At 44.1% G+C, this 60315-nt stretch overlaps 3 protein-coding genes and 1 non-coding gene across 5 annotated transcripts; 1 reads left to right on the forward strand and 3 right to left on the reverse strand.

Moving 5' to 3' along the window:
- Nucleotides 1–3855: 3855 nt before the first annotated feature.
- Nucleotides 3856–8038, reverse strand: LOC128421485 (C-X-C motif chemokine 10-like). Its single transcript, XM_053404371.1, has 4 exons — nucleotides 7750–8038; nucleotides 6386–6509; nucleotides 4781–4863; nucleotides 3856–3981 (listed from the first exon to the last, which is right to left on the reverse strand). Exons 1-4 carry the CDS (start codon nucleotides 7811–7813, stop codon nucleotides 3944–3946), a joined length of 309 nt encoding a protein of 102 aa, XP_053260346.1. The 5' UTR covers nucleotides 7814–8038; the 3' UTR covers nucleotides 3856–3943.
- A 20511-nt stretch (nucleotides 8039–28549) lies between these two features.
- PIGM (phosphatidylinositol glycan anchor biosynthesis class M) lies at nucleotides 28550–35554 on the reverse strand. Its single transcript, XM_053404351.1, has 2 exons — nucleotides 35452–35554; nucleotides 28550–30067 (listed from the first exon to the last, which is right to left on the reverse strand). Exon 2 carries the CDS (start codon nucleotides 29912–29914, stop codon nucleotides 28631–28633), a length of 1284 nt encoding a protein of 427 aa, XP_053260326.1. The 5' UTR covers nucleotides 29915–30067; nucleotides 35452–35554; the 3' UTR covers nucleotides 28550–28630.
- Nucleotides 35555–35958: 404 nt separating this feature from the next.
- TRNAG-GCC (transfer RNA glycine (anticodon GCC)) lies at nucleotides 35959–36029 on the forward strand. Its single transcript has one exon. It is a non-coding gene; the product is annotated as a tRNA-Gly (tRNA).
- Nucleotides 36030–39743: 3714 nt separating this feature from the next.
- Nucleotides 39744–49737, reverse strand: CCNG2 (cyclin G2). Of its 2 annotated transcripts, XM_053404364.1 has the most exons (9): nucleotides 49629–49721; nucleotides 47328–47522; nucleotides 46324–46452; nucleotides 45252–45389; nucleotides 44438–44688; nucleotides 43970–44048; nucleotides 43433–43531; nucleotides 42475–42680; nucleotides 39744–41239 (listed from the first exon to the last, which is right to left on the reverse strand). In XM_053404364.1, exons 3-9 carry the CDS (start codon nucleotides 46450–46452, stop codon nucleotides 41110–41112), a joined length of 1032 nt encoding a protein of 343 aa, XP_053260339.1. In that variant the 5' UTR covers nucleotides 47328–47522; nucleotides 49629–49721; the 3' UTR covers nucleotides 39744–41109. The 2 variants fall into 2 exon arrangements, with proteins under 2 accessions (XP_053260339.1, XP_053260338.1); XM_053404363.1 differs by lacking the exon at nucleotides 47328–47522 and having other exon boundaries at nucleotides 49629–49737.
- Nucleotides 49738–60315: the final 10578 nt, after the last annotated feature.

Raw genomic sequence — 60315 nt, forward strand, 5'->3', positions numbered from 1 at the left:
CTGATGGGAGGTCATTCCACAGGGTGGGTGCCACTACCAAGAAGGCCCTCTGCCTGGTTCCCTGTAACCTCACGTCTCTCAGGGAGGGAACCGCCAGAAGACCCTTGGCGCTGGACCTCAATGTCTGGGCTGAATGATGGGGGTGGAGACGCTCCTTCTGGTATACTGGGCCAAGGCCATTTAGGGATTTAAAGGTCAGCACCGACACATTGAATTGTGCTCGGAAACGTACTGGGAGCCAATGTAGGATCTTGACATGCAGCACCTCCCTATGCTATTGGATTTCCAACGTCCATCAGCCCCAGATAGCATGGAGGGCTGGAGGCTACTCACCTGGATAACATCTGCAAGGCTGCAGGTTGCTCATCCCTGCCTGAGGACGGACATGCACTCTGCATATGCCCAGGAACACGTCACAGCTCCCATACATTTGGAATGATCCCTGCAATAATTTGTCCATATCAGCACAACTTCTTCAAACAAAACTGAACTGATAGGCTTTGGAGAAGGTGTTTCGTTGCTCCCAGAGGGTCTTGCTTAGGAAATTGCTGCTTCCCCCATGCATGGTCCTGGATTTCAGCCATTTTATTATTGTCATTTTATTATTATATTATATTATATTATATTATATTATATTATATTATATTATATTGCTTGCAAGCATCACTATTCCATGTCAGGATGAAGCAAAATGTGCAAGAAAACCCTGGGCATGGGCTAGCCCTTGAGTCACAGAATTCAAAGTCCTGGTATGTCCCACAGAGGACCTTTACAGTCTTCAAATAACAACCCTTTGGAGATCCTGGGCCACAGGGAGGTTAGGCTGGCCTCAACCAGAGTCAGGGCTTTTTCGGCCGTGGCTCCGATCTGGTGGAACGCTCTGTCACAAGAGACTAGGGCCCTGTGGGACATCTTTCTGCAGGGCCTGCAAGACGGAGCTGTTCCACCAGGCCTTTGGCCAAGGCACAGCCTCACCCCCGCCTTTGGTAATTCTTCACAGAACTCTAGCCCAATGGTTGCGACTAATTTGATTTGAACTGATTTTATAATGAATTGATTTTAGAATGCTGTATTATTTTACTGTTGTTAGCCGCTCTGAGTCCGGCTTTGGCTGGGAAGGGTGGGATATAAATAAATTATTATTATTATTATTATTATTATTTTATTTTATTTTATTTTAAGAGATCAAGGGAGGTGTTCATGGTGAGTTCCAGCACCTCTTTTTCTAGAGAAATAGCACTGCTCAACACCTTGCTAAAGTACAACCCCAAGGAATCCTCATTTGTTGTCTGAGAGAGGGAGGAGTATGTGTTTTTGTGACTAATGCAACAGGCTCAACCAACCAAATTTTATTTTCCTAAGTGCATCTGATTTTGTTCCTAACATAAAATTTATTGTCATTTCAGCAGTAAAGGTAAAGGGACCCCTGACCATTAGGTCCAGTCGTGGACGACTCGGGGTTGCAGAGCTCATCTCGCTCTATAGGCCGAGGGAGCTGGCATTTGTCGGTAGACAGCTTCCGGGTCATGGGGCCAGCATGACTAAGCCGCTTCTGGCGAACCAGAGCAGCGCACGGAAACACCGTTTACCTTCTCTCCCCGTCAAGGGGATTCGAACCGCTGACCTTCTGATCGGCAAGCCCTAGGCTCTGTGGTTTAACCCACAGTGCCACCCGCATCCCTAATTTCAGCAGACAAGAAGGCAAATGTATCAATAAAACAAAGGATAATTAACCTCTTGGAGAGCTCTTTAACACAACTTTAGGGGGTGGGAACAGATAAATTCTTAGTCATATTGCATGCCATGTTTTTGGTTGTTTTACACACAAGTAAAATGTCTGTTTGAAAAACTATTGCCAGGTAATGAAACTTAATGCAAAATCATCTTTAGAATGATACAGACTTATATATGAAAATAAAAAGAGTCTGTAGGTTGACATTTTCGTAGAATTGCCCTGCTAGCAAAATATAAGACTTTCACTTCTGAGTGCTTCTGTAGCTGCACCAAATGCTTTTGTGTGAAGGCCCCAAACCCAGTACTCTCTAAAATCCGATTAAAAGGAGACACATCACTTAGCGAGATAAATTTTATTGTTTGACTTTTATGTACTTAAACATACAGTAACAAAAAAAAAAACCCCAATCACTTTAAATATAATCACATTCTAGCGGGATTGTAAATTAAAAAAACAACAACAGATTACAGGAAACAGCAACAGTCTGCTAGAAGATATAATAGCACGTTTTTGTTTTTTTAAATGGCCTTCAATTATGCTAACAAGTGAATTGCCACATTATTCTTCCGTGGTTCTAATCATATCGCAGTACCTGCTCCAGCAGTATTTTAAATATATTTCGATTCTGCTAGAAAGCAAGTGGTCAGGCTTCTGAAAACAGGCTAAACCAAGAAAGGCCAAACCTGAGAATTTTGGGAACTGCATTTATGGGAAGGGAGAGACCTGCATTTCAAAACACAGAATGACAGAGAAAAATGGAAGCAGGTGGAGGAGAGATATAGGGCTACAATGGCACATATGGAAAAGGCAAGCAGAACTGGGACATCTCTACTTTCCTGCTTGACCCCCAACCCAATCAGATTTTCTTCCAACCACATGGTGGGACAACAGCTGCCACTTCTCAACTTCAGGCGAACCTCCCCACAACCGCCCATATAGTTTATCGCAATTTTGCATTTCTGAAAATCTCACACAGTTCATACTAACGCCGTGTTAAGATATCCCGAGGATCTGCAGAAGTCTCCCTAAGTCTCACCTAAAGCTACAATTTTGCGGAGAGGTGGAGTTAGAATCACAGAACTGGAGAGAGGCAGATTTTCAGAAATACAAGCCCAGTCTAATTTATGGCTTGGACAAGATTGGGGGTCTCCCTAGCAGTGGAGCAAGCTGATTGGGCAGTGCGCATGCCATGCGTCCAGGGGCGGGGCCAGCCGGGGCAGGACACTCCACGGGGCCTCTGAAGCGTCTGTCTGCCTACCTCCTCCCACTCAACCGCCCTACAGCTGAGGGGGAGGAGGTGGGCAGACCGTTTGGGGTGTGATAGCCTGGGATTCGGACTCGGAGGCTGAACCTGAGGAATCCCAGCCTGCACAGGAGTCCCTGCCTCCAGAACCAGCTGTGCCAGGGCTGGGGCCTGAGCCTGAAGGTTCCTCACCTGTGCTGGATCCTCAGGTACAGGCACCAGCTGAGTCTGTTCTGGCCCCAGAGGTGATGGAGGACCCATTGCCTGCAGGTGCTCCACTCTCAGCCCCATCAGAGGAAGCTGAGGTTGCCTCTGGGTCTGGTAACCCTCCAGCCTCTCCTGAGAGGCAGAGGCTCAGGGCAGAGAGGCGGAGGGAACTAGGTTCCCACAGGAGGAGTGCTTGCCTCCAGGCTGGGAGAGGCGAGTCACCTGTGGACCGGGGCTGCCCTATTCCTCGGGGCAGATAAAAGCCAGCCAGCCCGAGTCCCAGGTTGTGGGAGCAACGTTGTTGCTAGCCTGTTCCTGCCTGCACCCTGTCCTGCTCTTCTGCCAGAATTCCTGACCCCACCCGACTCCCCGCCTTGGACCCAGCTACAGCTTTGACGGACAGCCTCCATACCACACCCTTGACCTCGGACTGGACTCGGACCTCGCCTCTCGGTTAGCCCCCAGGACCAGCACATGGGGCAGCGCGGAACCTGTGGGAGCCCAAGCCACCGTGTCGCTCCCAGGAGAGACGCGTGGCTCGGGCGCACTGCAGGCCCCGCGTTGAGTGCCGCCCAGCATTTTGTCACCCCGCTCAGTGGGGTGGTCCGCCCCCACTGCACCTCCCTTCCTCCGCCCCTGGGTCCCCCCCCCCACCATTTCCTTGGGCAGACAGAATTGGAAAAGCAGAGAGGAAAGGTATCAAGCTTCACATTTGGGACTGGCTGGGGCACCATCCATCCTTTTGCCTTCCGAGGCCATCACAGACTTCGGTTTGCAGCAGCAGACTTTTGAGTTCCTGCGATTGAAGTGTAAATAAAAAAAGAAATGGAATATGGTTAAAATCACAAAAGTGCGTTTTCTGTGTTGACACAGCCCTGCGGAACTTGTGACCCCCAGCCAAGGTGAACAGAGAGGCTGAGGATCAGTAAACTTCCTCTTTTCTTTTCGCGGCAGGCCTGTGGGCAAGAATCCAGTAATACTGCGGTCAGCTTGGCGGCCTGCACATTCTGCAGGCTGCTTGTTTAAAAGATGGGGAAATTCCACTCTAGGGCCAAAGTGCATGCTATCCAAAATGCATCCTTTATCAGCACTGAAAGGGGGCAGGGGCATCTCCAAGTAGAAGAGCAGAGAATGATCGCTGCCTGGGACCTTGAGGTCCAGCGCTGAGGGCCTTCTAGTGGTTCCCTTGCTGCGAGAAGCGAAGTTACAGGGAACCAGGCAGAGGGCCTTCTTGGTAGTGGTGCCCGCCCTGTGGAACGCCCTCCCACCAGATGTCAAAGAGAACAACAACTACCAGAATTTTAGAAGACATCTGAAGGCAGCCCTGTTTAGGGAAGCTTTTAATGTTTAATAGGTTATTGTATTTTAGTGTTCTGTGTTCTGTTGGAAGCCGCCCAGAGTGGCTGGGGAAACTCAGCCAGATGGGCGGGGTATAAATAAATCATTATTATTATTATTATTATTATTATTATTATTATTATTATTATTATTGAATGTTGCTTCCAGGCTGTTAGAGGATGCTGGGCCGGCTAGACAGACCAGTTCACAGGCTCAAAGGCAGCCAGGGAGGGGAATGTCTATTGGAATTTACGTACCTTTAACTATCTTCACTAAATTCTGCACCCATTTTACTTCGGGATTGACGCATACTTTGGTTCTTTTCTCCTTGATTGTGATTCTGTAAAACAAGCAAAGCGGGAAGAATTTGGAATTAGCAGTTTTGTGCAAAGCAGACAAGCTGAACTGGAAGCCTCATCAAGAAACCTTTGAGAGGAGACTGCTTGATGGCCACAGAGACCAATCTCCAGCCCCCTGCTAAGCTATGAGCTGAACGCTGGCTAAGTCACCCACCTATTTGTCTAATCAGTTTTGTCTATGATAATAAGGAAGGACAACTTGCAGCCTGCACAGAGGAACAACAATGCAAGTACAGCAGCACCTGCAATTGCTACTCTACATTTTTTCAGGCATCTAGTTGCTATTTTGACTTTGAAAACCAGCATCTGTGCAGTCATAGAACCATAGAATGTTGGAAGAGACCCCGGGGGTCATCCAGTCCAACCCCCTGAGATGCAGGAATGTTATTCACACAAAGCACCTTTACATGTGTGATGCATAATGCGTGAACATCTCTTGTAACCAGAATGACCTCATGGGCCAAATGGGGAGGTCAGTTAGGACCACATAGGCCAGAGGTTTCCCACCATAGCCATGATACAGCACATGCCAGCGTGATATTTAATGGCAAGTAATGCGGATAGCGGGATGTGCGTGGCGCTGTGGGTTAAACCACAGAGCCTAGGACTTGCCAATCAGAAGGTTGGCGGTTTGAATCTCCACGACTGGGTGAGCTCCCGTTGCTCGGTCCCTGCTCCTGCCCACCTAGCAGTTCGAAAGCACGTCAAAGTGCAAGTAGATAAATAGGTACTGCTCCAGCGGGAAGGTAAACGGCTGCTCTGGTTCACCAGAAGCGGCTTAGTCATGCTGGCCACATGTATGCCAGCTCAAACGACCACGAGGGTCGTTTAGTCCAACCCCTGCAATTCAGGAATCTTTTGCCCAACATGGGGCTCAAACCCACAGCCTTGAGATTGAGAGTCTCATGCTCTACCGACTGAGCCGTCGCAGCGCAGGAATTGCCTGTCTGCAAAGAGGAAATAGAGGAAATCTGCTAATGAGGGAATAAGACCCACTGAAGAGAGTGAACATGTGAAGAATTGCGCTTTTAAGTGTCAGTGAACTTAACTCATTGGGCTTAACCACAAAAAACTTTAGCATGTTCTTTTTATATACAGAACCTTTACACAGGTCTTGTTTCCACACCAGAAGACAGAAATCGGTTGAAAGATGGAGGGGGGGGGAGTAATTAGTTATGTTACGATTGCCATAACAGTGAAAATCAGGGCAGAAAAATTGTTGAACTTTTTCTGGCAAAGTTCTTGAGCTGCTTTGCCCAAAATCATTGAGCTATTTTTTTGTTGTTTGATGTATTTTTTTAAGAAAACATAGGTTGCCATGCCTCCAGATTTCCTCAGACATTTTTTAGTGATTTCTGCCGGGACACTGCTTCCAACTGCAGCATTCCGGAGAGGTTGAGGGGTGTGGAATTCCGGACTTATGGCAACCCTAAGTGATGTAGGAAATGCGGAAGTTATTTTGGATCTCTGCTATGATGGTCATGCATGACTGAGGTCACTTACATTACTTCCATCTTGTTGCAGGCGCTTCCGGGCGGAAAAATACTGACACTTTCGTATTGAGAAGGAGGGATGAATCTGGACCTTACTTTTGCACATTTGCAGCCTATTGTCGGATCAAAGATAGCTGCAGGCAGAAGATACAGCGATTGAGAATTTGAGAGATTTCTAGGCAGACATAAAGGCATTTCAAAACACCTGGGACTTGGCAGAACTGCCTACTGAGAACAGCATCTCTACATTATTTAGCACTAATCCTATACAGTGATACCTCGGGTTAAGAACTTAATTTGTTCTGGAGGTCTGTTCTTAACCTGAAACTGTTTTTAACCTGAAGCACCACTTTAGCTAATGGGGCTCCTGCTGCCGCTACACGATTTCTGTTCTCATCCTGAAGCAAAGTTCTGAACGCAAGGTAATATTTCTGGGTTAGCGGAGTCTGTAACCTGAAGCGTATGTAACCCGAGGTACCACTGTAGTTTCTCAATGATTTCTTGGGAAGGGAGGCAAAGGCTGCCAATATAATTATTATTATTATTATTATTATTATTATTATTATTATTATTATTTATACCCCACCCATCTGGCTGGACCTCCCCAGCCACCTTGGGCGGCCTCCAACAAAATATTAAAATACAATAGTCTATTAAACATTAAAAACTTCCCTAAAAAGGGCTGCCTTCAGATGTCTTCTAAAAGTCTGATAGTTGTTTTTCTCTTTGACATCTGGTGGGAGGGCGTTCCACAGGGCGGGTGCCACTACCGAGAAGGCCCTCTGCCTGGTTCCCTGTAACTTGGCTTCTCGCAGCGAGGGAACCGCCAGAAGGCCATCGGCGCTGGACCTCAGTGTCCAGGCAGAACGATGGGGGTGGAGAAAACCAGGAGAAGGGCAAATGCTCTAGAGGAGGCACAATAGTACAGTCAATGTTTGCTGCTTCCTTACAACTCACTCGATAGTTCTGGCCTTTAGTTTCTGAGCGAGCAAGCCCTGTCCCACCTCAAACTCTCTGGAGCAAAGGCAGTATAGAAATGTAAAAGTAAATAACATTTTTGGCAGGTTCAGAATTCTGCCCACCTCGAAGAGAAAGGGTGGCTACTGTCTCTCAGGCCCAGCCCTCCCTCACAGGATGAGGCAAAGAATCGAGCTCCGTGGACAAAAGGGTGGCAGGGAAACAAAAGACAAAAGCAGTTTGCTTTATAAATTTGGTGGTTTTTAACCTCCATTCTGTAAAGTGGCCAGAGGACCTTGGTTACTGGGCAGTATAGAAATACATTAAACGAATCGAAGGGGTAAACTTAAGATTGCAACCATGAATGACCGATCAGATGGGGGAAGCAGGAGAAGAAACCCCCACGATGGTACTTACCTGCGTAGCTGATGTGGCAGAGAAGAAGCAGGGCAAGCATCACAGCCAGGAAGCGAGATCCCATTCTGGATTCGGTTGTCAGCTGCACACTCAGCAAAGGGAGAACTCAGCCTTCAGCGCTTGCCAGGGTGCAGTTTTGGTGGCCAAGACGAGCTCTATTTATTCCATAGAGCCGGCCTTTACATCATCAGCCAAGGGGCTATTTTTAGAAATCATATACGCAAAGTTGCATCATAGTCCACATCCCACCCTTTGCCTCAGAATTTGCATTGCTGAATTGGCAATTTGAAACACAGAAAACTTCCAAAAAAAACCAATGTCCTTTCTCACTTCTCCTTTCTGAGCTACCTTTCCATTACAGGTCTTGTCACTTTCTCCTTCAAGCTTCTGTCTTCTCTCTGCTTCAGTAATTTATTTTATTTTGCTGCTGCTGTTCTTCTGTCGTCTTTTTTTCTAGGCACCCCATGGTACGAAGGCAACCTCTGCACATTTGAAACACTACTCTGCCCCTTTAAACAGCCATAGTTTCCCTGCCACTAATCCTGGGAACTGTAGTTTGTTCAGGGTGCTGAGAGGTGTTAAGACATCCCTAGGACCCTTGTACCTACGGAACCGCCTCTTCTGATATGCCCCGTGGAGGACCTTAAGGTCCACAAATGACAACATTTTGGAGGTCCCAGGTCGCAAGGTGGTTAGATTGGTCTCAACTAGGGCCAGGGCCTTTTCAGTACTGGCCCCGACTTGGTGGAACGCTGTGTCACAAGGGATTTGACATCTTTCCGCAGGGCCTGCAAGACAGAGCTGTTCCGCCTGGCCTTTGGTTTGGACTTAGTCTGACCCTTATGTTTCCCTCCTCTTATGGTCTTGATTTATCGGCTACTTTAAAATGAGGCTGCATTTTAAATTGCATTTTAACCTGTATTTTAATTTTTTGTTTTGTTTTGTTTTCTTCTCTCTTTTCCCCCTATTATGTTTTTACTTTGATTTTATTGGTGTTAGCCGCCCTGAGCCCGGCTCTGGCCAGGGAGGGTGGGGTATAAATAAATTTATTATTATTATTATTATTATTATTATTATTATTATTAGTCCTCTCCCAGAGCTACAGCACTCGGATTAGTTTCCCAAATCAATCCCTCTTCACAGGAACCTCCGTAAGAGCTGTAGCTCTTTGAGGGGAACAGTGTTTTCCAAACAGCAGTCAGCACCTTTAGCAAACCGCAGTTCCCATAATGCTTTGGGGGGAGAACCGTGACTGTTTAAACCGGCATGAGGCTGCTTTTATAAATGTCTCATGTAGACGGAGCCCAAGAGATTCCAACTGAACGTTAGGAAGAACTTCCTGAGCTGTTTGACAGTGGAATGGGCTCCCTCAGAAAATGGTGGACTCTCCTTCCTTGGAGGTTTCTAAAGAGAGGTTGGATGGCTGTCTTGTCCAGGATTTTTTGGCTGTGATTTCTGCACTGAAGGGGGTTAGACTAGATGAGCTTTGGGGGTCCCTTCTGACTCTACATTCCTATAATTCTATGATTAGTGAGTAGTATCCAAACCTGAGGTTGGAAGAAAAGAAACACATATAAGTATCAGGAGTTCAGCCTACACTTGAGTAGGACTCTGGCAGAGACACATGCCCGACTGGCATGTTCAGCAGCTTCATAAGCTTTCTTCAGCCCAAATATCACAGCAACCGATGCCAACAGACACTGGCACACTTAGGGATCCACAGAGTTTGCGTATTTCGCATGACAGACCTCAGCAACTCAGCATTTTGGCTAATCTACTTTATAAATCTACATATAAACACACACGGAGCACTGCAACATGGCTCCTCTCTCTCTAGCATCAGACAGCAAAGAGAAAAAGAACAAAGGACAATAGTCCCACTTCACAGAACACAGTAACACAAACATCCTGTCTCCGTCACTTCCCACACTGTGGAGTCAGAACATATACTATCATGTGATAGACAACAATCCCATGACTGCAATCATGGAGCAGAAATTCTAACAACAAGTAGCAAGGGGGAAATGACAGCCTATTTAAGCAGCTCCTGTGATTCTTCTTCTAAGTTCCCTCTGTGTGCTCTCTGTCTCTCGCTCATGGCTGCAAAACAGTCTGAAACCTCCCTTCTGCTAGTATCATCTTCTTCTTCTTCTTTGGCGATCACTCGTAGCCGAGTAAGATTGTCTTCCATAAACACGGTTTGAACAGTGAGTCCATAAGTGTCTATGGAGGCCAATTCTGGATCCACACGTCCTTCCACAGTGGGGACATTGGTTTCTGGGCGGGAGTTGATCATGGTGTGGATTTGCCAAGCGAGCCTTCCTCTTAGCACATTTCTCCCTTGCGTCCTGAGTTCGAGTGTCTTCAAAGCCCATGACACCTTTGGTAAAGGCTGTTCTCCAATTGGAGAGCTAGCAAGAAAGTGTTTCCCAATTTTTGGTGTTTATAGTACATTTTTTTAGATTTGCCTTGAGACAGTCTTTAAACCTCTTTTGTTGACCACCAGCATTACGCTTTCCATTTTTAAGTTCGGAATAGAGTAGTTTCTTTGGAAGACGGTCATCAGGCATCCGCACAACATGACCAGTCCAACGAAGTTGATGTTGAAGAATCATTGCTCCTCACAGAGCGACAATTCCCAGAGTTCCCCGTTAAACTACTTTGGGAACTGTGGCTCTGCAGGAGGAATAGGGATCACAGAGCCTGTAGACCAGGAATGGCTGGCCTGTGGTCCTTCAACACCCATCAGCCCAAGCAAACATGGCCAATAGTCAGGGGCGATGAGCAGTTGCAGTCCATAAACATCTGAAGGGTTGCAGTTCTCTGCTGCTATTGACATGATCCTCAGGAGCACTGGGAACAGCCCTCTACCTCGCCCGAAGACGTGGTTTGGTTTCCCGAGGGCAACAATTATAGCCCGATCCTGTCAAGAAAGGAGGAAAGGAGACCAGAAGCGCTGCTGTTGCATCTTAAGCCACCAGATCGCAGCACAGAGCAAGACAGTGGCAGCCCTTAGTTAAATACGTTAAGTTACATTAATTGGAAATAGCTTGCAAGTACTAGATTGGCTAGGGACGCGGGTGGCACTGTGGGTTAAATCACAGAGCCTAGGACTTGCCGATCAGAAGGTCGGCGGTTTGAATCCCTGTGACAGGGTAAGCTCCTGTTGCTCAGTCCCAGCTCCTTCCAACCTAGCAGTTCGAAAGCACGTCAAAGTGCAAGTGGATAAATAGGAACTGCTCTGGTGGGAAGGTAAACAGCGTTTCCGTGCGTTGCTCTGGTTCGCCAGAAGCGGCTTAGTCATGCTGGCCACATGACCCGGAAGCTGTACACTGGCTCCCTCGGCCAGTAAAGCGAGATGAGCGCCACAACCCCAGAGTCGGTCACAACTGGACCTAATGGTCAGGGGTCCCTTTACCTTTACCTTTACTAGATTGGCTTAGGATTTAAATAAGTTAAGTGTTGAATCAATATGTTTAATGTTGAATTGGTAAGATAGAATGATGTCAAGTGTTTAAGTTAAGTTTATAAGAACTTTGTTTGCAAAACCGTTAAAAGGATATGCATTGAAATTCAACCAGCGGGATGCGAGGAAGTCACTTAACAATGTTAATAAGATTAATTTTAATAAGGTTATGATTTATGTTTGTTTGTGTTTGCAATTTTGTGAAAACCAATAAAAAAATTTGGGGATAAAAACACAGTGGCAGCCCCAACAACCAAGCCCTTGCTAGGTATCTACCACACCATTCTTAAAGGCACAAGGACTACTGTCCTGCATCCAATTACCTGGAGGTAAGCCCCATTACAAGCAAAAGGACTTACTTCCGAGTAAACACATATACCGTTGCATGTATACCTGGGACTTTTTTCAAAGAGGGCCAGATTTGATGAAGTGAAGGATCTCTTCAAAGAATTCAGTTTGCATCGCCATTTGGGGAGAGTGTGGGGTTCTTTGACATCCACACAAACTCATTGTGTAGTGGGTTCTTTTGTTTAACTTCTAGAGAGTACCTGATCTCAGAGAAAACCACCACAAGAAAGATCCAGTTGCTAGAAGAAAAGGAAGGGCGAACTGCAGTGATCCCAAGGACTAGGAAATGATACAGAAGTGTACTAAAGGGGAGGGGGAAACAACATTCTTTAGGAACCCCAATGATTCCTCTTGTCTGATGACTAAACAACTCACTTGTCAGTCAATGCTCTGACTTGACTCAGTGGCTACAAACAAGCAGCCAGGCATATTTGAAGGAAGTGTTACTACTCACATTTTTCATTCTGGTGTTTTGTTTTGTTTTTTAAATGTTTGGAACATTATCTATCTATCTCTATCTATCAATCTGTCTATCATCTATCTATCTATCATCTATCTATCTATCTATCATCTATCTATCTATCGGTATAAAAAATGGTTCCCAAAAAGTGGGGTGCAACAGCAGAACAAACCTTCAGACAAAAGACAATAGTTTAAAAGGAAGTTATGCTCTTGATGTCCCACAATCATTCAGACAAGGGAACTTGCTTTCTTGCTGGTCTGGTTTGAATGCATGCATTCTGAAATTGGAGGGGAAAAAGCCCCTAAGATAGTTATTGGCAGAGTTAGGGGTCTAATCTGTAAACTGAACCAGCACTTTTTTTTCCCTTTCCCTTTCTCCTACCCTAATTATTCTCGCAAACAGGGCATTTTGGCATCTTCAGTAGAAAAGAGCTTGTCCCCTTCCTCTTTGGTCGTGATAACGGCTTTCTTGGGAATGCCCCTCTCTTCAAAAGTTTGCTGCCTCTGAAGAATATTTGTGAGAGGGGATTTACAACCACCATCGAAAGAAATCAGCAGAAAAATGTCTTATCGACAGTTCAAGTGGGGAACAGAAGCTGCAGAAAAGTCAGAATTTGTGCTGGAAGCTGGATATATTGTCTCTGGTGAATTCAGAAAAATCCTGTGCTAAATAGCTTTTTAGGGTAGACCTGATGATGGCTGCCAGGCAGCCTAAATACCAATGACCCTGATACTGACTGCTTACATACTGTACCTGTAGAGCACACCCTCCCTGTCGCGCAGCGGTAAATTAATCAAGGCAGAGTCTTCGTCACAAACAGAATAAAACTTTTTCTTGAGAAAATAAAGTTGTTCAGAAACAGAATAGTTAAAGAGCATACACAGAGTGCTCATAGCAGATGTCTGATTCTTCACAGGTGCACAGGAACTAAGACTGATTTACTAGAGTCCTGGAGCCACTCTGTTTGCCTTAGCACTATTCCACAGACCACTCCATACACAATCCATACAGCTTCTGACTAAGGCCCATAGATCGGCTGGCTACTTTTTATAGGGAGAATGCGTCACCACCCAAGATGGGTCGCGAGTCACATTGACTTAGCAGTTTGCTGTTAACAGCAGTTAGCAGGCTTGAATAATTGTGTAGGTCTTGTAGACCTTCCTGCTTCTGCTCTCAATAACCTTTCTCCCAAGAATCCTGGGAACTGTAGTTCACCCCTCACAGAACTACAGTTCCCAGCAGCCTTAACAACCTACCAGATCCGGGATACTTCAGGAGAAATAACGTGCTTTGAAATGTATGGAGTGTGCACATCCATTCATCTTCAGAAGCAGTGCCAGATTTATATATAAGCTAAACAAGCTATAGTTTAGGGCCCCACTCTCTTGGGGGCCCCCATAAAATTTAAAGGAAAAAAAACCACTGGGTGTACATTTCCAAAATATAAGATAAGTTCAACAATTACTTTGATAAAATACATATTTTCTTATGAGCAAATGGCTTTAGATCTTGAAGCTGAGGCTCCAATACATTGGCCACCTCATGAGAAGAGAAGACTCCCTGGAAAAGACCCTGATGTTGGGAAAGATGGAGGGCACAAGGAGAAGGGGATGACAGAGGACAAGATGGTTGGACAGTGTTCTCGAAGCTACCAGCATGAGTTTGACCAAACTGCGGGAGGCAGTGGAAGACAGGAGTGCCTGGCGTGCTCTGGTCCAGGGGGTCACAAAGAGTCGGACATGACTAAACAACAACAACAAGGTCCATAAATTACCATATAGCATATATTCAAACCTAAATCTGACCCTGTTCAGAAGCAGAGTCTGTTTTACTGTCAAACTGCTCTGACCATCAGAAATTCCTGATGCTGAGTCCGAATCTCCTTCCTTGTAACTTGAATCCATTGGTTCAGGTCCTACCCTCCAGAACAGGAGAAAACATCTTTCATGTGACAGCCCTTGAGATATTTGAAGATGGCTTTCATATCTCCTTTCAACATCCTCTTTTCCAGGCGAAACATACCCAGCTCCTTCAACCGTTCCTCATCAGGCTTGGTTTCTGGACAGAAACACCTGGACAGCCACAGGGCCCCCTCCCCTAAGTTATAGGATGGTTGTGAAAACTCATGACAGCCTGCCATTTTTATGGCACCATGGGAGGTGTGTCATCTGTCAACAATAGCAGAAGATGGGCTCCTCACTTTTCGCATATGTGTTTGCTCTGCAACTGTCCCCTCTCAATTAGGTTACGAGAAATACCTTATAGCAATTAGCCATGTTCATTAGCTGCAAATACCCTTGAACAGGATCCTAGGAGCTAGCAAAACACAGGCCCGTGTTTTGCTAGCCCAAAAATGGAAAACGAGTGAGGTCCCAACCGAAGAAGAATGGCAATTTAAACTGATGGAATATGCGCCACTTGCAGATTTAACACACAGAATAAGAGAACAAGAAGAACATATGTTTAAAGAAGACTGGAAAATGTTTCCTGAATATATGGGGGGGGGATTGTGTTCATTTAAAAACGCTGGTAGCGTTAAGATAAATTCAACAGTGTAAATGAGTTTTGATGGATGAACAGTGGAATACTGAATGGTTTAGCTCATGTAAAATATGCAGGGATGTATGGTATGCAAAATGAACCGCGGAAAGAGAAGAAGGGAAGTCATTGATTTAAGGTTGTTTAAATTAAGGTTACCAGATTTTTTTCAATGAATCCGGGGACACTCTTCAACTTCAATGGATTTTGTATGGGGGCTGATTTGTAAATTTGGGGACTGTCCCTGGGATACGGGGACATCTGGTAACTTTAGTTTAAATGAATATTTTGAAATGTAAATTAGAAAAAAATAATAAACATTAGAGGGGTGTGTGTGTGTGTGTGTGTGAATAGGAGCATAAAGAAAACATAGCAACATTCCACCCCAGACACTTAGATCGCTGAATACCTCTTGGGTAAAGCATGCTGCAATCCAAAGCTTTTTGTATTGTGACCCCAGATCTCTGGATTTTCTTGCCTTAGACATGAAGCAAGCCTGATACTTGTGCTTTTGACATTCGTTAAAAACTGTTCTTCTACTCCCCCCCCCCCGCAAGTCTTCCCAAATCAAGTGTGTTTTGTTTCTGTAGCTTTAAATCCTTGTTGGCTTCATGTTTTTAACATTATCTTACGGTTTGTATTGTGTTCTATATTCTGTTCCATTTAAATGCAGAGCAGTTTACATATTCGGAAAGAAATGAAACAAATAAAAATTGTAAATGAATTTTTGCCAACATAGGTGCACAAGGATCTTCTCTCAAGACGGTCTACTATTACTATTATAACGGAAAGACTTGAAAATTCTGTACAGGAGTTGCGCAAAAGTTTAGTATCTAACATGCCCTAGAACCAAATCCCGTAATTTCCTCTTTCTTTCAAGCTGGTCCAATGACCTTGGTTAAGTTTTTTTTTTTTAATGTTGGCATATTTGCTTTTGCTGTGCATTTTTGTGTGAATGCACAAAACTTCCGTCTTCTTGTTATAACTTAACATTCTCTGGTTATCGTAAGTAGTAATGTAAATCAGAATTTTTCAGTTGATGGTTTGGTCAAAGGAGTTTCGCTTTGACAGGGTGTCTATAGGGTGATGCAGATGTTCCAAAACATGTTAGGTAAGCACAGACAGGAAGTCTGTGGGGATAAATGTGCAAGGTCTGTGCCCCCAGTGCTGTTTGATGACCTTCCCACAGAGGCTGAATACACACAGCACATTAAAATTCATTTGGTTCACCCAGTGGAAGTGTCTCTTCCACATTGTCTACGCAGCATCATCCATCTCTCATCCAGACCCTGTCATTTTTGACAATTTCATGTGTTTCTTCTCATTCTTGTTTTAATGCAAAAACAGAAGAAGTGTTTTAACTGCAAATTTATTTTTAAAAAGCAGGGAGAAAGTGTGAGGGGCCTCACCTCACACGAACAATACAATAACTGTCAATACGTCCATCTTAGTTTACACTTCTTTATAGTTCAATTCAGTGCCGGATTTACGTATAAGCTAAACAAGCGATAGCTTAGGGCCCCACTTTCTTGGGGGGCCCCAAAAAATTAAAGGAGAAAAAAACTGGATGTACATTTCCAAAATATAAGGTAAAAAACAAATAGAATAAAACCTACATACAGCAACAGTGTTTTGTGTTGTGTAGGCTCCTATGTCATAAGTAATGAGCCCCGCCTGCTAGCCTGCTCCCTAAAACATCACTGATTTGCTATTATTATTTCATGTTATAGCAAGTTTCTAGAGACTAGATTATGAGTCTTTGTAAATTGTGTTTCTAAAGGAACTTTTGTTATTGCCAATTGCCAATGTGTTTGCATTATTAAGTTTGTTATGAATAAAAAATCATTTTAAGTTAGGGCTTAATAATTATTTCGCTATTAATAGACTTCTTAATTGTATTTTAGTTCAACAATTACTTGGATAAAAGACACATTTTCTTATGTGCAAATGGCTTTAGATACCTATGAGGTCCATAAATTACCATATAGCATATATTCCACACAAAAAACAGTGACAATTTGTTGTTGACAAAGGACAGCTGGACATATAAAGGGTCCCATTACCTTCAGAAGCTTAGGGCCTTAATCCAGCCCTGGTTCAATTAGCAGGGAGAGTACCCAGGGATATTTAATGGGGGGAGGATTTCTAAAAGGATAGTATAATTTGTGAGTTTGGGCCTGACACGCCAAAGTTGTACTTTGGTCCACCATCTTGCCATGCTCTGCTTCTGAATGCCAGTTGCTAGAAAAACACAGGAGGGAAGAGTCGCTATTGTGCTCGGATCCTGCTTCCAGGTTTTGCCACAGGCATCTTGTTGGCCACGGTGAGAACAGGATGCTGGACTAGACAGGCCACTGGCCTCATCCAGCCGGCTCTAATTACTGTGGGCCCCACAGTTTAAGAAGGATGTTGACAAGCTGGAACGTGTGCAGAGGAGGGTGACCCAGATGATCAAGGGACTGGAAACCAAGCCTTATGAGGAATGGTCAAGGGAACTGGGTATGTTTAGCCTGGTAAAGAGGAGACTGAGAGGAGATATGGATCAGGGGAACGCTGTGGATGTAGTGTATCTTGATTTCAGTAAGGCATTGGAGAAAGTCCCCTATGATATTCTTGTGGAGAAGCTAGAAAAATATGGACTGGATGAGATACCTTTTGGGCAAATTTGTAGATGGTTGACTGACTGAACCCAAAGAAGGCGACCAAGATGATCAAGGGTCTGGAAACCAAGCCTTATGAGGAACGGTTGAAGGAGCTGGGCATGTTTCGCCTGGGAAAGAGGAGACTGAGAGGAGATAGGATAGCTATCTTCAAATATCTCCAGGGCTGTCACATGGAAGAGGGAACAGGTCTGCTTCCTCCTGCTCTGGACGGTAGGGCTTGACCCAATGGCTTCAAGATACAAGAAAGGAGATTCTTCAACATCAGGAAGAACTTTCTGACAGAAATAGTGGGAGGTGGTGAACCCTCCTTCCTTGGAGGTTTTTAAACAGAGGTTGGATGGCCATCTGTCATGTCATGGATGCTTCAGCTGAGATTCCTGCATTCAGGCATGTCCAACTCCCAAGAGACTGTGATCTACTCCCAGTATAAAAAAACTGGCGGTGATCTACCCATTGTCATTGGAGGGAGGAGGAGGGTGGGTGGGTGGGTGGATTGCCCAGAATTGTTGAACTTCTATTAGGAGGGGAAGTGCCCAGAGTTGCTGAGCTTTTTTGGGGAGGATTGCACAGAGTTTTTTGGCTTTCCCCCCATAACATTTGTACACCATAAGAATCCCGTGATCTACCAGGATCAGCTGGGGATCTACCGGTAGACCACAATCTACTGGTTGGACATCCCGCCCCGGCCAACTCTACAATTCTATGCTTCTATGTTCTTATGAGAGTACTCAATACACCTGTCTATTAAGACCCTTGTTGTTGTTGTTGTTTAGTCCTTTAGTCGTGTCCGACTCTTCATGACCCCATGGACCAGAGCACGCCAGGCACTCCTGTCTTTTACTGCTTCCCGCAGTTTAGTCAAACTCATGCTGGTAGCTTCGAGAACACCGTCCAAGCATCTCGTCCTCTGTCGTCCCCTTCTCCTTGTGCCCTCAATCTTTCCCAACATCAGGGTCTTTTCCAGGGAGTCTTCTCTTCTCATGAGGTGGTCAAAGTATTGGAGCCTCAGTTTCACAATCTGTCCTTCCAGTGAGCACTCAGGACTGATTTCCTTCAGAATGGATAGGTTTGATCTTCTTGTAGTCCATGGGACTCTCAAGAGTCTCCTCCAACACCATAATTCAAAAGCATCAATTCTCCGACGATCAGCCTTCTTTATGGTCCAGCTCTCACTTCCATACATCACTTTCTCCCAAATCCAGCTGGCTTGCCTGCCTCAGTTTTGTCCTGAAGATGTATTTGGTGGTGATGATTCAATGGAAGAATACTCTTCCCTCCCATAAGTATCTTCCCCTGCTGCTGAGGTGGAGGGTTATTCTTGTCGGGATTCAAGCAAGCAGAGCCTCCAGCTCTTAGGAATTTGGCCACCCTCCAGGTGCCCGGCTTGAATCCTTAAGACCTCCTGCCAGCGTCTGCCGGCAAGATCAAAGGAGGTCTCTTCGGCGATCCTTTTCAAACGTGAAAAGAACACACCACTCCTCCCCCAGGGAGGGGGAAAGAGACAGACAGAAATATATCTACATGTCTTTATTCCTGTCTTTCAGCAGTACAGAGAAAACATGTCTGCACACTCTGCTTCCCTGCTGCAGAGAGAGAATAAACTCCACCCATGTACTTCCAGTACAGGGTCATGTGCTGCTCTGAGGTAACATCCGGCTCTCAGAGCACTTTACAGACAGTCCCAGTTTCCCACGGGACAATCCAATAACATTCATATCCTGTTTACCATTCCAGCCACCTGGTGCTTGCTTCTGCATTGCTCCTTTTTCGTAACAATTCTGACCAAAAAGCGCCAATAGGCTCGCAGTCTTGGTCACTGTGCTGTTGATTCACTCGACTGCTGCTCTGCTGAGCTGTCAGATCCTTTGGAAGGTCATGAAGCGGATCTGGGTCCTGTGAGGACACTGCTGCATCCATATGTTTGGCCGAGAGTGCAGGCCAGTTCCCAGCTGTAGAGGCACATGCACAGCACGTTTGCAGAGGACACCAATGAGGGGTTTCACGCCTCCTGCTGCAACTGAGCGCCGGTCGGAAGTCTTGGCTAATCGCGTTGTGCAAGGTCTCGTGTGGAAGGAGCATGGAGGAGGCTGCGGCGCGAGAAGGAACAAGGAAAGTTGCAAAGTGGGGGAAGAGACTTCAGGAGTGGAGAAGTGAAAATGGCCGGGAGGCAAAGCAACCGCTGACATTGGAGGGAATGGAAAAGAAGGAGGGAAAGATGGAGGTCAGGCAGAAGATTGAGAATCTGAAGGGGATTCATGCATAAAAGAAAAGCAAAGGCCTGAGGAAGACTTGGAGACAGGAGAGAGACTTGATTCAGTTCATATTTAAAGCTGCACAGACTTATTTTGTGCTTTCTGGGAGAAAGGTGCAAATTGGGATACAGACATCCTTGAAATTCCACACTCCTCCGAATTTTTGCAATGCAAAATTCTCCAATGTGTACAGTGTTACATATTAATGCAGACATCCGTTTTAAAAATGCTGTTGGGTGGCCCAGAAATGCTGGTGAACTTTTGTGAAGGCTTCTAAAGAAAAAAATTGGCAGACCGATGTGGAAATATGAAGAACAACAGAAGATTTGGAAACACATTTCTGAGCAGGGTGTGTGTTCCTCTGGAGAACTGAGAAGCGGCAGAGACTGTCGTAGCTTGAATAAATATGGTTTTTTCACCTATTTACACCTTCAGTCTGCATGGAATGAGTCCAGATCTTACAGCACGGTCATTTCAAGAGGGGCTTGTCCTCCACAGAATTGCAGCCCTCAGTCCAAGGCCTCTCTCCCAGCCAGCCTTCGGCCAGCCTGCCCAAGATGGATCCCAGTCTTTCTTCTTCCCAGAACACCCTGCTAAAAACTCTCTTTTCCTGTCACCTCACACCCAGTTACCCTGGCAGCCCTCCAAACCCCAGTCTCTTTTCACACCTCAGGGCAAGGGGCGAGGACAGTTCTCTTGCAAGGCGAATGGCCCTCAATGGTTTCTTAATGGCCCTAGCTTTGCCAGGTCATTTTGCATAGGCTGGCTCAGGAATTTCTCCCTTCACAAATAAGTCCTACCATTTATTAATTTCTAAGGTTTAGAGGGCAGCACCCCAAAAAAAACAACCTATAACGATACATGCAAAATGCATTACATTGGGGGAGCTTGCTTTGCAAACATGTGTATATTAAGGCAAAATATCAGGCACGAATTTGTGCATTTGGAGAAGTGTGCCCAGAAATGCTGATGAGCTTTCGTGAAGCCTTCTAAAGAAAAAACTGCAGACTGATGTGGAAATATGGAGAACAGAAGATTTGGAAACACTGAGAAACTGAGACTGACAAATTCACCCATCCCTAGGTGAAGTTAATAGTATTAAAATACAGTGGTCTGTTGAACATTAAAAGCTTCCCTAAACAGGGCTGCCTTCAGATGTCTTCTTCTTTTTTAAAATGCTTTTTATTAAGTTTTCATTTTAAATACACCAACACCAACAAACAAAAACATCAAGCCTCTTTACATGTATCCTACTTTATGCTCCATAGAGCCATTGACTTCCCTTCTTCCCTTCCGCAGGTTTTCTTATTCCAGTCTTTAATTCACAGTTTCATTAGTAAAGGACTAAACCATGACATAAGATTTATTTCAGTCCTGCTAACGTCCAAATTTCTACAGTTCTCACTTATATAAACCATAAATTTACTCCATTCTTTTTGGTACTTTGTCTCCTCCTGACTGCGAATCCTATGTGTCAGTTTTGCTAGTTCTGCATACTCAACCAACTTTGTCTGACACTCCTTTACAGTCGGAATCTCCTGTGTTTTCCACTTTTGGGCTATCAGAACTCTAGCTGCTGTCGTAGCATACAAATATAATCTTTGGTCCGTCTTCTTAATATCCTCTCCTATCAAACCTAGCAAAAGTTCTCCAGGCTTTTTTGGGTATATTTAAACATCTTTTAAAATTCATTATAGATGTCTTCAGATGTTTTCTAAAAGTCTGGTAGTTGTTCTTCTCTTTGACATCTGGTGGGAGGGCGCTCCACAGGGCGGGTGCCACTACCGAGAAGGCCCTCTGCCTGCTTCCCTGTAACTTGGCTTCTCGCAGTGAGGGAACCGCCAGAAGGCCCTCGGCTTGGACCTCAGTGTCGGGGTAGAAAGATAGGGGTGGAGACGCTCCTTCAGATATACTGGATAGAGGCTGTTTAGGGCTTAAGGACTTTGCATCGAGGAAGGAAAAGGAAGGAAAGGGACAGGTGATTCTGGCATCATCATCTTGGTTGCCCTCCTCTGCACACACTCCAACTTTCCACAACTGCTTTTACTTCCCATTTTGCTTATGAATAAAGAATCTTAATATGAATGAGCATGTGATGAACATTCTACTTTCCTGAATGTTGCCTGAAGATGCCGAATAAATGTAAGCAAAACCGTTCCACTGAATTGGATGTTTTGCAATAGCAGTTCCGCTAGCACCATCCCATTGCACAAGTGGCTTTCGCTACAGCACCTTGGTTTAGGATCCCCTTGCTGTGCCAACTTGAGAAACAGCCCTCTGCTATTGCCAGAGCCCTTGTCCCAGCAGAGAGAGAATATTGCATATGCACAACCCAAAGTATTTATTTTGATAGGTTTGCCCAAGTACAGTCGTCTGCTGGGAAATTATTTTTTTAAGCAATTTTTTTAAATTGCTTTCCCACATTTATAACAAATTTAACATATAAAAAACATAAAACAAAACATCTTACAATACCAAAAGAAATGAGAAAAAAGAAAAAAGAGCAAAAACAGTCATTACTTTCCGAAATCAAAGTTAACTTTCATTGTAGTCTGACTTCCTCGATTCCCCGCTAACTGAATTTCATTGTATCTCCTTTGTAGCAGTTCTCAAAAATCCTCCTTCTAATACAATTAACTCCTTCAACTAACTATCTTCATCTCTTTTCTTTTTTGACTTAAATCCATATTACTATACAACATTCTTATTCCAGTCCTAGGCCTATCAGATACTTTCAAGTATCTTCTAATTATATTACTATATTTAGCTAGATAATCTTTAAATTTCTTCCAGTCTTCTTGGTATCCCTCTTCCTTCTTATCGCGGATTCTTCCAGTCAGGTTGGCTAGCTCCAAAAACTCCAACCGTCCGCTGGGAATTCTTAGGGTGTCCCGTGATTCCTCTATTTTTATCTTATTCGCTTAGGCAACGTTTCTGAAACGCGTGGGGAAGCTTCCTCGCTACTGAAGGCTCTCTGCCACCTTTCATGCATCTGCAGGCTTCCTCAACCTTGGCCCTCCAGATGTTTTGAGACTACAATGCCCATCATCCCTGACCACTGGTCCTGCTAGCTAGGGATCATGGGAGTTGTAGGCCAAAAACATCTGGAGGGCCAAGTTTGAGGAAGCCTGCATTAGTGAATTTGAGGTTTTGGTGGCGTGCAGGGCAGTTCAGATTTGGAATTATGTACCGTATTTTTCTGTCTATTTTGGGGGACTCAGATTTAAGAAAATGGGGGGAAATGGCCCCGTGTATAAGACTCCCCCTAATTTTTGACATTTTTTGAAAGGAAAAAAAACCTAGTCTTATACACGGAAAAATACGGTAAATATTCTCAGCACTTTTTCTTCTTATGGATGCGGCAGCTGTTTTAAAGTAGTAACCTCCCCGTTATATGGTGATGTGGTTTTCTATATTGGGCTAAGAGGCATGGTTTAGTTTGGCATACGTATATGTAAGAACTTGAGACTGACTTTGAAACACCACTGATAACAACCATTTGGTGATTAATAATAATAATAATAATAATAATAATAATAATAATTTATTTATACCCCGCCCATCTAGCTGGGTTTCCCCAGCCACTCCTACGCAAGCGTTCTACCTACCAAGGCGTTCTTTATGCCTTAAGGTATTTGTTTTTACATTTTTGTGCTTATAATTGGATATTATTTAGTTGCACAGTGTTGGAGGGGGCTTCCCTCCCCCCCCCCATATATTTTATTTCCCAGCTTGCTAGGAGTGGAAATGAACACACTCGGAATCAGAGCCTCATGCGCCTGGCCCAACCTTCAGATCCCCTACGCATCCATCTCTATTTATAATTGTTTAATTCGCACTGAAATAGAAAGTAAAGCTGGGCAATGTTTCATTCCAAAATGAGTTAGTTTTTATGCCTCAAGCTGTGCAGTATCTGCAATACTCTCTTGGTCTGAAAAAGCACCATTTCTACTGTTTCATTCATATGCTTCATTAATGGCAGAGCTCTGCACGGTCACCAGTTCAAAGAGCTTCTTTAAAAACCTTGAAGCAACATCTGGAGATTTCGTTTACTGCTACGAAATGTGCTGACTAAGTAGGGAAGATACATTGAAGAAGTGCTTCTACGCATGAAGGGAGGAGCTTAAACTTCCTGGAGACCAAAGGGAAGGCTGTACCTAATCTGAGTGTTCCCCAGTGGCTCAATGACCATACTTTCCTTGTTGGGGCGTGGGTGGTGCTGTGGTCTAAACCACTGAGCCTCTTGGGCTTGCCGATCAGAAGGTCAGCAGTTCGAATCCCCGTGATGGAGTGAGCTCCCGTTGCTCTGTCCCAGCTCCTGCCAACCTAGCAGTTCAAAAGCATGCCAGTGCGAGTAGATAAATAGGTACCACTGTGGCGGGAAGGTAAATGGCGTTTCCGTGCACTCTGGTTTCCATCACGGTGTCCTGTTGCGCCAGAAGCGGTTTAGTCCTGCTGGCCACATGACCTAGAAAGATATCTGTGGACACAACGCCGGCTCCCTTGGCCTGAAAGCGAGATGAGTGCCGCAACACCACGGTCACCTTTGACTGGACTTAACTGTCCAGGGGTCCTTTAAAGGTAAAGGTAAAGGGACCCCTGACTCATTAGGTCCACTCGTGGCTGACTCTGGGGTTGCGGCGCTCATCTCGCTTTATTGGCCGAGGGAGCCAGCATACAGCTTCCGGGTCATGTGGCCAGCATGACTAAGCCACTTCTGGCGAACCAGAGCAGTGCACGGAAACGCCGTTTACCTTCCCGCCGGAGCCGTAGCTATTTATCTACTTGCACTTTGACGTACTTTCAAACTGCTAGGTTGGCAGGAGCAGGGACCGAACAACGGGAGCTCACCCCGACACAGAGATTCGAACCGCCGACCTTCTGATTGGCAAGTCCTAGGCTCTGTGGTTTAACCCACAGCGCCACCCGCGTCCCTTTACCTTTGCCTTATTTTCCTTGTTGATACAACTGGTCATCTTTCAGATCTCAATGTGAAGCTGCAAAGGGGGGCAAGAACCATCTGCACTGTGACTGCTGCAATAGATACTGTATGAATTCTTATGGGGTGGTTAAAGCTTTTCCAGACACACTTACACTTGCTGAGCAGGGGTGCGGGGAGAGACCAAACCCTCTGCAATATACCATTAAGGGTCCAAACATACCGGTTTAGTGCATGTTTTAAAGACCTTACAAATGCAAATTAGACCCTTTTGAGAAGCTTTGAGAAGCTTTTCAGAGTGGAAGATGTACCACCTGATACTCAATCTGAGCTGTTAAAATCATAGAGTAATACAGTGGTACCCTGATTCTTAAACGCCTGGTTCCCAAACGCCAAAAGCTCAGAAGTGTTCCGGTTTTCGAATGTTTTTCGGAAGCTGAACGTCCAATGTCGGCTATTGTTTCCGGGGCGCCTAGACCAATCGGAAGCTGCGCCTTGGTTTTCGAACATTTCGAACATTTCGGAAGTCAAACAGACATCCGGAACAGATAAAGTTTGGAGCTTTTGTTTTTGCTATTTATTTTGCATTTTTGTTTTTGAGGCTTTTTCGGTTGATTTGTTTTTGTGGCTGTGTGGAACCCAGTTCAGCTACTGATTGATTGATTGATTGATTGATTGTGTGACTGCGGAAATGGATAAAAGCCCCCCAGCCAAACGATGACTATCATCAGTGCAAGTAAGGGGAAAAATATTTTTATTTTTATCATCTACAATACTGTCTTATTTACTTTATAGTACAGCACACTGATTGTTGCTTTCATTTTATGAATCAATGGTCTTGTTAGATGGTAAAATCCATGTTAAATTGCTGTTTTAGGGGTTGTTTTTAAAAGCCAGGAACGGATTAATCCGTTTTGCATTACTTTCTATGGGAAAGCCCGCCTTGGTTTTGGAATGCTTTGGTTTTGGAACGGACTTTTGGAATGGATTAAGTTTGAGAACCAAGTTACCACTGTACTGGCCAAAAAGAAGGTGGTGTTTTAATATGGCTTGGGTCTTTTAAGTATGGAACCAAATTCATTCTACCATCATGTAATTCGTGCAAATGGTGTCCCTGAAATTGCTTGACATTTAAGGGCTTAATAAACAAGATAGCCCTAGGAAATTTGGCCAAAACAGGCAGCGCTTCTCCCACAGAGTAAGGAAGCTCCTAGCCAAAGACAGTAGCCCCACACTGACACCCAGTGGTGAAAGAAAGGAACTGTGCCTCAAAACTTCTGTTAGATTTCTGTTTTGGTCAAGGGGAAGTCTAATCAGAGCAGCCAAAACACTTTTTATAAAATTGGTAAGAGCAGGGAGTTCAGCATTCCCAGATATTAGAACTAAACACAATACTAAATACTGGGAGCCGGCGTACAGCTTCCAGGTCAAGTGGCCAGCATGACTAAGCTGCTTCTGGCGAACCAGAGCAGCGGAAATGCCATTTACCTTCCTGCCAGAGCGGTACCTACTTATCTACTTGCACTTGATGTGCTTTCGAACTGCTAGGTTGGCAGAAGCAGGGACCGAGCAACAGGAGCTCACCCCGTCACGGGGATTCGAACCGCCAACCTTCTGATCGGCAAGTCCTAGGCTCTGTGGTTTAACCCACAGCGCCACCCGCGTCCTTAATGATAAATTGGTTTATCCACTGAAAATTTCAATAATGCAACCAGGCAACAGTACGTGGCTTGTGGAGGGTTTGTTTATGAGCTTAATGTTGTTGTTGTTGTTGTTGTTGTTTAGTCGTTTAGTCATGTCCGACTCTTCGTGACCCCATGGACCAGAGCACGCCAGGCACTCCTGTCTTCCACTGCCTCCCGCAGTTTGGTCAGACTCATGTTTGTGGCTTATGAGCTTAATAGCGCTTAGTTTATCTTCTGTTTCGTTAATGCTGCTAATGTTGTTTTATAGATTATAAATGCTGTATCGAATTGTTAATCGGATAATGTGACATCTGCTTTAGCTTCTTCTTGTTGCTTCGTTAACAGTGTTTTATAGATTGGAATTGTTTCAACGACAATTTGTTAATCATTCTATATGATTTAGGCTGTGTTTGTGATGTTCCATTATGTGCTTCTGTGCTATTGTTGTTTCTTGTTTGCAAGCCGCTTTGGGGTTCATTTGAATGAAAAACGGCATAGAAATATAATAAATCAAAATTAAATCAAATGGAAAATGTCCGGCAGTGTTTTCCTGTACAGTAAGGGACAGGAGAGGCAGTTCCCTAACCTGACACAAAGGGAAGGTCCCAGGGTGGGTTACAGCTTTAAAACAGAATATTAGAAAATAAGCAAAGCAATTTACAATCATAAAAACAAGATTGGTCCTAAATACATATGTGTTCATTCATAATTTTCTTGGCATGCTGCTTTTCAACACGCAAAAAAAAAAATGCTAAAAGGAGCTTACAAAAAAAGAAACAAACGAAGGAATACATTACAAGAAACAAAAACAAACAAAAAAAGGAATCAATTTCAAAATCAACCATCACAAGAATAGCTTCAGCTCAGGGGCTCATAAAGATTTGCTTTCCAGAGCAATTGTGTTATTGCAGCAACGGCTGCTATTGTGGGATGCAGGAAACTCAACAACTTCTACAGAAGAGAGAGGATGAAGAAACTTAGAACAATCGCTTGGAAACTCCCTGAAATTACTTTAGTTTAATTTTCCAGAGAATTTACTCCATTGACCCAGAAGGCTCTTTGACCTACGGGGTTTTCTCGGGCGTGCTTAGCAATGCAACCAGGCAGAGGTTAAACACTTGCAACAGCAACATCAAAACCTTTGTACTTGCCATGGCTGGCCAATTTACAGAGCAGGAGGTCAAGAATGTGGTGGAAATGTGAATAAATGTCTATTATTATTATTATTATTATTAATCTCATTTATTGTGGCTTTTTACAGTCTCAAAGGAACTTGACCAAAAAAAGAAAGAAACGCAGTATATGAAAAAAAATTAAGAGGAGAGAAAAATTAAAGCACCAACAATACAATATACACAAATGCACAGTAAAATAAGGATCTAGTCCTAACCACCCATCTAAAAGATGAGCACCACCAGAAGAGGCAACATTATTAATTAACAAAAGACCTGGATAAACAGGGAAAAGCTTAGCCTGGTACCTAAAAGCTGCCAGAGATGGCGGAAAGAACATTCCATAGGCAAGGGGGCCAACACTGAAAAGACCCTTCTTGCCTGACCAAGACCCCTGCGTTTCCCACAAGTGGGAAACACAGAGAAGGGCTGGTTCATATGCGGAGAGTCCAGTCGGCACTTTGGGGCAAATATAATATTATACCTGGACTTGCACATATTACACCTGTGCCGGACACAGAGGAATGGTGGGAGGCACCAGCTGGGGAACCCCCAAGGGAAGAAGGCTCTGAGCCAGGGGACTGGTGGTGAGACAGCAATGAGTGGACAGAGAGAGAAGAGGGGGCAGACTGGGAGGAGATGGTGTTGGAAGCTGAAGACGCAACAGGCTTTAGTGAGCAGGAAGAGGCTGTGGCAGAGAGCAGTCCAGAATCAGAGGCTGGAGAGGAGGGGGACGAGGAGACGAAGATGAGGTGGGCTGCTGAAGAAACCAGGGAGTCTTCCTTTCCTGCTGCGACCAGCTCCTCTCCTCCCTGGTCTCCCATAGAGGAATGAAGAGGGCAGAGCAAAGAGAGACTAGACAGAGCCTCAGCTTGCTGTTGCTGTGGAAGAACCAGGGAGAGGAGGAGTCTTAGAGAGTGGTGGGAAGGCAAGGACCTTCAGTCCTCAGAACTGCTTCATTGGGGAAGACCTACAGAGAAGAGTTGCTGTGATACTAGGCCTGAGCTGTTTTGATTTCTTTGAATAAAGAGTGAACTTCACTCACACCTGTGTTTTTTTTATTGCTGACCTACTCCAGACTCCAGCTCCTGACTTCAAGTGCCGTTAAAATATCTGAAAAGTGCAATGAAGTAGAAATGGGAACCAAATGAATAGACATCAATAGCCATGTTTCAGAAGAAGCAGACCTCAAAAAAAAAAGCCTTCGCCTTTCCCAAAACGAAGGGCGAGAGTTTCCAAAACGATACCGAAAAAGAAATCCACCAAACTTTAAAAAATGTCTGTTGTTACCCAGTCTTGCTCAATGAATAACTCGTCTCAGAGAACCACCGGCAGGATTCCTCCTTTGTGAGGAGTCACCGCTGCTTCACTTTCCTGGTCACCTGCGCCGTACAATAGTGAGAAATAATCTGAACGAGGATCGTGCAGTTGATCAGGAGGAAGAGCAAGCCAGCTAGCCAGATGAGCAAGAAAGTGTTTTGCCCTTTGAACTCCAGAAAATAGGCTGGCGCCAACCACAGACCTTGCCCAAGAAGCCACAGCAGGAGAAGCGTGGCAGCCCGTACCCAAGACATCCTCAGACGAGGCAGCACAGGTGGAAGGAGGCAAAGGTACCAGAGGAAATATTGGGATGTGCACACTTTGTTGAAGCTCACAAACACCGCAGTGTGTAGGAAGCAGCAGAAGACAAGGTCCTGGTAATAAGCCAAGGATATGACCAACAGGAGGAGGAGCTGCGGGAGGAAGGCCGCAAGTCCGAGGGGAAAACTCCACTCGCTTTCCGCCGTCAGGTACAGCATGTAAAAGTAAGGCGAGAAGTTGTGGCGGATGTCTCGGCGCGTCAGGTGGTAGAGGTAGGTGTGCTCCAGAAACTCCCAGCCGTAACGGAGGTAAAACGCGAGGCCCAGGGCTGCAAACGTGGAACCGGCCACCGTCCCGAAAACCAGGACGTCGCGGCTGGACAACAGCCTTAAGAGAGGCCGCAGGAAGTCGCCGGCGAGAGAGAGCGTCCGCTTCGAAACGTCTGCTTCTCTTCGCTCGGGGTTCCCGCAGCTTTGCAGATGGAGGGCTAACGGCAACGCATAGGTCGCCGGGTAAATCTTCATATGCACAGAGAGGCCGTAAAGAACGGCCGCTATCACCAAGCACCTCTTCTCCACGTAGTACATGGTGCCAAGGACCAGGCTTGCGATGAGAGATTCTGCGTTGCCCCGGCTGGACACGGTCATCGGCAGGGGATTGAGGAGCCAGAAGGCACAGCAGCCACAAGCCTCCCTGTCCCCAAGGCCTCTGAGAAGCAGGATCTCGTAGATGAGGTAAGCGGCAACCATATCCCCAGCAACGAAAAGGATCTTTCCGTACAGATCAGTCAAGTGAACATTTGGGGTCAAGATCCAGGCCAGCAGTGGAGTGTAACGGTAAGTGGCTCTCAGGTAGGGAGATTTCCCTTCCGTGACGTACTTGGCGCCATCAGTGAAGACCTGATAGTCGATGTCTGTATATTTCACCAGCATCGTCCTGTCCTGATAAACTCCGTAGAAGACCAGAGCGAGCCTGATGGTGAACGCAGCGCTGAACAGGAGTTCTTTCCTGAGGAATCCGGAAAGGATCCGTTTCCTGAGTGTCTGATGTGGCGCCATATTTGGGTCTCTTTGAGAGGCGGCGTTAAAACAAGAAGCGGATCCCACTTCTGGTCCAGACTTGAGCCATCCTTCACGGCCACTCCTGCCTTGCTGTCGACTTCTTCAGATGCAAATCAAATCAACAGAGCTCTGCATAAGTAGCAAACAACCCTGTTTAAGAGACAGTAAGAGGCAGAGAAAGGTCAGCTGCTATTGGCATTTTGTAAGGGCCTCGCTATTTTACCCAGTGCTGAGGGAACCCTTTGGCCTGCCGGCCACGCTTCTTTGTTTATTCAATTTGCATCCCACCCAAAGTAGCCCAGATTATATAAGATCATATTGTACCAACCGCACCATATTAGCAGAACTTGAGTGATACTTGTAAACACAACAAATACCGATTGTGGAGTAGAAGGGAACAATATTAACGAATATAAATCTGTGCGAAGAAAACAGCGACAGTATAAACAGTACAATGTGAATGATTGGAAGACTCGTTTTGTCAGAAGTCTTTTTTATTTAAGTGTTTATTTAAGTATTAATTAGGAAGATTAAGTTTTTTTATGCACGTAAATCTGCTTTTTTTCTCTCTCTTTTTTCTGTATTTTCTTCTTTTCTTTTTTCTTAATTCTTTTTTCTTTAATTTTCTTTTTGTAGTATGAGATTGTAAATTCTTTTTTTTTTATAATATTTTTATTAAACAATTTTTATATTAATACAAACAAAACATACATAAACAAACAACAAACAATAACAGAACAAAAAACAAGTACCATTTCATATCCTAATTTCTTAAACCTTTCTTCCTCGACTTCCTCTTGCCTCCCGTTTCTGTATTCCAAATTCTTATAATTATTCAGCGAATCTTCCCTTATTTTACTATAAATTTATGTTAATCATCCTTATTCTCTTTGTCTTAACCATTACTAATAGTAACCATTTATTTTAAATCCAACATCATTCTAGCTGTCATTAATTTTATAGTATTTCTTTAAATAGTCCTTAAACTTTTTCCATTCCTCTTCCGCCGCTTCTCTTCCCTGGTTTCGGATTCTGCTCGTCATTTCTGCCAAACCCATGTAGTCCATCACCTTCATCTGCCATTCTTCCAGTGTGGGTAGATCCTGTGTCTTCCAGTACTTTGCGATGAGTATTCTGGCTGCTGTTGTAGCATACATAAAAAAAGTTGTATCTGTCTTTAACACCCCCTGGCCGACAATACCCAAGAGAAAGGCCTCTGGTTTCTTGGAGAAAGTATATTTAAATACCTTTTTCAGTTCATTATAAATCATTTCCCAGAATGCCTTAATCTTCGGGCACGTCCACCAGAGGTGAAAGAATGTACCTTCCTTTTCTTTACATTTCCAACATTTATTGTCAGGCAAATGGTAAATCTTTGCAAGCTTGACTGGGGTTATGTACCACCTATAAATCATTTTCATTATATTTTCTCTTAAGGCATTGCACGCCGTAAACTTCAACCCGGTGGTCCACAACTTTTCCCAATCAGCAAACATAATGTTATGACCAATATCCTGAGCCCACTTAATCATGCTTGATTTTACCATTTCATCTTGTGTATTCCATTTCAGCAGCAGATCATACATTTTTGATAAATTCTTAGTACTGGATTCTAACAGTTCAGTCTCTAGTTTTGATTTTTCCACCTGGAAGCCTATTTTGCTGTCCAATTTAAACACTTCATTTATTTGATGATAATGTAACCAATCTCTCACCTTCCCTTTTAGTTTTTCAAAACTCTGCAATCTCAGTTTGTCCCCTTCCTTTTCCAAAATTTCCCAATATCTTGGCCATTTCGACTCCATATTTAGCTTTTTAACTGCCTTAGCTTCCATTGGTGATAGCCACCTTGGAGTCTTATTTTCCAGCAGGTCCTTATATCTAATTGTAAATTCTTTGTATATGTGTGTAATTTAAATTAATGAAGATTATTTAAAAAAACAAAGTAGCCCAGAGTGGCACACATAAAAATGTCAAAACAATGCAATTTAAAATAAGGTGGAAAGCCTATTAAAAGCAATTAAAAACCACCCAAAACATATTTGCAAACATTGGCAAGGGTTCAAAATTGGGCCACAAAGCAGATTTCTCCAGGCTGACCAACATCACAGTTTTAAGGAAGGGTGAAAAGCAAATTTAAAAGAATAATAATACAAGCAGCTCCCCACTAGCACATGATCTGCTTGTGTGTGATTGAGCACACCGCAGCGCTGGAAACCTGGAAGTGGAACCTAGAAGTGGGGAGCACATGGGAGAGGCCTCGCAAGGAGGCCCTTTGGGCTCTGCAGAGAGTCCACTTCCCTTTCTGGGTTCCCTGTGCCGCATGTGTATGCAGTTGCACATAAGTACATCATGTGCAAGTGGGGAGTTGCCTGTACAGTGGACGCTCGGGTTGGGAATGTGATCCGTGCAGGAGGCATATTCGCAACCCACAGCGTTCACAACCCATAGTGTTGCATCTGCGCACGCGAGGGTTGTGATTCGGAGCTTCTGCGCAATCGCAAAGTGTGATTTAGTGGTTCTGTGCATGCGCGAGCACTGAAACATGGAAGTAATCTGTTCCAGTACTTCTGGGTTCGGCACGGTTCACAACCCGAAAACCTGAAGCGTCTGTAACCCGAGGTAAAGGTAAAGGTAAAGGGACCCCTGACCATTAGGTCCAGTCGTGACCAACTCTGGGGTTGCGGCAATCATCTTGCTTTTTTGGCCGAGGGAGCCGGCGTACAGCTTCCAGGTCATGTGGCCAGCATGACGAAGCCGCTTCTGGCAAACCAGAGCAGCGCATGGAAACACTGTTTACCTTCCCGCTGGAGCGGTACCTATTTATCTACTTGCACTTTGCCGTGCTTTCGTACTGCTAGGTTGGCAGGAGCAGGGTCCGAGCAACAGGAGCTCACCCTGTCGTGGGGATTCGAAGTGCCGACCTTCTGATTGTCCTAGACTCTGTGGTTTAACCCACAGCGCCACCCACATCATAACCTGAGGTATGACAGTACAGTTAAAGCAGAAGCCTGGCTTTTGATTAGTGGAGCTTCCTTGTCTTGTTTTGTAAGCCGCTTGGGAAACACGGCCAGAAGCAGGGAAACTAGGAATCTGAGAGAACGGTGTGGAAGGTACATAATGCAATTTGACAGCGGGTCTCGTCTTGTGAGTTGCCTGGGCAGGGATGCCATTTCCCCCTACCTGTTACGTGCAAGAACAGGTTGGGAAACCTCTGTCGGCCTGAGGGCCAGATTACTTAAGTGGAAACCTCTCGGAGGCTGTATTTCGACAGTGCGCAGGCCCAGACATGCAGAACCATAAACACGATCAGACACACATTTCTAACGCATAACCTTAGAACAGAACAGGGCACATTCCCAACACACACACACTCCTAACTCACACTTTTAACTGAAAAAATCAGAGGCACAATTCTACTCACATCCTTCAGGCATGCATGCATGCACACAGAATGAGGTACGCATTCCAAACTCACACCTTTTGTGCGCACACATAGGAAAAAAAATCAGACACGCAGTTCTAACACACAGCCTACGTGCATGCACACAAAGAAATGAGGAGACACACACTCCTAAGTCACCTTTAGCATACACTCACAAAGAGTCAGAGCCACACAACACACTGAGAGAGGAGAATCCGCATGGGAAGAACAGCTAGACTGGTGACTGGGAGCGGCCGCCGAGACCACATAACACCAGTCTTGAAAGACCTACAGTGGCTCCCAGTACGTTTCTGAGCACAATTCAAAGTGTTAGTGCTGATCTTGAAAGCCCTAAACGGCCTCAGTCCAATATACCTGAAGGAGCATCTCTACCCCCATCGTTCAGCCCGGACACTGAGATCCAGTGCCGAGGGACTTCTGGCGGTTCCCTCACTGTGAGAAGCCAAGTTACAGGGAACCAGGCAGAGGGCCTTCTCGGTAGTGGCACCTGCCCTGTGGAACGCCCTCCCACCCGATGTCAAAGAGAACAACAACTACCACCAGAGTTTTAGAAGACATCTGAAGGCAGCCCTGTTTAGGGAAGCTTTTAATGTTTGATGCATTACTGTATTTTAATATTTTGTTGGAAACCGCCCAGAGTCGATGGGGAAGCCCGGCCAGATGGGCGGGGTATAAATAATAATAATAATAATAATAATAATAATAATAATAATAATATTATTATTATTATTATTATTAAGATGGTAAAATAAGACCCAAGCAAAAACTGGAAAGACGGAGTACAGTGGTACCTCAGGTTAAGTACTTAATTCGTTCCAGAGGTCCTTACTTAACCTGAAACTGTTCTTAACCTAAAGCACCACTTTAGCTAATGGGGCCTCCTCCTGCCGCCAGAGCACGATTTCTGTTCTCATTCTGAAGCAAAGTTCTTAACCTGAAGCACTATTTCTGGGTTAGCGGAGTCTTTAACATGAAGTGCATGTAACCTGAGGTACCACTGTATTGAATAGATTGGGGGTGGGAATAAATTGGGCTGCTGAAAGAGAAGGCTCTGCTTGAGAATAACTAGAGGGCTGTCCCTGCTGTTGGGAGCTCAGAGCTGCAGCAGCAACAGGGACATGGAGCAGAGAATCAGGAAGTGTTTTGGAAAAAATGGATGGCAAGGAAAGGAAGGAAGGAGCCGGGGCTGTCACTGTGCAGAAGCAGATTGCGCACAAAGAAAGATTGACAGAAATCCACTCTTAACTATGACTAAACTTCTGCATTAGAGGTTTTTTAAAGCAGAGGTTGGGTGGCCACCTGTCATGGATTCCTGCATTGCAGGGGGTTGGTCTAGATGACTCTCGGGGTCCCTTCCAATTCTACAGTTTTATGGCTCTATGCATACCCTATTCCATACCCTCCAGCATTTCTCCAATGAAAATAGACATTCCCTCCAACATTTCTCCAATGAAAATAGGGGCATCATACCAAAGGTCCGTATAGTTAAAGCTATGGTTTTCCCAATAGTGATGTAAGGAAGTGAGAGCTGGACCAGAAAGAAGGCTGATCACCGAAGAATTGATGCTTTTGAGTGATGGTGCTGGAGGAGACTCTTGAGAGTCCCATGGACTGCAAGAAGATCAAACCTATCCATTCTGAAGGAAATCAGCCCTGAGTGCTCACTGGAAGGACAGATCCTGAAGCTGAGGCTCCAATGCTTTGGCCACCTGATGAGAAGAGAAGACTCCCTGGAAAAGACCCTGATGTTGGGAAAGATGGAGGGCGCAAGGAGAAGGGGACGACAGAGGACGAGATGGTTGGACAGTGTTCTTGAAGCTACCAGCAGGAGTCTGACCAAACTGCGGGAGGCAGTGGAAGACAGGAGTGCCTGGCGTGCTCTGGTCCATGGGGTCACGAAGAGACACGACTAAACGACTAAACAACCACCACCACCACTGGGCTGTGCGCATTTCACGTGCCCACCTTTATATTTATGTGCATTTAGCCCGGATATGACCATTGGTTCCAGGAAGGAGAGGGAGCAGAAGTAAATAATGGGGAGGAATAGCAAGCAGGGCAGGAGCAGGACCTTTGCAGGAAGGGGTACCTGTGAGGGTGACTCCGCCGCGCAGGTCGCTCCGGGGAAGAAGGTCCGCGAAGCTGCTTTGCAGCATTTGGAAAGCAAATCTCCCCGCTTGCAGGAAACAGGGGCTGCTCGGGGAAGCGCATGCGCATTTGTGGCACTGAAGCCCCAGCCTCTGCCCTTCCTCGTCCTGCTTCGCCAGGAGAGCGGGAGCGGGAGGGAAGCGGGCAGGAGATGCAGAGTGAGGGCAGCGTCAGGGCTACATGTTACCGCACAACGCATGCTCGGCGCTGCGAAGGTAGGGTTTTTTTTATTCTTGGGTAGAAGGAGCATGTTTCTATGCCGCTTTTCATTCAGACGACTCTCAAAGCCGCTCACGAGCAATAAATAGCAATGCGGTAATAGAGCATCGCAAATGCAGCCCAAATCACACGAAACAACAAATCATCCATAAAACAGTTGCAGCCTAAAAATCAGCAAAACACAACGACAGTAAAAGTCATCACATGTGATGAACATGTCACATGTATAGCATTGGTGGTTCAGTGGTAGAATTCTCGCCTGCCACGCGGGAGGCCCGGGTTCGATTCCCGGCCAATGCAACTTGACTTTTGGGTTTAATTTTGGGACGGGAGTGGCACTGTGGGTTAAACCACAAAGCCTAGGACTTGCCGATCAGAAGGTCGGCGGTTCGAATCCCCGCGACGGATGAGCTCCCGTTGCTCAGTCCCTGCTCCTGCCAACCTAGCAGTTCAAAAGCACGTCAAAGTGCAAGTAGATAAATAGGTACCGCTCTGGCGGGAAGGTAAACGGCATTTCCGTGCGCTGCTCTGGTTTGCCAGAAGCGGCTTACTCATGCTGGCCACATGACCCAGAAGCTGTACACCGGCTCCCTCAGCCAATAAAGTGAGATGAGTGCCGCAACCCCAGAGTCGGCCACGACTGGACCTAATGGTCAGGGGTCCCTTTACCTTTACTTTATAGCATTTATAATCTGAAATAATAATAACATCAAAAAAAAGCGGTAAAAAGATAAGCATTGTTGTTATTAAGCGCGTGTTCTGTGTTGTCGTTGTTTTAATTCACATATTGTAGGATCCAGCTCTGGTGTTGCAAACAGCCAAGTCAAGAGCAGAAAAAGGTGGGCATGAATGCCGGAGGGGCAATCCACTCACCCACCCACCCCTTTTATTGCAATGGCACAGCTATAGAGGCAGGATGGCCATTTATTATTATTATTATTAAAGATTTTCTTGATTTACAAAAGTGTGTGCAATCTCTCTCTCTCGTATTTATTTCCTCATGTAACATTTTTACAAATCAAATCAGTTTTATTTGTTGAGACATTAGGAAGAAAAGGGGGAAAGAGGTGGAGGGGGGAGATGGGTGGGGGTGGGGTCAGATGGTGATGTTTCTATTTTACTTACTATATGAAGGGTTTGGTGTCAGTGTTGCTTGTGCAGGTTCTTTGCTGTTCACTTGTGTTCCTTTGGTGTTGAGAGAGGTTGGGGTTGGACTAGGGTGTGGTTGTTCATTTGTGGTTGGCTGTGGGGGTCTTTGTTTTCATGTGTGAGTGGGGTGGGCGGGTGTTTTGGATCAGGTTTGTTGTTGTTGTTTAGTTGTTTAGTCATGTCCGACTCTTTGTGACCCCCTGGGCCAGAGCACACCAGGCACTCCTGTCTTCCACTGCCTCTCACAGTTTAGTCAAACTCATGCTGGTAGCTTCAAGAACACTGTCCCACCATCTCCTCCTCTGTCATCCCCTTCTCCTTGCGCCCTCCATCTTTCCCAACATCAGGGTCTTTTACAGGGAGTCTTCTCTTCTCATGAGGTGGCCAAAGTATTGGAGCCTCAGCTTCACGATCTGTCCTTCCAGTGAGCACTCAGGGCTGATTTCCTTCAGAATGGAGAGGTTTGATCTTCTTGCAGTCCACGGGACTCTCAAGAGTCTCCTCCAGCACCATAATTCAAAAGCATCAGTTCTTCGGCGATCAGCCTTCTTTATGGTCCAGCTTTCACTTCCATACATCACTACTGGGAAAACCATAGCTTTAACTATATGGACCTTTGTTGGCAAGGTGATGTCTCTGCTTTTTAAGATGCTGTCTAGATTTGTCATTGCTTTTCTCCCAAGAAGCAGGCGTCTTTTAATTTCGTGACTGCTGTCACCATCTGCAGTGAGCCCTGCACGGCATAGCTTATAGCTTCTCTGAGTTATTCAAGCCCCTGCAAGCCCCGGCAAGGCAGTGATCCATGAAGGAGCTGGATCAGCTTAGCCATATTGATTTGTATGCTGTTGGTGGATTTTTGTCATTGTCTTGTTGGGCTGTGTATGTGATAAAGGGGAGCCATACTGGGTTGAAGACGTCTTCTTCTTTTTGTCCCTGTGTCAGTTTCAGTTTATTGTTTAATTTTTCTAGTAGGACTGTTTCCCATACTGTTTAGGAGGCATAAGCATGCAAGCAAGGTGCAAAGCAGGGCTGGTGGGGGCAGAGAGAGGGGTGTGGCCTAGGGAGAGGGGGTGTGGCCTGGGAGAATCTCAAAGGCCAAATGAAGGCCGCCAAAGGGTCAAATTTAGCCCCTGGCCCTTTTTAAAGGACAAGGACAGAATCTGGCTCCCTCTCAACAAGAGGATGGTGGGCGGGGGTGGGATTCATCTACCAAGTTAGGTGGTTTCAACGCCTTTGGGTGGGGTTGCCCTCCCATCCTAAAGGAACCAGCTTTACATTTAACAGCTTCTGGCTCAGTTGGTAGAGCATGATACTCTAAATCTCAAGGTCGTAGGTTCGAGCCCCACGTTGGGCAAATGTTTCCTGCCTTGCATGGGGTTGGACTAGATCAGCGGTTCTCAACCTGTGGGTCCCCAGATGTTGTTGGACTACAACTCCCATCATCCGTGAGATCTGGCCTTGCTAGCTAGGGGTGATGGGAGTTGTAGTTCAACAACATCTGGGGACCCACAGGTTGAGGAAGGCTGGACTAAATGATCCTTTCAAACTCTACAGTGGTACCTCTGGTTGCGAACAGGATCCGTTCCGGAGGCCCGTTCGCAACTTGAAAAGAACGCAACCCGCATCTGCGCATGCGCGGATCGTGATTCGCCGCTTCTGCACATGACATCATTTTGCGCGTCTCCGCATGCGCGAGTGGCGAAACCCGGAAGTAACCGTTTCCGGTACTTCCGCGTCGCCACAGGACGCAACCTGGAAACGCGCAATCTGAAGCAAACGTAACATGAGATATGACTGTACTTCTCTACGATTCTAGTCTGGGATTTCTTCCAGACCCAGCACTGTCTTGGGAGGGTTTTGCTCTATGGATTTAGGAACTAGAGCCCTGTTTGGACAGAGGTAGCCTTGTTACAGTTCAGTTTCATAGGTAGTGATTCATAAATAGCATCAAGTAAATAAATGCTCTCAACTTTCCACAGTAATCCAATTTCCTACATGCCTTTTTAAAATATGCCCCAAAATTCCCCTTCTTCAGGTTTCAGCTCTCCTTGTCAAGCTATTTGGAAGTTGAGTATCTGAGAGGCATCACCACACAGAAGCCTTTTAGTATACATGAATTTACGTTGTGGCCTTTGAATAAAGATTCCTACCTCCTGTTCAGGGAACGAAAACATCTCCTGCCCTGCACTTTTGACCAAGACTTATTTTTCCCTAATGGAGTTCACCTGGCCACCCTAAGGTTTAAGAAAAAATCATGCAGGCCTTAGGTAGTCTGGGTGGTAACAGGGCTGTCTTTGTACTGAAATGTTTTGACCAGTTACTTAACTTATAAATTGAAAGTGTTGCTTCTGTTGTAGGGGTAGTTAATCAGAAATCTCTATGAGCAAGATAGGAAACAACTGAGCATGACCATTAAAATTATATATATATATATATTATTAAACAGAATATAATAAAGGTAGCCATTTTTACATAAAATAATATGCCATGATTTGTTAATGTAATTAAGTAAATGATCATTTTTCCCCAAGTATCTGAAAGCAAAGATCATATGGCTTGGATCATGGGGCGACCCAAATATTCATTTAGTCTATATAGAATAGTTAAATCTTTCTAACCCTGAAATCCTAGTACGGTTCCTGCACATTTTTTTGCCAAGTCCGGGGAGCCAATCTGTTCCATGGGTCTAGTAGTTTGACTCCAAATTCTGGGAAGCGCATTTCCCCATTAAGAAAGCTTTTGTTTCCATTACTTACATTCTAATTGATAAAAAGCTATCATATTCCATAAAGGACATCCTGGAATTTCTGACTTATTCCCAGCCATATTTCCATGCTGATTGCCAAAATCACAGCTGAGACTTAGTTAGGAAAAGCATTTGGTTTTATTGAACTGAAGCAAAGAGATCTGAGTTATCTTTGAGAGAAAATAGCTTTCAGAAAACATCTTTTGAGACTCTGGCTTGCAGTACCAAAAAGGCAAATCTTCAATGTACAGTATTTATATCATATACAGAATACAATAAATTAATATCTACATGCAACATACATGAAAGTTACATACACACTGTAAAAATACAATATTTTTCAGCTTATTTTGTTTTTTAAAGTTTTTATACAGATTTTAATTTACATTTTTACACAATTTTTGTAAACTTTTTTTTTCCTTTATAAAAATCAGAGCACACCATACATCACCATTCACATCTGCACTTCAGCCTAGACACGTTGGCCACACAATGCTACAAAATCCTAACTTACGCAGCCCCTTCATTTCTACCATGACATTGCTTTTACATTATTATACTATGGAGTAAATTTCTTCTTTTGCTCACTTTGCATATATTTGAAAATATTAAGTAAAGCAACCATAAAAGTCTGTGCTTTAAGAAAAAAGAAAATGGCAAGCAATTAAGTGTCATTACAACCACTTTCATCAACTTCACATTTACCAACACTTCTGCATAATCAAATAGCCTTTCCGCTAACAGATTTCACTTAAGCATGCAAACATGTTATGATTAAGAAATTATTTATGACAATGTAAAATACTGGAAAAAAGCTACAGGAGTTAGTAGTAAAAGGGAAAGTAGACTTTACATTGAATGTCAAAATTTCTAATTTAATAGTTTGCTTTTTCACATTAACATTAAGGTTTTCTGAATACACTTCAGTTCCTAAAATGGATAGGAAAGCCGACCCTTGAGAAGTTTTAACACTAAAATATACCTGGCACATTGAACCAGATTACCCTCTGGTTTTCACTTTAAAAGGGGACATTATTCATCCCTAAATAACACAAGCATATTCCTTATTTAATACACTTCCTGAAATTCCACAAAGCTTTAAAAAAAGGAGAGAGAAACTCCTTTCTTAAAAAAGAATGCACAACTAAAGTTTTGGTTAAAAGTACTTCAGTCCAGGCAGAAACAAGCATACACTTCTTTGTAACTCAGTCTATCCCAAAAATAGTTCCCCATATTCAACCTCTAATTTCAGCAAGGCATTCAAGCACATATCAAGCTTTACAGCTCTCTTATAGCCTACTAACAAACAGTGTGCACTTGTTCATGCTCCTCACTGGATAAAGACCTAAATGGTTGGTTGGATCAACCCTGCTACATTTGACTTTTGCCACAGTAAGTGGTGTGTATGTTTTGGGTACTGCATGAGACCTTGCGTCAAAGTACAGAGGGTGCTTAGATACTTGTTGCCTATAGTACTATAATGCATTAAAAGCTCAGCCTAGCACACGGAGTTGATTTTGGCTTGAGGTCAAAGAAGAAGGTGCTTTCCAGGTCACTTGGTGGAGAACTGCTAAGACTTTCTTCTCCACAGCTCATATCTTCACAGGAGTCCTCACTAGGGGGTAAAATATGAAGAGTTATATACAGTTCACATAAGTAAAAAATGATTTTAAAAAAAGGATTTTAAAAGCCCACTCCAAATAGACACTGTTTATGAGGGTCTTTTTCTACTTTTGGGTTGCATTATTTGCATCACATTTCTTAGCAGCATCTGAGTGCTTATTTATTTATTTTAAATTCCCTAGCAGTCTGCACTGCACCCAATTGCATTAAGAATAGATTCTGCTTTCATGGTGTGAGGGTTCTGTTAATGACATTATACACAGAATTCCCAGCACAAAATCAACAAGAACTTGACTCTGATTATCAGTTTCTCAAGTGATTAAAATGTTCATCACTGTCTACAATTTTAAACCAAGCAGTGTCAGCTGCTATAATTCAAGTAAGTTCTTTCACTTTAGAGAAGGTCAATCAAGGTCTGCACAGCTGCTAACTGCCTTATTGCACATTGGTCTCGTATTTCATTACTGAGCATCCAACTCTTGCAGCCTCAAAGTTTAACTGGCCAATTCAAAATGCAGCATTGCTTTAAACCAATTTAAACAGCACAGAGTGCTTGTAGTCTCCTCAAAATATTTACTGTCAGAGAGACCCACATTATAGTACAGTGGTACCTTGGGTTAAGAACTTAATTCGTTCTGGAGGTCCGTTCTTAACCTGAAGCACCACTTTAGCTAATGGGGCCTCCCGCTGCTGCCACTGCTGCACGATTTCTGTTCTCATCCTGAAGCAAAGTTCTTAACCCGAGGTAATATTTCTGGGTTAGCGGAGTCTGTAACCTGAAGCGTATGTAACCCGAGGTACCACTGTACTCCAAAGAATCTGCAGTAAGTTATTAACATTTACTTATGTTTTCGTCACTTGTTAAGTTCAAGAATTAAGATTGTACTAATGCTGTTGCAGTAGTGATTTCCACTTGCTTGCAGAATCAATAGCCCTTCTACATGTAAAAGGAAGTGTGCTCTGAGGTATGATTCCTCCCCACAAATGTATGTAAACACCATCACAACTGATGCAATACAAGCTGTTTGGTTTTATGGGATCTGGAACCCACCAAGATAGTAAATGTAGCTCCAATATTTGAAATGCTAACAAACCAATACTACTTGGTTATCATCTGATCTTAAATTACACACATGCCACAAAAGAAAGCTACCATTAAATTTATTGAGATGCCATTACTTGAAAGATGAGCAGGTAAGTAGAGAAAGCCCCATGGGATATACCTACCTCTCACTCTCATCAATACATCCAGCCTCTGGGATTGTGGGCAACTCAGGAACACTGTAGTAGCTGTTTTGAAGATTTTGAGCAGTACGCCTTGAAACAATCCAAACTAGTTTCTTATGGTCTGGCTTGCAACAGGCAGGAGACGAGTAATCCACTAAGCATTTTGAAACCAGCTCTCTCCAATAGAGCAAGTCACTGTCACTTATCTAAAAACAAGAGAAGACACTCATATTTATTTGTATTCATTCAAGAGACCTCTACTACTAATCCACTATGCCTGTAATCTCATGCACAATAACCCAAGTGCAGAGCTTGTGTTCAAAAAAAGACCAACTGGAATCACAGTCTGAGGGTTGTGCTGAAAAGCTCATCACCAGAAAAGCTGGGTGCCTAAACACACTGCAGTGTTTGCATTCTGAAACACTTTCTGTGTGTCAGCTGAGCTCAACCTTCGCTTCTGGCCTAGTTCTCATACAGTTCCCCTAACATACTGTGCTAAGATCCTACAAAAGAACAGTAATTTAAAAGACCCCCACTTAGCCTCAATTGCAGATTCAGCCACACACCACATCTTCAAAGACTTTACATATTTAACTGAAATCCCAGCACTGGCACTGTATGAGCTGATGAGGTACTGCAGTTAATGACAGTTTAGAGAATGCGTGCGGTTGCAGATGAAGTATGTGAAATCTCATACTGCTACGAATGTCTCCTGTATAGAATCATATGATGCAAGATGGTAAAATGGGAATGTCTTTCATTTTTGAGTCCTTGTTACACTTTTACTTCTGATACTTGCCTCTGTAAAGCTATTTCAAAGCTTTTCAGCCATGTGACCTTCCCAATCTCCCTGCATCATGCATTTGGAAACTAATTCCCATATTCAGAGGAGCACACTGTACTGTATTAGGATTGCTGGGTCCAAGTGATATAAAGCAAAAATGGTTGAATCTCTTACCTTTGAGTGCTTCTGAACATACAGAACCATCTCGAACAATTCAATGGATTTCAGAGCCTGCACTTCCAGGGACAGAAGGCACAAGGCCAAGATGGATGGCTGAAAGTAAAAACACACATATCTAGCTCAGTAACACATGACTGGATTCCATCTTTTGCCTGTCAGCTACCTACTTCAGGTTTACTTTTGCTTTAACTTAAAAAAAATAAAAAATTACTGCCACCACATAAAAGCCATAGTACAGAGACAAGTAATTGACTGTTTTATATTTCACATTAATGATATAGTAATATTTCCTTTTTATTCCCGGGGATCATTCCAGCGTACCATGAGAAAGAGGTGGCAATGGCAAATTATGACTGATCTCATACCCACTACAAGAAGACAAACTACGGAGATTATAAAGCCAACTTAATATTCTTCATGCTGTTATCACTTTTGTATGTTTGCTAGCATCTCCAATTTAATGGCCAAATATAATTGTGCCATTCATTATATTGCCCACACTCCTCCTATGCTTTGCTGTTATTTACTTACTTTTGCTTTTGAAAAGACTAGTCGGCAGTTGCAAGCTTTAAGTTGTGCTTCCAGTTTGTCAAGATTCAACAATTCTTTCCTATTCAAGGGACAAGATGGGAAAATGTAAACCTGGGTTATCTAGCAGTGTGGCAGAGTTCGACTCAGCTAAGATGCCTGCAGCGTTACTCAAAATGTAAGGCGGGTGCACTGATCCTATTTCCCACTCTACAACCCTCAATGCACCTGACCGCTCCCATTCATCTTGTAGAGACTATGGGCTCTCCAATCTTGGCTGGGCTGCATTTCCTTATCTCACTGTGCATGAGCACATATTATTGGGAAATAATAACTGGAGCATCTGCAGCCACAGCAAGCAGGAAAGTACAGGCAGCAATGGGAGAGGGACAACCCAGAAGCCTAACAGACAGAAAGAGGGCTTCAAACTACCCACTGAACAACAGGGAATAAGACTGATCCCACACGTACCTTTCTGAGGTATGACAGAGTACAATAGTATGGTACAAGTGCAAAAAGGTTAAGGCAGTAGTAGCTTTGAAGTCAAAGTGCAGCTTTTCTGAGATTATTTTCTCCATCCGCTTCAGGTCGGACACAGTGCATTTGCATTGGCTAATCCGGATGACATCATGGAGGGATGGGATGTTGCATTCCTCTTCAACCACTCGAGCAGCCAGCTGGAAGCAACAGACCCCAATGCAGGACAAGTGCTTAGGTTTCACCTAGGGAGAAGGAAAAGAACGTTGGGAACAACTAGTAGCATGGATGGTAAGCTACCTAGCAGCAATGTGTAAAGGGCAAATAATGAAAAAAGGTACTGAAAATCCATTCATAATTATCTGGGTTCTGCTGCATACCCTTATTGCCTAGAACAATAAGACCCTTATAGTAGAAAGCTGGCTCGGCAATACTAGGACAAGGTTTAGTAAGTTCAGCCTGTAACAGTACTCCTGCTGGTAGTGGGCATTTACTACAAATTCAGCAATATTATTCACTAGGTGTCATCTGGAATGGTGCCATAGATTCAGATAACCTCACTAAGAAGTGTAATATGATTGCAATTTGGCTTTGGAGCAAAAAAAAAATGAGAGACAAAGACAGGGAACTGAGGAAGACAAGGAAAACGTGGGAATGCTATTTTCTGTTTCTGTCACACACCTATAATGAGGCAATTATCTTAGATTACCGTATTGCCTTAAAGGCAAAAACAAATGCCAAAGACAATAGAAACATATTGTTACTGAATATGTGCAAAAATGCATACAGCTGCTCCTTCTAGATGTACCTTCATGAGTGCCAAAAATCTGTCTAGGATGTTGACCGCCAAGACAAATGTTTCTGTGGCAAACCCGAAGAAGTTGGTAAGACTCCAGAGATCTTCAACTTTTGCATTCCTCAGTCTTGGACATAAGGCGTTTTCATTCTGTGTAGCAAGAGAAATACTTTCATGTTATATGTATAAATCCTGCACAGAAATGTCTTATAAGCTGATCTATACATTCTGATGTGGTGTGACAGCCAACCTCATGGCGATTTGGAGTGGGATGAAGAGTGCAGGCAAATACTCCATAGTTAAGCTGTCCAGAAGGCAGAAGGCCCTTCCCCTCAACATATCACCGATTCGCCAAACAGCTTGTCAATAACAGATTTTTTTGGGGGGTGGGGAGTTCCGTTGCACCACTGGAAGTCTTTGCACCAACAGGACAACTTAACTGGATACAACCCAAAATCTCTTTACAAAATAACACAATATATAGAATGAAGTATGTGCCAATTTCTTTTCTTCTGAACCTAAGTTTGAACAGGAACCTTTGGGGGTTAATGAAATGCAGTTCAGAAGAAGTCCTGGTTTAATCTTGGACTACAAGCCACAAAATGAATATTTATACCAGTTTGGGTATAATGTCATTGGAACAAAGCATGATAAATTCAGCAAAGGAAAGGAACGAGTGCACAGTGATCATTCTACATTGTGAGTGCTACATCTGATCAAGCCAACAGTATGTGATGTGATCTGAACACCCTATAGCACTTTTAATACCAGTCCTACAAGCTAGCCAGTGGGGTTAGAGTGCTAGACTAGGACCTGGAAGTTCCAAATCTCCACTCAGCCATGAAGCTCACTGGGTGACCTAGAGCTAATTACCTCAGAGGGTTGTTGTAAGGATAAAAGGGGAAGGAAGAGAATCAATAATCCACCTTGAGTTCCTTTGAGAGAAGGTTGAATATATATTTAATAAGCTACATGAAGAGAAATCTATTATTTTGGTCATTTCCCTATCAAATCTCTCACATGCAACCAAAGTTCAATCATGTGAATCATTAATTCCCAGGCCCAGAGAAAAGCTTTTCCTCACCTCAACAGTGCACTCAATCAAGCTAAGCCCCTTTTCCCGAGGCTGGTATTTCCATTCTTGCTCCAAATGGATTTTCAGCTGCCTGAAGAGCCAACTGCTCATCTGTTCTTCAACTCCAATGTCCTTCATCTTAGAAAGCAGGGGAGAGGAGGAAGGAAAGACAATCTGAGCATTCTCAGGAGGGAAAAATCACATGCATTTCAGAGGTTAAATGTGTGTTACAACAGCAACATAATCACCACTCAGAAGCAAATAATTAATGCTGTATTTCCAATTCAACCAACTTGTGTTGAGACCATGGAGATAGCAAGCCTTACAATTAAAGAGCATAGTATGATTTGACAATTTCAGATGACACATTTCTCTGAACTGCCCACATGCCCATCTATCTAAACTGTTTACAGTCTATCGTACTAAAACCATGCAATGGGAGAGGAAAAACACTCCTCTCTCTCCAGCTGAAAACCTGGGCCTTTCACCCAGTGCTTGACTAAGAGGCCAGTGCATAGGGAGTTTGGTTGGAGGGGGTGAGGGGGGTGGAGCATAGCTGAATGCTGTCACGTACACACAGTGGAAGCAGCTTCCAAATGACTGAAGGGGGCAGCAGCGGAACAGACATACAGACTCACCAGTAAGAAACAACATCAGGCTACAACACTCTGAATATTTCCCTGGGAAGCAGACCCACCATAATAAAGACAGCTTACTGTTGAGTAACCTGGCATAATGATATCAGGCTGCCCAAATGATAAGGCATTCTGATAAACTCTCCTGACCCCTTAAGCATATAACTCTGCAATTCTACCTGCTAAATTTTGGCTTTTACCCATCTGGCTTTCCTGTGATCCCAATACAGTGGGAGCTTTGCAGTATCTCGCTACTCTTTCCTTATTAGGTTTCAAATTAATTTGTTTGTTTCTAGTCCTTAGACCGTTACAAAAGAAAAAATAACAATTTAAATTCCTTATAGGTAATCTGTCAGACACACACACCCAATCACTCACTTTGAGTCAGCCTGTTTTCAATTCCACCCTAAGCAAAGGGATAATCTTTGTTCAACCTCGAAACAACAACAAAAATCTGGGGAGCAGAGATGGGTGGGTGGTGGCAGGGAGGGACGGACGGAGAACTATCAAAACATTTGTCCCAAGGCCTAGATCATCTGCTGCCATCCTCAGCCAAGCCCTCACACACAAAACCTGTAAAACACATAAAGGGTTTTACTCTCAACCAACAGCTTGGGGTTTGGATAAGAAAATGCCCTTTAGACAGAAGCTGAAAAGGATTGCTCTGCACAATCTGCACCTAGCACAAGAGCACCTCGAAACACAAGAGATCCCTTTTAATCCTCTTTGCTGGATGTGAAACCAGCCAAAATCTCCCTCAGTTCTCATTTTTTGCCCTATTTCTCTATTTCTGTTCCGCTGATATTTTTCTTGAAAGCCCCACCTACAGCACTGCCACAGACATTCCCCTCAAAAACACATCCCAACATCTCCTGCTTATCCCACATGCAACCATTTCCTCCTTTCTGGGGAACTTACATGGGGCCTTCCCCCAACCCGTGACGCACTTGTCCAGCTCTACGTGCCTCCTCCCAGCTATCAAAGACTGGACAGTTATTGCAAAATACTTTCTGGTGTCCTCTGTTCACCTCCATAGCCCTAGTGAAGAGTTCAAGCAAACTCTTCCCAAACACACAGCAATAGGTATGAGCCTTCGTCAAAAGCTCATACCAGAAACAAACTTAGTTGGTCTCCAAGGTGCTACTGGAAGGAATTTTTTTATTTTGTTTCGACTAGGGCAGACCAACATGGCTACCTACCTGTAACTAACACAGCAATAGGGTTTGGCTCAATTCCCACCGATCCCTTGCAACCCATACCATCAAGAGTCTCTCCAAGCCAGCAGTCCTACCTAAGGTCCAGGGGGGCTGTGCCCTCCCAATTACCGATCGCTTTCCATCACCAAAAAATCCTTTCACCCCACAGGACACCTCACCCTCTTAAGCAAACCTACACCCGTCAGCCTCCCCCAAACCTTTCTAAAACTTGTCTCCCATTAAAGCTCTCCAGGGATCTGTGACAGACAAAAGCTTTCAGTGGGGCTCGTCCCTCATCAGCCTTGTCTCCTCACCCCCCCCCCCAAATCACTGCGCTCCACTCCCTGTCAGCTCCTCCCCTTCATATGGATATTACTGGCTTGCCTTATTTTGCACCAAGGCTTACTAGAGTGATTGAGAGGCACTTGGAAAATGAAAATATCCTTGCAGCCACTGAGTGAGCAGCAGGCAGGAAGAGACCACCTCAGTATCACCTTGGTACATTGCTTTAGTTTAATACTGGTGGATTCTCATAGCTTGATACTGTTACTGTGCAATTTCACTCATTTATCTTCATGTTACTTGCAAGCTGCCTTGAAAAGATTGGGATCCGAAAGGGATACAAATAATTGTAATAAGTAAACAATCAGTTCAGCTCTCTTAAAAACCGTTCTTCACAGGACACCCACGCAACGCTCCTTCAATCTCACCCTTCCCCCCCCTCCCAGAACAGATTTAACTTTGTAAATCTGAGCGTGGTTCACATCGCAACAAAGAAAGCAAACCGTAAACACACAAATCACCCCTCCCCAAACACAGCAGGACACGTTAAATAAAAATGTATCTTCAAACAGGCTGCGTCCTCTACCCCCCTCCCCAATAGTACTGTTTTAAGAAACTGGCGAGGACAAGGGTGCACAAAAACAAAGAGGCCTTCGGCCAATTATTTCCTCTTCCTGGCTTTCTGACATTTTATTCCAGTACCTGCTTTTGCAATTGTCTTTTTCTTCCTTTTTTTTTGGGGGGGGGGGAATGTGTGTATATAAGACAGTTCATATGAATCTCTCTCATATATATATATATATATATATATATGCATGCATGCTATGGAACCTGAAACTATCACCACACATAAATACATAGCCGGTTAAGTCTTTTTCATGTATTTTAAAAAAAACCTCCTAAAAAATAAATACAATCGATAGATCGGGGTGTGTGTGTGTGTGTAATGCACAATCACCCGAACGTACTATCAAAATAGGCAGGACACAGCAGCTTTTAAACCTTTTGGGGGGGTTCTTTTTGATAAATATGCCAGATTTGTTCTAATGATATATATTTCGTGGGTTTCGGGAAGCACTCCTTGCTCAGCCGATTTTCGGAATAGGAAGCAGTTTACAGGGGACGCTTTTAAAGGAAGAAAGCGACGCTACAAAAGGCTTAACCCCCCCGCCCCGTTTTCCCGACTCTCAGCTGGACATACCTCTCCTCAGGGGCGCCGCTTCTCGTCTTCTCGGGACCCCGGAAGGGACGGAGGAGGGAGGCCGGGGGCTGGAGCGAAGGGAGGCGGCGGGCGCTGGTCCCCTCAGCGGCGGCGACAACAGCGAACGGCCGAGGCGCCCCGTCCTCACCGACCCATCCAGCCGCCCTCCGCCCACTCCAAGCCCCGACCTTCCCGCGTCCTTCCCGGCCCGGCGTCAGCGCGAAAGCAGCAGCGGCACCATCGCCTCCCGCTCCCCAAGCCCCGGAGACCTCCGCGGGGCAGCCGAGCCGGAGGCGCCTCAGACCCACATCAAAATGGAGTCCGCTCGGAAGAGAGCCGAGCAGCCCCGGGCCCCGCCCCTCTTTCCGTCACGTGACCGCCCGCCCCTTCTCTCCTCCTTGTTTTGTTTCCCTCGAGTTGCTTTGGGCGGAGGGATTCGTAGCTGCGGCGGCGATGCGGTCCTGTAGGAGGAGGGGGAGGGGGAAAAATAAACCCTCTCGTTTTCTCACTTCCCGCCCCCCACGAATGGAATATACCTCATCGAACGCCAGTAGCGATTTGGGGAACGGCGGGAATGCTTCCTCCCATCAATCGCGCAAATGATTGCCTTTTGCTTTTAACCGAGGGGCGGAAGGACACTCCATGCCTCGGGACGCATCGCTCCTTTTAAAGGGACAAAGGTGGGGGCGGGAGGAAAACCTGAGTTTTGAAAAGTCCGCCCAAAAGGCTGCTTGCTGATTCGTCGGCAGCTGCAGCGCGGTGATTGGACGCAGGGGGCGGGCCTCTTTTTTTGTTGTTTCTCCGCCGGCCATCCGAATGTTTTGTGGTTCAGAGGAGTTGGCGCTGATTGGTGGGAGGTGACGGCAGCTCGCTGTCAAGATCAGCCAATGAGGAAAGAGACCTTTGGCTTCTCCCTCCCTCGGGGCTCTTTTTTGTTTTCCTCCTCCAGCTGATTCTACGGCGAGGCGCGGATGACGTGGGGGAGGGGAGAGAAGCGCCCAACTGCCATTTCCCAACTGTCATTTTCTGGGGGTGGGGGCTGGGCAGAAGAAAATGGAGGGGCGCAGCTTCACCTCTTGCTCAGCTGCAGCCTTTTCAGAGTCAAGGTCTCCAGAGGGCATTCCTCAACCCCAAACATTGTTTGTTTAAATTGTACCAAGGTCTCCAGAGGTGAACTCCCAACTCCATTTATATTTATTTGTTTTTGTAAAAATAGTGTGGGGGGGGGACCTCAGTGGCTTACAAGGAAAGAAAAAAACGATGAAATTATTGCTAAAATGTTTTTTGTTGTTGTTTAGTTGTGTCCCCATGTTGTTGTTTAGTTGTGTCCCCATGGACCAGAGCACACCAGGCACTCCTGTCTTCCACTGCCTCCTGCAGTTTGGTCAAACTCATGCTGGTAGCTTCGAGAACACTGTCCCACCATCTCGTCCTCTGTCGTCCCCTTCTCCTTGCGCCCTCCATCTTTCCCAACATCAGGGTCTTTTCCAGGGAGTCTTCTCTTCTCATGAGGGGGCCAAAGTATTGGAGCCTCAGCTTCAGGATCTGTCCTTCCAGTGAGCACTCAGGACTGATTTCCTTAAGAATGGAGAGGTTTGATCTTCTTCCAGTCCATGGGACTCTCAAGAGGTTCCTCCAGCACCATAATTCAAAAGCATCAATTCTTCGGCAATCAGCCTTCTTTATGGTCCAGCTCTCACTTCCATACTTCACTACTGGGAAAACCATAGCTTTAACTATATGGACCTTTGTTGGCAAGGTGATGTCTCTGCTTTTTAAGATGCTAACTATGTTTGTCATTGCTTTTCTCCCAAGAAGCAGGCGTCTTTTAATTTCGTGGCTGCTGTCACCATCTGCAGTGATCATGGAGCCCAAGAAAGTAAAATCTCTCACTGCCTCCATTTCTTCCCCTTCTATTTGCCAGGAGGTGATGGGCCCAGTGGCCATGATCTTAGTTTTTTTGATGTTGAGCTTCAGACCATATTTTGCGCTCTCCTCTTTCACCCTCATTAAAAGGTTCTTTAATTCCTCCTCACTTTCTGCCATCAAGGTTGTTTCATCTGCATATCTGAGGTTGTTGGTATTTCTTCCGGCAATCTTAATTCCGGCTTGGGATTCATCCAGCCCAGCCTTTACAGCCATAATTTAAAACACACACAAAGTAAAAAACTACAACAGAACATCAGTTTTAATAAGGACAAACAAAAGGTTTTGGTCACAGGACAGTTGCAAGATGGAATTTTCTAGTGCAACTTCATGCTTTTAAACAAAGGCCTTCAAGGCTGGACATTTTTAGTTCTAAAGGTAAATGTTTTGGAAACCATTCATGGAAACTATTTAGCAATCTGAGCTTCTACAGGTTTTTCAGGGCTATGGTGTGTTTTAGGCATAAACAATGTTATTTTTACAAAGCAACGCAGTATTTACATAGAATATTTTGGGTGGCTCTAATCCCTCTGTTGTTGTTTAGCTGCTAAATTGCAGGCTGGTGTTACATGGATTATTTTAAAAGAAACCACAGGAGTATCATGTTCCCGATGGTCACCAAGCTGGTTTTTTTTGCATAATACCGAAAGCAGCAGTAGTTGTAAAACATGATTACAATGACACAATCCCAGTTCAGGGGTGTTGAAGCACTTAATCAAGTCAGCGCAACATAATTTGGGCTAATTAATTAAGTCAGCCTAACATAATTTGGGGGTGCAAGACCTTTTTTTGCTGGGGGCATTTGGAAGTTGAAACATCAAAGCAATATTTAGCTATGGAAATAATAGCTCAAAGGTGCTGATGTGTACCAGCAATGGAAATGTGGAACAGAGCAGAGGAATACATTGGTACCAGGGATGGCCAAGCAACCTCATTTAGATGGATAGCTTGCAATGGAGCTACGTGTCCTTTTCATGAGTGCAGGGTTGAGCCAAGAAGAGTGGAAACAGCTGCTACAAACCAGGATGACGAGAGGCATTGCTTCTCACTCTTTGGGCAGATACCTCTCCTGTTGGGAAATGGCCTTGAAGGCCCTTAAATCTAGGGCCTGGGTGGGGATTCTTTAATGGACAATTATTTAGTTACGTAAAACTAATTTCTAGCCCACTTTTTTTCTAGACAGATACTGCGGAGAGTAAACAGTCATATAAGGGAGGAGTTTGATGCAGTGATAAGGAGATTGTGGCCTGATGGGGCAATGTCCCCTCTCTTCTTCCATGGCGTTGTGGTCTAAAGCATTGAGCCTCTTTGGCTTGCCGATCAGAAGGATGGCGGTTCGAATCCACACGACAGGGTGAGCTCTTGTTCTTTCCCAGCTTCTGCCAACCTAGCAGTTCAAAAGCATGCCAGTGCAAGTAGATAAATAGGTACCGCTCCAGCAGGAAGGTAAACGGCATTTCTGTCACGGTGTGCCATTGCGCCAGAAGCAGTTTAGTCCTGCTGGCCACGTAACCCGGAAAGCTGTCTGTGGACAAACGCCAGCTCTCTCATCCTGAAGCGAGATGAACGCTGCAACCCCATAGTCGCCTTTGACTGGACTCAACTGTCCAGGGGTCCTTTACCTTTTTTTGTTTTTTAACCTCTAGCCAATAGGTGGGGGTCACAGGGGGAAAGCCCTGCTGTTCTAGCAGAAGTTCTGGTGTGGGTTTCCACTAGCAAGGGGCTCATCAGCTAAATACAACCCACAGTAATCAACAACCAAGACACATGATACTTTTTCTCATTTCTTTATTTTAGTCAGTGCTGTTTTTCTAAAAAAAGAGATGCCGGAAGTCACCATGAACACCTCCCTCGTTCTCTTAGAATGGCAATGGTCCCACTTGAGAGGTGCCGGAACTGAGTTCCTGTAAGTTCCCCCTGGGGAAAAAATCCCTGCTTTTAATTTTGTGTGTTAATCTTTAACCCCCCCCATCTCAACATAAGTATGTATCTCTGTGTTGAATACTGAGTATATATAAATTTTAAAACATTAAAAACACATAAGACAAATAAAAGGCAGTAAGAAATTTCAAGAGTACCACAACAGCTGCAAGAACATTGTTAGTGAAGAATTGGAAGAAACAAGATTTACCAACTATTGAAGAATGGCAGATGAAGATGATGGACTATATGGAACTTGCCGAACTGACCGGGAGACTCCGAGACCAGAGATAAGAGAAGGTGGAAGAAGACTAGAAGAAGTTAAGGAATATTTGAAAAAATATGTTAATATTTAAACCTTAGAATAGCTTTGGAAGCGGATATAGGCTGTAGGGTTAGAAGTAGAAGATAGGGCATTTTAAAATAGTATTATTTGTAAGTGATAAAATGTGAAGTTATTTTAAGTATGATTAAAAACAAGATGGTTAGAAATTATGATATATGTAAACTGCTAAAGATGAAGTAAAATTAAAATCAGGTGGGACTTGGGGAAGCCAACTTAACAATGTTTAGAAAAATAAGGATATGACAAGAATTTGTTCGTATTATTTGTCTTTTCTGTCTGTGTTTTTTATTTGTGTTATAAAATGATTTTAAAAAAATTGGGGGGAAAAAGGAAATTTCAAGAGTACCAGTGGAGGCTGGTCGATTAGGGCGAATGGGACACTTCCCCAGCAACCTCAGCCTGCCTTCTTACTTCCTTCAAGTCCTAGAATCATAGAGTGGGAAGATATCCCAAAGGTCAACTAATCCAACCCCCTGCAATCCTTCCCACAGCCGTCCCTGGGTTTGCGCGAACCACTAACCTTCTGGTTAACAGCCAGATGCACTGACCCATTGTGGGGGTGCTACTACCTGTTAGCTTCTTCCTCCTCCTTAGTCCCTTGTGCAACTCAGCAGAGAGGAGGATGGTGAGAAAACTATAATTAGTTGGCTCTGCCTGTTATTGGCTTTGGCTCTGCACACTGTTGGGCTTCCTGCCTTCCGCCCTACTAGTCCCAATGGGAACCAGCCAGCACTGAAGTGAAGAACCATCTTTTTAAAACAAGCACCAACCTTAAGGTTACCAGACTTAGGTGATAATGTCATAACTGGAGGAGTCTTGCAACTCCTAAGCTGCTTGGCTGGCGAGGTGGCGGCTGTCCAACGAGCAAAGTTGCCAATCACTGCCTTGCCCAATCAAGAGCCTAATGTTATAGCACCACCGGCTATAGTGGAAACTCCTGTAACTCCAAACTCCAAATTCATTATCACGTGTGAGAGCCAAATGGAGGAAATGCGTAATCTTAATTATTACCACGAATGATTTACGGACAAGCTGAAGGAAGTCTTATAAGAGATGGAAATGTGAAATATCTGATGTGAAACATGTAACGTGTACTATTTTTTTTTCTTCTTTTCTTTTTATTTTCTTCTTATTTTTTGTTTATCTTTTATTTGTAAATCAATAAAAAATTTAAATATGATTCTAAAAAAGAGAGCCAAATGGAGCTACTTACTATGTGAGTGCTTCAGGTTAAGAACTTTGCTTCAGGATGAGAACAGAAATCGTGCTCCGGCGGCATGGCAGCAGCAGGAGGCCCCATTAGCTAAAGTGGTGCTTCAGGTTAAGAACCGTTTCAGGTTAAGTACGGACCTCCGGAACAAATTAAGTACTTAACCCGAGGTACCACTGTATTTAATATATTCCTGTAGGACATCCAATAGCATACGAAATGTGGGCAATTCGCATAAATAGAAGATTGAAATACAATATTAAAATACAAAACAGTAAGGAAACCAAATGTGATGTGTTTTCCTTACCAATGGCAAATGCTACCCTGGGGTTATCTGTCAATATACATTTTTAGCTAATGGTGTGTATTGAACATTTAGTTATGACTTAACGCAATTGCAGTGCAAAGCCTCCATCCCATTTTGTGTGCAAGAGAACTCTCCTTCATTGCAGTGAGATGAGAGAGACTGGTTGGAATGAAAGCAACACTAACAGCATAGTCCTTGCCATTTCTTCTCAGAAGTCAGTCCCATTTAATTCAATGGGTCTTGCTCACACGTAAGTAGGCTTAGGACAGCTGTCAGATATGTCGCCATTTTATTGAATACGTAAGGTGAGAGCCAACTAAATCAGAATAGACTCACTGAAATGCAAGATACTTTACATTCCAGTGGGTCTACTCTGAGTATGACTTACCTTGGCTATCACACATTATCCCCATGATTCAGATAATGGCTCCAGCATTGCAACTGCTGTATTTGAAAAAACATAATTACCATTAATGGGAACTGAGTTCATTGGTCACTGACGGCACTTCACACTAGTAAAGTCTAACAGGCCATGTCTGTGCTTCAAAATGAACTGTGCTATGACTTCACCCAGCACAGCATAGGAAGATTATCACCTTTGATATATCACAGAGGATAATAACATAAGTTGAAGACACTCCTCCAGTGAGCAAAATAAATGGATTCATATTAAACTCTCCCTCAAGTCAGAGAAACTTGACTGAGCAACCCAAAGACTTGCTGTAAGGAAAGACAGGTATGTTTAGGGAGGTGGCAGAAATAATGTTAGTCTCACTTGGAACAATGCCAGCTGTACACATGATATTTAATTAGATTTAAGATTTAAGCTGTGATATGACCTGTGTGGGTTTACCCTCCCAGCATATTTTTAAAATTAGTGTGGGATGATTCAGAAGGAAACCATGCCTGTTCTTACAAGGAAAAGGATTTGGTTTCATCAGTGTGATTCCGTGTACAATAAGAGAGTCGCAGGCCACCAAGCAAAAGGAAATTAGCAAAAATTTCATGGGAAGCCAAACCTTTTTTTCTGCATAAAAGGCATGCCCATAAATGGCAGAAGTGCTACTGTAGTTATGCCACAATTGTCTTCGGAATAATCCAAGCATTCGAAAAATAAATAAATTATGGTAAGGGTTACTTACAATCACAAAGTAGTCATTCTGATTGAACAGTCTGGTTTCCAAATATGTGTTAACAAGCGGGCAAATTACCCAGGGGCATGACTCAGAGTGGGATAATTCAAGATGATAAAATACCCATTAACTGAAAACAAAAGGAATAATTACAACTCATTTGGGGAATTAACCATTTTGCTAAAAAACAAGGACGGATCTAAAAACCATGTGAAGGACTCTTATAATTGGCCGAGTTAAGATAGCTTTAATTCTTCTTCAGCAGAAGGCACAGCTGTGGAGTAAAAAACAGGCAGCCCTCATGTGGATTGTCATATGTGATCATGTTGTACATGGTATTCTGTGGCCACACAGTGTTGTTGCATCTTCGTGTCCATGTAATTCTCATGTGCAATTATTTATACATGGGTTACATGCTTTTTCCTACATAAAAGTATTTTATATGTATCACTGACATGGCCTTCAGGCCTACTTTATCTATTGTCCCTCTGCCTCTGAGAGACCTCTCTCTGTACATGTTCAGAAGACGATGTAAATGCCATATCATTATGAATACTGTACAGTACAGTGGTACCTCGGGTTACATACGCTTCAGGTTACATACGCTTCAGGTTACACACTCCACTAAGCCAGAAATAGTGCTTCAGGTTAAGAACTTTGCTTCAGGATAAGAACAGAAATTGTGCTCCGACGGCGCGGCAGCAGGAGGAGGCCCCATTAGCTAAAGTGGTGCTTCAGGTTAAGAACAGTTTCAGGTTAAGTACGGACCTCTGGAACGAATTAAGTATTTAACCCGAGGTACCACTGTACATGAATTTGAGAATCTAATGCAAGTGGTGGTTTCTTGACTTATGTGCACATGGCATAGCTGTCAACTTTCAGATTTGAAAATAAGGGATCAGCAGCCTCACCTGTCCCGGGGACAGTCTACGGGATATCTAACAATCCGGGATAGCAGCGGGAAGCGGCGCTGGAATAAGGGAATTTCCCGCAAAAAAAGGGAAGGTTGACAGCTATGGCACATAATGAAAAATCTGAGCCTTTTTTCCAAATATATGACCAAGTATATACAGTACTTTTTCCAGTAGGAAGATTAATGTAGAACTCAAAGCAAAACTAGGGAGTATTTTTTTAAAAAATGGATGTTATTTAAACTGTACAACAAAATAATAAGAACACATATAATTATCCATGGATTGCAATGATCCCTAATAGAATTTCATACATGAATATCACTTCTATGCTATTTAATATATTTCTGAAAAATCTCAGTATGTTTATATTTCCATATGTCGAGAGGCAATCTTAAATTACATCTCCAAGATCTATTTGAAGATCTACTTGTACTGGTTTCTCTCCCCTCCCCCCACCCAAATATGGGGGTAATATCACTGGAATTGAATAAGGGCTCCCCTTCAACTGTGTATCTAATGAATATCTCAGACTTCTTCTGCATACATGAGCCTATTGCTCAGCCTATTCTAAGCTGTATATCTTTATCCCAATGGCTTTACATTTCAGTGCCAAACGACATGTTAAGAGAAGTATGCACTTAAACTGGATACTTTTATTTTGAAGAAAGAACCCCAATCTGGAATGAACTTGGGGGTCTGTGCCAATTTTCTGCTGAACCTCCTCCATAGCTACTTTGCCCTCAAAGGGACTGTTTGGAGTAAACAAGACTTTCTGGGGTAAATAGCACCTAGTTCAGTGATTTTTGGCAGGACACCAAACTGGATCAGAAACACATTCCAGAATGGGGCCCTGTGGCTGTTTTTTCTTCAAAATAAAAACTTCCCATTTGTCACATCTGGTTTGGGACTTTGCTTCTTAGGCCCAAGTGATTCTTAGTTTAAAGGGGGGCAGTTGTATTGAACAAAATATACACAGTTGTTAAAATATGTTTTTGTGTAAGAACAAATCCTCTTCCCCTGAGCTCCTGACCTGACCACCCTACTTCTGAGTATCACCAGAACCAATTCAAAAACTCAAATTCTGCTCTCCAGGACTGAGGTGAGGCGTAAACGATTGTTCACGCCATTTCTGTTCGTGTCAACAGAACTGCAGTAATGCAGATGCCAGAACAATCTGCTTTTTGTACTTTCCTAGTGATGAGTTGCCTCCCATGCAAGTTAAATTGTATGAAAGTGAGCTGAATGTTTCACTAAACCCTTAGCTTGTGTCTGAGCTAGACAGGGCAACTAGCAATTTGAATACAGGCCTCTGGAACATCCCGCTCCTTCCCCCCACTTTTATTTGAAATAATATTGAAATATACTCAGAGTTGCAAAGTGATTTCATGCTCTTTATTCAGCTCATAGTGGTGAGGAGGAATGAAAGTCCCCTCAAAGTATCTGCTTTATATACATTATTTACACAATGGGCTGCACATGATTGGCTAATTCCGGAATTCTACTGTAAGCCAATCAGGTTGTGGATTCACTTCTATCTGGAGCATGATTGGGTAGTTCCTGCCAACCAATCATACTGCTGCATTGTTCTAGGACCAATCAGACTGCTGCATTCTGAATCCTATTGTTCTAGGACCAATCAGACTGCTGCCTTTTGGATCCTATTGTTCTAGGACCAATCAGACTGCTGCCTTTTGGATCCTATTGTTCTAGGACCAATCAGACTGCTGCAGTTTGGATCCTATTCAACTCAGTACATAACATATATATACATAGAAGGCTTTTTATATTGACTACAAAATGGGGGTGGTGATTTTGGGTCAAGAGGTTACAACTGGGGAGAAGAGAGTTAGCTCTCCCTTCCTCTGCTGTGATTCACCAGCACCAACAAAAAAAACCCTTTTGTTGGCATCCATCTGTCTCAAGAGACAATGGAGTATGCCCTCAGGGGTGAAGTCAAATCCCTGTGTTAGCAGCACCAAAGTGACTTCCCCATTGCAGAAGCCAGGACAGTATGCAGGGAGGTCCTCAGCTGATGTGGTCCAAAGGATAGCAGAGCCTTGCTTTTGGCTCCAGCTTGGCTGCAGGAGTTGCCAAAAGGAGGCATACAGGGCGCCATCCAACTGCCTGAGGGACTCCACTCTGGGTTTGTGTAGGGTTTACTCCTTAGCCTTTTCTCGCATAGACAACCTGCAAGGCAACAGAGCTTTCGGGTCAATTTTCCTTCTCTTAGATGGGCTACGTTCCCAGGTTCACAAGCCCCATCTGCACCTCACTTCCTTCTACAGCACGTGCAGAAAACGCCTTCTTGACCATTGGACCCACAACTGGTCTCGTTCGCTCAATCTACTGGCAGATGTCTTCACATGCGGAGGAAATGCCTAACTCACTGAGGGTTTGAGACCCATCAGCTACCCTTACCTGGTTTAGCAGGCCAGTCAAAGCCATTCCCCGGGGTGTGAAGTTGTTGCATGCTGACAGCTTCTAGGAGCCACAGGTGAGAGCTGAGTGCAGGGTGGGGACCAAAGGTGGACAAACTACCCCAGAAGAAGCATGACGTGTCCCCTCTACTAACATCCCATACACCCCAAAACACTCCTCAACACACCATAATCAGAAATGGAAATCTCTGCAATGCAATTTAAATTACAGCAATTACAAGATTAAAATAAGAGGAAAAACAACCTAGCCTATTTTTCTCTAGATAGAAACACAAATATAGGAGTAAGCCTAAAAATACGTATCATAATACAGTCAGTAGCTGCACTGGATTTGAAATTGTTTTCATATATGTAACTTTTTAGTTTTTGTTTTGTTTTGATTTTTTAAATTATTGAATAAAACAAAGTATATAGGATTGCAGAAAACTACAGTGGTACCTCAGGTTAAGTACTTAATTCGTTCTGGAGGTCCGTTCTTAACCTGAAACTGTTC

This window comes from Podarcis raffonei, chromosome 9 (assembly GCF_027172205.1).
Source record: "Podarcis raffonei isolate rPodRaf1 chromosome 9, rPodRaf1.pri, whole genome shotgun sequence".
In the NCBI taxonomy this organism is placed as follows: domain Eukaryota; kingdom Metazoa; phylum Chordata; class Lepidosauria; order Squamata; family Lacertidae; genus Podarcis; species Podarcis raffonei.

What these genes read in the sequence shown, in the direction of transcription:
- LOC128421485 (XM_053404371.1), bottom strand. Translation starts at nt 7,813, where the DNA reads ATGGGATCTCGCTTCCTGGCTGTGATGCTTGCCCTGCTTCTTCTCTGC. An exon ending in CTGCCACATCAGCTACGCAG is followed by an intron (nt 6,510 to 7,749) that starts GTAAGTACCATC and finishes TTCTGCCTGCAG; the next exon opens with CTATCTTTGATCCGACAATA. An exon ending in TGCAACAAGATGGAAGTAAT is followed by an intron (nt 4,864 to 6,385) that starts GTAAGTGACCTC and finishes CTTGTTTTACAG; the next exon opens with AATCACAATCAAGGAGAAAA.
- CCNG2 (XM_053404363.1), bottom strand. Translation starts at nt 46,452, where the DNA reads ATGAAGGACATTGGAGTTGAAGAACAGATGAGCAGTTGGCTCTTCAGG. An exon ending in TGATTGAGTGCACTGTTGAG is followed by an intron (nt 45,390 to 46,323) that starts GTGAGGAAAAGC and finishes CTTGCTACACAG; the next exon opens with AATGAAAACGCCTTATGTCC. An exon ending in CTCTGTCATACCTCAGAAAG is followed by an intron (nt 44,049 to 44,437) that starts GTACGTGTGGGA and finishes TCCCTTGAATAG; the next exon opens with GAAAGAATTGTTGAATCTTG.
- PIGM (XM_053404351.1), bottom strand. Translation starts at nt 29,914, where the DNA reads ATGGCGCCACATCAGACACTCAGGAAACGGATCCTTTCCGGATTCCTC.